This window comes from Lasioglossum baleicum, chromosome 18 (genome assembly GCF_051020765.1).
Source record: "Lasioglossum baleicum chromosome 18, iyLasBale1, whole genome shotgun sequence".
NCBI lineage: Eukaryota > Metazoa > Arthropoda > Insecta > Hymenoptera > Halictidae > Lasioglossum > Lasioglossum baleicum.
Window position 1 is genome coordinate 29,907 of NC_134946.1, and position 72,089 is coordinate 101,995.

The following is a 72,089-nucleotide window of genomic DNA, read 5'->3' on the forward strand; positions in this document are numbered from 1 at the left end:
TTAAATTTGCGGGACCCTTTTATAAAATTTAGTGAACAATTTGCGAAAGCTACCGGTAGCGTCTTGGTGAGCACGCAGTAATACTGTCGACGGGCAGGTGCGTGTGAAATTAGTGAAAAGGGTCCACTTTAGGGTTTAGATTGGGTTGCTGTTTTCCCCTTTTGGCGCAAAATAAATCGAGAAAGAGCTGGGAAGAGGCAATAGGTAGAAGTAAATTCGGAATTCGCGACGGTAACGAAAAAAATCGAACGTAGCAAATAACGCGGGAAATTAGCGAAACGAAAACGAGTAACCGTTCTCTCTGCCTAAAGCGTGATATATCGAGAATATTTTGTTCGGATTAAACGGCCGCGGGTACGGGAGCTCTGTTTCGAATTTGGTATCGAGATTCCCGAATCAAAATGAGAAGTATGTTGAATTTACCGAAACTGGAACACGGGAACGACGGCGGAGAATCGGACTACGGAGACGCGTTGGATCATATAGCGGCCCTGCGCATTAACCCGCAAGAGGAAAATGAAGGCGGCGGCAGATCACCGCCCCGCGAATTTAGTTTAAGGGTGCCGCAGGATCAAAGGTGGAGACCGTGGTCTCCCGAACGACACCGTAGTCCGGTATCAAATATGCCGAGAACGAATACCGAACCCCATAGCGACCCCAACGCGGAAGTGCCAAGCGGAGCAAGACCCCGAGAACTAAATTATCGAGGAACGCCCATCGCCGAAATAATTAGGCGATGGAGATTAAAGTTCTCCGGTATTCAGGGAGAGGACCCAGAAGAATTTCTGGAAGACCTCGAATATCACAAACAATATCATGGCATCGAAGATATGGAATTAATCGACTGCGTAGCAGTTTGTCTCGGGGACACAGCAAAGCGTTGGCACAAACGCAAGGGAAGTCGTTGCAGGAATTGGGGAGAGTTCGCGGCCGCGTTCCGAGAATTTTTCGGAGATCCCGAGTATCAATTTAACCTGGAGCGTAACATTAGAGAACGGTTCCAGGATGAAGCAGAGCCCGTCCGCGAATACATAATGGCCATGACAACAATGTTAGATAAATTACAGCCGCGGTGGTCAGAGGAGAGAATGGCAAGAATCTTGTATGAAGGCGCGAAATTATCATTACGACAAATGATACCAATAGGGTCCGTAATCACGGTCGATGACGCGTCGGATAGGTTAGTGGAGGCGGACCGCATAGAAGAACGTAGGAAACGGGGGAATCCCAAACCATAGGAAATGGTACACCGCAGCTTGGCATTTGATCCTAGTAGATATTCACGCGTAAAGGCACCCGTAAGAGGTAGATCGGTCACTTTTGGGTACGCGAACGCGGTATCCTCCGCCAGCGGTGGAGAAAGTGACGAGTCGGGCGATCGACTTCCCCGATCCTTCCGTAGGGAATCTCGATCCGGATCGGCACTTCGCACACCTCGGGGGCCGGAGGCGGGTAAACAACCGTCGCCGGCACCGGGGAGACGCGACAGAAACCGATCCGGGAACAGATCACGTAGTACATCCCGCGACCCCTCAAATCGTACAACAAAAGAGACTGCAGCCGTGGCAGTGCAACAATGGCCGCGACGCGATACACCGCGTGCTACCGAGAAGTACCAGCACCAATGTTGGAATTGTCGTAAGACTGGCCACCTGTCCCGAGACTGCCGAGAAGAACCGAGGTTGCACTGCTACAGGTGCGGAGCGGAGGGGGTTACACTAAATCGCTGCCGAAGGTGCAACAAACGGTCGGGAAACGAGGGGGGAAGTCGATCAAGGGGTCGGGAGAGACTTCACCCGAACTAATATCGGCCCGCGTAATGGTAAATGGGGATGTATACCGACCGCCTCTACTGACCGTCAACGCGTACATCGGCAATTTCGCGACCCGCGCTTTAATAGACTCGGGCTCATCGCTGACCTTTGTGAGCCGAGAAACCCTCGAGAACGTCGAGGATAGAATTATCGAAATTAGAACGACAGATAAACCTTGCTATTTCCTCCTCGCCACTGGTACAGTAGATCGAGCAACCGAAGAGGCACGTTTTTCGTTAAGAATAGGCAGAGAGAAACGCGATATATTTGCGCGAGTCCTAGACAATCTGGTGACACCCCTGCTATTAGGAACCGATTCAATCGCGAAGTTCGGCATAGTAGCCGAATACCACAATTCAGTGTGGTATTTTGCGAAACGGCCAAATGAGAAATTCCCTTTCGAGAATACTAACCCCGACACCGTATGTTGTGGTCTGCAAACGATTGAGGAAGCCGAAAAACGGCAATTAAAAGAGTTTCTCGAGACCACGTTACCGGAATTTAACGTTATGACCGGAATGACGAACTTGACTAGCCACAGAATCGATGTGGGCGACCATCCTCCGATTAAACAGCGATACTATGCCGTCTCCCCGAAAGTACAGGAGGCCATATATAAGGAAGTAGATAAGCTACTGGCCGACGGCATAATAGAGCCATCGCAAAGTGGTTGGTCAAGTCCGATCGTGATGGTTAAGAAACCCAACGGTAAATACCGTTTTTGTCTCGATTTCCGAAAAGTTAACGAGGTCTCGAAGAAAGATGCGTACCCGTTACCGCTCATGACGCAAATCCTAGACAAGTTACGGGCCGCGAAATATATCTCGACCATCGACCTCAGTCAAGCGTATTTCCAAATTCCGTTAGAGGAAGGAAGCCGCGAAATAACAGCTTTTACGGTACCGGGAAAAGGTCTTTTCCATTTCCGCCGCATGCCGTATGGTCTGACAGGAGCACCCGCAACCTTTCAGCGATTATTGGACCGGTTAATAGGCCCAGAAATGGAGCCTCACGCGTTTTCGTATTTGGACGATATAATTATCGTCACTAAAACATTCAAAGAACATCTCGAATGGCTCAAGCGCGTATTAGATAGGATCAAAGAAGCCGGTCTAATGATAAATCCTGATAAGTGCGAGTTCTGCTGTCAAGAAGTTCGGTATTTGGGTTTCGTGGTGAGCCGAGAGGGATTAAAGGTGGACGCGGAGAAAATCCAACCCGTTTTATCGTATCCTCCGCCGAAAACGGTGAAGCAGGTGCGGCGTTTTCTCGGGATGGCCTCCTGGTACAGGAGATTCATTCCGGGATTCGCCACACTTGCCGAACCACTGAACCGTCTATTACGTAAAGATCGCGAATGGGAGTGGAAGGACGCCCAACAAAGCGCCTTCGAATCCTTAAGGGACGCGATCGCTTCGGCACCTACCCTCTCGTGCCCAAATTTCGAAACCCCATTTACCCTGCAGACGGATGCGAGCACGGTAGGTTTAGGCGCGGTATTAACGCAAGAGGTCGATGAGGTCGAACGCGTAATAGCATTCGCGAGCAGATCACTCACATTACCGGAGCGAAAATATTCCGCTACAGAGCTCGAATGTCTCGCGATTGTCTGGGCAGTACAAAAATTTCGACCATATTTAGAAGGGTACGCATTTACGGTAATTACGGACCACAACAGTTTACGGTGGCTGAGAACTCTGAAAAACCCCACGGGTCGATTAGCGCGTTGGGCCCTGCAGCTGCAGGAATACGATTTCCAAGTAGTATATCGGCAGGGAGCCCTTAATAAAGTGCCAGATGCACTTTCGCGTATTTACGAGAGGGAGGGGGATACCGAAAGGGAAACTCATATCGTGGCCGCGGTTCGCCCAAAGTGGTACGAGGGAAAGTTTGCGGAAGTCGAGAAAAATCCCGAGAAATTTCCGGAATGGGCAATTCGAGGCGGGGAGCTGTTTTGTCGAAGAACAGATCCGTTGATCGCGGAAACGCTGGCTTCCGACGGGAACGAGTGGAAACTCGTAATCCCAGAGGAACGGAGAACCGAGATCCTGCAGGAGGCGCACGACAACCCGCAGGCAGGGCATTTAGGGGTCGAAAAGACCTATCATCGTATCGCCACCCGCTACTACTGGCCAGGCATGTATAGAACGGCAGTAGAATACGTAAGACGCTGTAATACCTGTCAGCTCACGAAGGTGGAACAAACACTCCCACCGGGGTTGATGGGTCGGCGCAGGGTCGACATGCCCTGGACAGTAGTAGCTGCCGACATTATGGGCCCGTTCCCTCCGAGCAGGTCCGGCAATTCGTACCTTCTCGTTATACAGGATCTGTTCACAAAATGGATAGAGTGCACCCCGCTTCGACGTGCAACCGGTCCGAAAATAGCGGACGCCCTAGAAGGGTTAATTTTTTCGCGATGGGGGACCCCGGATGTCTTGTTGACGGACAACGGTACCGAGTTCGCGAACAAGACTCTGAGGGAACTTGCCGACGAATACGGCATTCGATTAAGTACCACCCCCCCGTACCACCCGCAAGCGAACCCAGTAGAGCGAGTGAATCGGATCCTGAAGACGATGATCGTCGCTTATATAGAGAGGGACCACCGCGATTGGGACTTGAATTTACCTCAGTTTCGTTTTGCGTATAATACCGCACACCATTCCGTTCTACAAGCCTCCCCAGCGTTTCTCAATTTCGGGCGAGAGCCGCGACCGGCAAAATGTGCGAGGGCTAACGTCGAGCCTCCGATCGACCTCGAGGTGACATCCAATGACACCTGGAAGAAGCGGGTGTCGCAATTACCGACGCTGCGGCATTGGATGTTGGAAAACCTCGAGGACGCATATCGGAAACAATCGCATCATTATAATTTGCGTCGGAGAAACCGAGAATTTAACGTAGGGGACAGGGTTATGAAGCGACAGAGAGTGCTCTCGTCAGCCGCTAACCATTTCGCGGCGAAACTATCACCGAAATTTACTGGTCCGGTAACAATAACGAAAAAACTGTCACCGGGAGTCTATAACTTGGCCACCGAGGAGGGAAAGAACCTCGGCAAAGCGCACATATCGGACCTCAAACCATACTTCCCCACTTATACGCCGACTGACAAGGACTAACACCAGCAGCCCTGATCGCGGCGAGGCCGAAGAACATTTTTTTTTCTCTTCTTCTTTTTCAGAGATAAAGACTGGAAATAAATATTATTTTGTTTACCGGTCCCTCCCCCCTTCGATAGCAATATCGTTTATTTTAGTAACAAGACTGAAGTTTCGGAGGGTGGGAGGGACACCAGTATTAGAAGCGCTCGAGGGGCGCGAATAAATGATTGTCGCCCTCAATGGTGGTTTCGTTATTTTAACCCTGATCCCTACGTTCCTCAGGGTTCAGCGGAACCCAACTTTAGCGAATCCGGTTTTCTCCCTTAGGTACCGGTCGTGTCAGCAGGCTCCGCCCCCATCACGGTAAAGGCAACGATCGAAGGAATATATTCGTCTGGATTGGTGATGGGTAGAAGCGTGTATGTCTCTACTGTGTCCGTCCCTATGTAATGGAGGATCCGAGGAAGAGCGTTCGTCCCCGAACTCGCGAACAGGGAAGCCTGGCTGGTAACTGCCACCGGTGCCCCGGTCTCTTTCGGGGGGGGAGGAGTTGTGACGTGGCAGATTTAGCCTACGTCACTCCGAACCTTAGACGAAAGACCGGGTCACCGAAAAAGCGGTACAATAACGAAACGGCTATAACGAGCGCTCTCCCTGGGACATCCGAACGCCCGAAGAATAGAATTATCGCCTTTGAATGTCGCGCCGCCGGGCGCGACAAGAGTTTTCAGAAACCACCGAAATCGGCGAGGAGCCCGATACCTGTCTCCGGCCGCCGATTGGCGGAAGGCCGCAAGCGGAGACGCTCGGAACACCAATCACAGGGCGCCGCTGGCGAGGAAGACGGCGAGGATTGGACCGAGCCCGGATCTGTCAACCCGGAGAAAGCGACGAGGCTGTTAAACATAAGGACGATCAGCAGTCCACCCTCGTCGACGTCTCATCCGGAAAATGCCATGAGAGCTACACCGGAACGGCTCGGATCCATGGATGCCGACTAACCGCCTTATATCGGCCGGGCTTCGGAAAATAGAAAATACCGAAGGCCCGGGCCGACATGTCACCGAGTCGTCCCTGCACCCAGAAACAACGTGATTGGCCCGAGCGTCGCCGAAGATGAGAGTGGGGGGAAAACTCGCTTCCGCGTTCCGAACCATCTCGAACTGGGCCACTGGGTCGAAGGACTACACATAGTACAGACGTGCGAAAATTAGACCGCGATATCGAACAGTAATATTTTGCGACCGCCGCCATCGCAGCGTATTTGGTTAGTGCCAGTCAGGCTTCATTTCGATATAATTTTGTGACCAGTTCGTGTTGGTTCGGGGACGTTATTTGAGTTCGCGAAAGTTCGTACCGCGGTGTACCGCGTGTTTCCCCGCGTTTACCGTTGACCAGGAGTCGCTCTCCTGAGAGGCTCGCGAGGCCGCGGATCGTGTGTCGCCGAATCCTCGTGCACGAGCTATTCGGGACCCACGATATTCGCCCGGTAATTCTTCGGGTTACCCTCGGATCGTTCCACGGGAGGATAACGCGCCGTATTCGTTTCGTGTCGTTCACCGTTCGCACGTTGCGCCCAGTCTCGAATTAGGAACGCGTACGTCACCGGAGCTCGGTCGAATTCGTGCCCTCGTGGCTTGTAAATTCACGCGAAGTTCTGTGACGACCGAGCTCGACGCGATAGAAGTTATTCCGCGCGATCGGCCGAACAGCCGCCGTCACTTTCGTGTTCGCGCCGGCAAAGCTATTGACTACCGCCGGCAACGGCCGGCGGATTGTATGATCATCTCGTTTTAATAAACGACTATATTTTGCCCGAGATCTACCGAGTAGCTTCATTTACCGTGAGAAACGTTCTCGTCGCGGGGAATGCCCCGTTCCTTTCCTCACGTGGTTCCCTGGACCTGTTCGCGGCCGTCACCGGCCTAAACGATGTTCGCAGATTCGACGTCGTTTTGAGAACCGAACGAATCGTTCGAGAGTTTCGCGTGGTACGGTATAGTACCTGGCGCCCGTTCACTTCGTGTCCAAATTTGTCGTTCCGTTCGAATCTGCGAAGATCTTTTGTCTCGAGAGGACCACGTGTCGCGCGACCGAGCGTGGCCCGGTCGCAAGGCCATAATTTCTCGAAGGCGGTTATCTCTCGGTTCGCCGGGAAATAAACGCCGTGACAATGTAAGTAGAAAGATGAAAAACTTGTGAAAAAAAAATTTTGAAAAACATCTAATTCTTTAAAAAAAAAAAAATCTGTTGCAGGAGTTCTGACAACAGCGACTCCATTTCACAATTATCGAGTAGTTTGCACAGAATCTTGAGTCGAAGATATTCCATAGCTGGCAATTATTTTAAATATCTCGAAATTGGTGTACACGTTGGCGATGATATTTGTGTGGAACTAACTATGGGGGATAACCGTGGTAACGAGATCACATTTTCCCGGGATGCATGGACAGAGTTGTTGCGCACGAAGGAGTGTATTTCCAATTTACTTTCTATGCAGAAACAGTGTAAAAAAATGAGTGATGATCTAACATTGCAAATAGTTAATCTCAATGGTATGAATCTAGTGAAATTGTCGAATCAGTTCACAGCTCTATACATCACGGAAAAAACTATGCGTAACTTATACAATCTCGAATTCTGCATACACAACATGTATTCATGGCTGATCGGCAATGTTCCCACGATTACCGATAAATTTATGAATTTTGTCATTGTGGTGAGGGATACCAACGCGAAGAATATCGTGAAAGCGATTGTCGAGAGCGAATTTTTTGATCAAAGTTCATTGATTGATTGTGAACTGGTGGCTTCATGCACTAATATCATTGCAGTCGAGGCACAAAAAACGGATAGGTTAAAATATTAATGTTGTGTGAAAATTGTCTTTTGTAACAATACATTATTTTAAAAATAAAATTATTCAAGAATACCTCTTTTATATTTTTTTTTATTACAACATTACATACAATTCCTACAGAGAAATGAAGCAGAATTATCGCAATATAATAAGTATAGTCGTTTTACAAAAATTAATTATCATAACTAAAAAATACAAGTAGAAAAAATATAATTAAAGTATATTCGTTTTAGATATCCACGAATTATGTGACGCATCCATTCCCAGCCATTTCACATATACTTTATTTCCTTTTCTGCGTAATATTTTTTCAACTAAGTATATGTCAGGATATTTTGCCGCACGTATCTCATGTTCATAAAATCCTCCGGCGATAGGTTTGTTCGTAGAGTCGACTAAGAGATATGTGACAGGATTCGTTCGTTTTACCGCGATAATCTTGAATATTTCAGTTGACCAGTTTGGCGTGTATCCTTTGTTGAATAAGGTTTTAAACTTGCTGACACGCACACGATCATCGACCTTGAATTTGGCAGGACCAGCAATCTTCACGTTGCTGTACACGGTGGACAGAAGGTGTCCAGCATTTTTACGGCTCACGTCGACAGGTCGCATGCGGATTGTACGATGTTTTCGATTATTGTAGCCCTCAGTCAACGTGGGAAGCGCATCGATCCAGCGATATTTTCCACTCAACGAGAAAAATTTCCACATGCTATTCTTCAGCGTGCGATTGAAACGTTCCACGACGGAAGCTTTCATAGTGCTAAATGTAGAATAATGATGTATGTTACGACTCTTCAGATAATCTTGAAACGTTGTATTGTAGAATTCTTTCCCCATGTCGGTCTGCAAGTTATTCGGGACTCTACCATCTTTCTTCAACGCTGACGCGAAAGCTTTGCACACGTCGCTCGCATTTTTACTCTTCAAAGGAACCGTCCATGCATATTTGCTAAATACATCGATTATCGTGAGAATATATCGATGCCCTCCATTGTCTCGTGCATATTTTTGAACTTCAACGATATCGGCTTGCCAAAGATCATCGAATCCTCGCACGATTACACGTCTACGCGGGTAAAAACGTCTCGCCGGAGCATGCAGTTCTTCCACCACGTTTTCTTTACTCATCATCGTTCTTGTAGCGCTCTCTCATTAACCGATTATTCACTTTTCAATCCAACTATTGAAGCGATGACTGATTCAGCTATCCAACTCGTTGAAAGCTACGCGTATCGTCTCTTGCTGTCGCTACTCAACTCGCTTTTCAATAGAGTCTTTACCTCATATATACTTTTCTTAAAAATCTTCAGTTATATTTCCATCCCCTCATTTTTTCTCTCAAGGTTGATGATTTTTATGATAACTTGATGACTCGATAAATGCTACTTAATATTGATAATACAGGTACAGGTACAGACAGGTACAGATACAGCTACAGACAGGTACAGACAGGTACAGGAACAGCTACAGACAGGTATAGGAACAGCTACAGACAGGTATAGACAGGTACATGAACAGCTACAGACAGGTACAGGAACAGCTACAGACAGATACATGAACAGCTACAGACAGGTATAGGCGGGTACAGGAACAGCTACAGACAGGTATAGACAGGTACATGAACAGCTACAGACAGGTATGGACAGGTACATGAACAGCTACAGACAGGTACATGAACAGCTACAGACAGGTACATGAACAGCTACAGACAGGTACAGGAACAGCTACAGAAAGGTATGGACAGGTACAGACAGGTACAGGAACAACTACAGACAGGTATAGGAACAGCTACAGACAGGTACAGGAACAGCTACAGACAGGTACAGGAACAGCTACAGACAGGTACAGGAACAGGTACAGATACATCTTGTACAGTATGTTCACGTATGATGATTGCTATCCATGGATTCCCCTCAAGGACCGTCGACACGTTTCTTGTCAATATTTCAAACTCGTCTTCTTTTTACTTTCTCCTTCAAGGTCTCATTGATATCAGTTGATTTCATATTTTCATTTACATCATATCGAATGCCTTGTATCATAGCCAGTATTCCAGACTTTATCGTTTCTTTAATGGTTTTCAGGTCTTAGATCAGTTTTTCATTCTGTTCAGCTAATATTTCAGACTTTATCGTCTCTTTAGCGGTTTTCAGTTCTTTGACCAGTTTCTTCACAATCTCGGACTCAAGCTTCACGTTAAGCGTGTCCACGTATACTTTGGTTGCAACATGATCGTTTGCTTCAGGATTCGCCACGCGTCCGATCCTCATACCTTTCGCATTATATAATTTAGCGTCATCATTTAAACATATAGCATTATCATGCACATAACTTTTAAAAACGCCGGGATAGAAAATCGAAGAAACATTTGACTCGGGTTTGTTCGCTTCGCGAAACACCATACCAAATTTGTCGATAGACATTGTTTCAAGCTAGTCTTTTTCTTCACTTATCGTCAACTCATACAACTGTTTGACCTTCTCTTCAATCCACAGTATTCGTTGAAATATCTCATCCAGTTTTATCCATAGACTTTGAAATCTCAAGTTCCAGCTTTCACCGTTGTTCTCCCCCGAGGATATTGTTTGATTCGTTTTACAACAATTAAGACGAATGCGCATTCTATCGAGCTGTACCAATTGACATTTCATTCATCACTAACTCAATGAATGCACGCGCTTTAATTTATAATTATACCGGCTTCACGAAGTTCTTCGATTATTGACATTATTTCATTGTTATGGTTGGAATGTCCGGCATTCTTCGAAGCGGTTAACAATTTCACACGATCGACGAGTTCGTTTGGATCATCCCAATGCACGTAATCAATCGGATTGTTAGTCACACGCATAGAAGTTGGAAGTTGTATCCCCTTCCCACCACGTGACGAAAACATCGGTCCTATAATTTTCTTATACTTATAACCTTTGTTTCCCTTTAGCTGATTCCCGCGTCGATGCGCATGCGTGAAAACGAGAATTCTTTTGTACACATTCTTATCATCCTCGGTGTACAACTGCTTGTCGGGTACTCTGTTGAATATTAATTCATAAAGACCATGAGTCCCCTCGTACCCTACTCCGTTAATGATGATATCGTCATTGCTGTTCACTTCAAACGCTGAATTTCCCAACATCAGTTTATTGTCCTGGAAATATACCCCGAACACGTTGTCGGAATTTTTCATTGATCCGGTAGAAAATTTTTCTAAATATTCACGCGCCAAAGGTCCGAAATTCTCGGTTAGATGTTGATTTTCCTCTCGATGAGTTTCTGGATTTTCAAAAATATTACGCATTGAAGATTCCAAAGATACCGTGCTCGGTGATTCGAAAGTATCCTGTTGCGACATCGTTGACTCGATCTCATCGTCAGCGAGCGTTACTGCAACATTTTTCTTCTTCTTTATTCTTCTTCTTTTTTTCATAGATGACGATGGCGTCGTTCCCCTAATATCTGAGAATCTTCTTTTTTTTTGTATGGGAGACGGTGGTGGTGTTTCCTTAATATCCGAGAACGTGGTGTCACTATCCGGTTCAACAGTAGATGTATTTTGAACTAGCTGTTTCAACGGTTCGACGATCGGCTGTAAAGTTGTTCGCAAATTCGTCTCGGCCATCATTTTCCCAACTTTCAACGCTAAATACTTTTTACGTATGGTATCACTGGTCTTCGCTATTTCATTCACGACTGAAGCTCGCAGCTTTTCGTTCTTTTCCTTTTGAGCTGACATATTGGAAGCGCAAGAGAGATTTACAGCCCACGATACAGCACCAACCACCCTTACCGAGCAACTGTACTCGTTACAGTATGACAAACTCGTTAAATCCACGTCTGTAACGACCGCGATTTGTAGGACTGTCTTTATCGATTACGAGAAATCCATACTTCTTTCGCCAACAATTTACACATAACGCGCTAAACGTTTCAAACGACATATCGGTATTTACATGATCCTGATGAATGTGACGCAAGTTCATGGTATCCTGTTTGAACAAAACCAGTAGATTGGCATTGTCACGAATTAAATGTTTAGGTATTCTCGCATACGACTGACCCAAGTAGAAGCAATCGACGTGTGAATGTCTACCCATCGCAAAATACTCTCTCATGATATCCTGCTCGTCACACGCCACATCGTCGAAGATAAATATCGAATCGGGCCGTACCTCTGCGGGGGGTATTACGTCAGCGTTGTCTGCGAACGCGAAGTAGCCTACATCCTTCCCCACGGATGAGAACAGTTTGCTCAAGTATTGATATTTTGGCTGATTCAGCGATTTTGAGTATACATAAACGTTTGCAAATCGTAGTCCGTTCGCACTCTCCAGCAGGCTGATCATAACGTTTGTTTTACCGCATCCTGACGGACCGCTTATGACACATCGTACATTGCCTGGTAACAATGATCCATGTTTTCGCATCGTCTCGTCGCAATCGTCGAACGCGCGACACGTTGGAACACGAATATCCAAAGATTGCCTTACAAAATGCATGATTTGATTGATTCGATGAGGGAGGGGAGGTAGTATTTATATGAGAGCTCGAACACCGTAGGTATCAGTCACTCCCCTCCCCCGAACGTGTTCTTTTTAAAAGAGATAGTAGGCAAAATAGCTTATGAATCATCATTCACTCGGTTCGCATACGGGCAAGGGGTTTTTAAACAGAGCTATAAACGCGCTACCGTTTGAATTGCATATACCTCGATATCAACCTGCGATTAGCTCGTGGGGATCGAGGAATCAATCCGTTGGATACAGCCTATCGAGAGCACGATATAGCGTATTCGCGATACAAAGATCTTGAAAATCGTCACAAGGCCGATCACGTTTTGGCTGATCGAGCACTGCATCGGATAACGTCCGGAGACGCAACATTGGGAGAGAAGGTGTCCGCGACTGCAGTGTTGGCAGCCATGAAAGCTAAAACGAAATTGGGCATGGGTTTGATAAAGAAAAAAGGTGAAAAGAAAAAAAAACAACTAAACGAATTCTCCCGATCGCCAAACGTGGTGGTTTTCTACCGTTGCTGTTACCCGCTTTGTCGGCTATAGGCGCATTGACGGGTGGTGCCGCGGGGGTAGTCAAAGCTATAAACGCTGCAAAAGCTGCTAAGAAACAATTACAAGAAGCGGAGCGACACATTCGAGCCATGGAGGGTCGTGGGATACATCTCGCACCGTATAAGCATGGAAAAGGTTTGAAGGAAAAAAAAAAACAACGAAGAAGGACAACACGACGACAGATATCGAATTGATGGTCATGTGTAAAGGATTACCGTATTTTCGTGGAGTTTTTATGCGTGACGATTTACCGCTGCGTGCGTGGGTAAACGAGCGAGGTATAATCAATCTAGATAATAGTCGTGGACCGGGAACGCACTGGGTCGCCTATATAAAACACGGCTCGCGTGTCAAATACTTTGATAGTTTTGGAAATCTTCGACCGCCGATTGAGTTGATTCACTATATCGGCGCGAACGTGGCGATCTTATATAACCACGAACGTTTTCAAAACTACGACGAAAGCGTGTGTGGTCAATTGTGTGCGAAATTTCTCCGAGAATAAAAGACCCTGGAAAGAGTCTCTCTACACGATGTATGCGAAAAAGTCATTTACGTTTACATTGTCGGGAAGAAGTAGCATACTGTCATCAAAGTACTTTCCCCCCATAGATCTGAGCAATGGCGAATATGAGCTGGGATTGCTCGATTTGCAAACTTATTATACGATACCGAACATCAGCGCCAACATTGGAAACAATAGATTCTACTTCGGTGAAAAAGATGAGGAGATCATCATCCCCGACGGTTCATACGAATTGGACGCAATCAACGCGTACTTGAGGCGTGAAATATGCGCGCGATATCCTCCAAAAAATGTCGATGAGACTGCCGCCTCAGAATATCCGCTGGTCTTACGGGCGAACAACAACACCATGAAAAGTGAAATTAAAAGCAACTATCAAATAAACTTTGCAAAGCCTGGCAACGTGGGATCCATCCTAGGATTTTCCATAGATCGTGTTTTACCACCAAACGTGTGGCATACATCGAACACACCAGTGAATATCATCAGCGTGAATATCGTACGAGTGGAATGTAACATAACCACCGGATCGTACGACAATGGTAAACTCGTTCACACGATACATGAGTTCGCGCCTCAGGTACCACCATGATATAAATTGTCGGAAACGCCTGCGCGAGTCATTTACCTTCCGATCGTTGCACGAGTAATTGACGATTTAACCATTCGCATAGTTGATCAATCCGGACGTTTGATTGATTTTCGAGGTGAAGAAATCACGGTGCGACTACACGCGCGACGAAGCAATGCTAATTCATAATACGGTATTCCATACATTGAACAACAGCATCGGTAACAACAGCAAGAAACTAACCGCAGAAAAAAGGTTGACGATTCGTAAGAAATTAACTGTAAAAAACGCAAAGTATCTACAATCTTTGGGCTTTATTGTTAAAAAGTGAAAGATCATGTTTGATGACATTTTGAACATCTCTGAAGCGCCAATCTTCGACAATCGCATAACGAAGATTGAGCTGCACACATACAATCCGTATGCTAACACAACGTTTGAAAACAGCGATGAGATAAGGATACCCATTCAACAACAAGACCTATACACGCTCCCATGTAAAAGCTTCCTATACGTTGAGGGAAAACTTAGTTTACCAGGAAAACTCGAATTACCGGTTGAAGGAGAATCCCACATCGATACGGTAACTCTCGAGAACAATACTGTTGCGTTTATGTTTGAGGAAATACGCTATGAATTGAATGGAGTGGAAATTGATCGGTCCAGAAATCCTGGCGCGACGACAACTTTGAAGAATGATGTGAGTCTGTCTAGAACGAGAAGCAGCGCATTGTCCAACGCTGGTTGGCTGTATGGTGATGATGTACAGAAGCAGACTGCAACGGCCACGGCTGCAATATATTTTAACTTTTGCGTACCTATGAGTGTTTTATTAGGCTTCTGCGAAGACTACAAACGCATCGTGATAAATGCTCGGCACGAATTAATTTTGATTCGCTCGCGTACCGACGCGAATGCGTTGTACAGTCCTTCCAACAACGCGAAACCTATTCTGAATCTATACAAAATTCAATGGCGAATGCCTCACGTCACATTGGATGAAGTACATAAGCTGTCCATGCTACAGATTTTAGACAGCGACAGACCAATCGACATGACCTTTCGATCTTGGGATCTGTACGAATATCCTCTACTACACACAACTACGAAGCATACATGGGCGATAAAAACGGCTCTACAAATGGAAAAACCGCGATACGTGATATTCGCTTTGCAAACCAATCGAAAGAACAACTTAATGAAAACGGCTACACGATTCGATCATTGCGCATTGACAAATATTCGACTTTACTTGAACTCGGAAACCTATCCATACGATGATCTAAATATCGATTTCGAGAAAGGTAAATACGCGTTGCTCTATGACATGTATGCAAAATTCCAAGAATCATACTATGGAAACGGTGAAGCGCTACTCGATGTCACGGATTTCTTGCAATACGGTCCACTCGTCGTTCTCGATTGTTCTCGACAAAACGAAGTGTTAAAAAATGCTACGGTTGACGTGCGAATTGAATTTGAATGTCGAACCGACGTCCCCCCATCGACAACAGCCTACTGCTTAATAATACATGACCGTATCATGGAATACAATCCACTAACGAACATTGTTCGAAAAATTACTTAAAAAACGCTTGTACAAAAAATATATACTTTATCAAATAAAAAATTATGTGAACGATTTTTTATTTAAAAACAATCCTCATCCTTGCAATAGCGCTGTACCACCCCTCGAGAGAGTTTCTACTCCACTTTTTCAGAGTGGTATAGAGTTTCCCCCTTATCTTTTTACCGCGTGTAGGATTGTACCCTCGAACGTGCTTCATGATTCTTATTCATATCATTGCAAGAGGTGCGTTTCATAATCTGTAACAGCATTATTTCGCTGCTGATGCCGAGTTGTCAAGCTGGGGAAACATCTGAACACAATCCTACATCACCGAGAGAATTTCTACTTCACTTTTTTTTTCAGAGTGGTATAGAGTTTCCCCTTATCTTTTTGCCGCATGTGGAATTGTGCCCCAGATGTTTTACGGTTCTTATCCATATCATTGTAAGAGGAGCGTTTTATAATCTGTAACAGCATCCTTTCGCGGTTGATGTTGACTTGTAAAGTCTGAGGAATTTTGTCTTTCCTCTATGAGACTTTTCTAATCTAGCAAGCTGTAGTAGTGGCGTTCTTTAACGGTTTGGAGTTACCAGGCCAAAACATCTGGTCACATCAGTTCTCTCGATTAGCGCCGATTGAATTTCGCGAGTTCAGATTTCATTATCTACTGCAACGAAACGTCTTTTCTAATCTCACGAGATTTCATTGCATCTTTTTCCGGAGGGGGTACTTGTATAAAACAATGGGTGTTGGCAATGTCCAAGCACATTTCAAGATGTTATACCTAATTATTGAGGCTGAAGTTTCGCTCAGTGGGTATTTGGAGTTGATGGTAAGTATAAAGAAATAAATAATATTTTATTAAAGATATTTTAATTAATAAATATTATTACAGATTTTCAACACGGAGGAGGAGCCAACAGCGTTCATCAGGGGATGGCAGTATGCCGTGAGGCATAGTGCTGATGAATGGGACGCGTTCACGTCCATTGATATTCCATTAGATATGGTGCGTAAGTTACCAATTTTTATATTTATTAATAATTAACACTTAAAAATAATTTTTATATTTATTAATAAAAAAAAATGATTAATATTAAAAAACTTTTTTTCTTTTTAGGACATCAATGAGCAATAATTTGTATCATAAAAAAAGGAATCCCTCAACCCAGTCAATATTTTGAAGTAATGTTTTAAAAATTTCAAAAATGTAAAAAATTTTTTATAATAAAAATCATTTTTTTAAAATTATGATTTATTTAAAAACAATCCCTCATACTTCTCAATCTACTACTCAATCCTACTTAATGTAATAAAATTTTTTTATAATAAAAAGCATTTTGAATTAAGATGTATTTTTTTATTTACAAAACAAACCTCCTACTTCCCAATCTGAAGCGCATAGAATATAATGTTTCCATAGGATGCGTCTCCATACTTTTTTTTCTTTTTATAGATAAAATTTCTCAATCGATACTGTAATGCCCCCAAGGAAGAGTATTGATCAAATTATTACAAATATATCCCTTATCGTCGTACGGGCTCAATGCTAATTTTATTTCCGACATCGAATACACCTGATGTCGTACAGACGCTATAAAATTACTGCTAACACTCTTTTCCGTATGATTATTAAGACATTCGACATAGTCTTCGAAACTTATATCTCGAGCGGTAACGTTTCTCCTAATGCCTTTGATCTTTTTGGTTTCGCAATCATCATGCACGCGAATCGCATACATTTTCGAACGAAGTCCTACGAACTCTGTCATGATTTTACCGCCATTCTCATCCTTCATCAATCCGAGCTGTTTCTTGTTTGCAATCGGAACACCGTAAACGTTGTTCACTGTATAATTACTGGTGTCATATCGATGGATATCACGTTTCAGCAATGTCTCATACGCGTCATCGCAAGTGATTTCATATATCAGACTATCCGTGTCCGTGTATAAAATCTTACAATTTTGCTGGAATTTTGGATACATATACTCGTAATGAAAAGTGTATAAATGAAATTTTGATATATCCAATATGGACATGCCTACGTAGATGGGCTTGTAAAATTTAACGAGCAGCTTTTTCATCTGAATTGCGACGAAGTCTTTAGAAAACACTGTATAACTGTGAAAATTTGGTCTAGCTATCAATCGTTCAACTCCGTGTCTACCATTCCATCGAGAAAGTAATTTCACGATCGCATGATTTCGAACGTTCTCCATCGTTTTTCCAAACACAGCATTGTTCATTAATTTGAACAAATTCTTTGAAAAATCGTTGGTTGCGTTGGTGCGTAATTTTGTATTCAAGTCGATATATTCATGCAACCATCGTGACTGTTGAAACTCTAGAATTCGATGAATTTTCTTCAATTTCAGATTATGTTTTAAACTTTGCTGGAGGTATCGATAATGTATAACGTATCGCTCCTTATTGCGAAGTGTTGCCAGCAACTTTCTTTGACTCGAGCTGGTTGCTGCATCGTGACTTGGACAAAATGGAAGATCTGCGTGAGCATCGTGAATTTCGCGTGGATACTCTAAATCAACCTCCAAAATGTATCCTACAGGGCTATCGATTGGAATGGATTCAACGTTGAAATTATCAATATCCTCCACCCATCGAAAGTCTCTGTGCGGTAGAGGTTGCGACATGGCCCAACCATACAAATTATTCCCGTCAAAATACATTAAGTAGGTGGATGGTTTACTCGAATCGTGCGTAGACAAATATTTGTTGTTTGCATATGCATATCTGTGAGAACATTGGCTCAATCCACCACGTATTCCTCGCTCCACGAACAAAAGCATATCGACGTCGGTGAACAACTCCAATTCAATCTTCGTCATTTTCAACATCACATCCCACGCGAAACCGGGGAGCGTGAAATAATGTGCTGGATCAAGCTTATAATTCTCGAGACAGTCATCGCGAAAATTTTCGAAAACATCTGCCAACAACAATACATCCAATTTTAGATATAAATCACTGTACTCTCCTAGCGTTTGTATGGTGAAACGCGACCAAACAGTATTTGCATGAAGGTAATCGACGTCGGATATCTTGCTACCATTTAACCGATTGTAAAATGCTTCGCGCGGCGGTAAACATGTATCATTTAATTTATCGTACGATGCCAGATAGTCGTATGGAAACACGCCTTTTCTGGTCAACAGGTTGAAATCATCGTTAGAAAGATGTGTAAATTCACCTCGTACGATGCGGAATTTATTTTTGTCTAAATACGATGACAGCTTGTCCAGACTTGAGTTCAAGAACTTGAATGAGTCGATGAAGCGAAATTTTAAGAACTTTACATACTTTCGTTCTTCACCCGGCTGTCTCCCGATGGAAACATTTTTCGTGAATGAGATATACTTCTCTTTCGTCAATGGTAATACGTCTATCCGTCCCTCAAACGAATTTGCTAATTCTTTTATGATGAAATGTGCATCGTAGCCTGATAAATTATGGAAAACCACTGGTATCACGTACGAAGATTGATAGCTTAAATTGCATTCGTTATGAGCTGGACCACGATATGCGCCCGTGAAATGACAATGATCACGCACTCGTATATCGTTTTCCTCAAACGTTTTCTCGCAGACATGACAATGTGTGGCTGTACGAAAATTTAATTTTTCTGCTTCAGTTAGTGAATTCATTGGCACCGTTTTATCAAATAGCGGCTGTAATTTCTGACTCAGCTCGTACAACCTGTTTGCAAACCATGCAGCGCATCCCGCTTTATCACGATAAACCTGATACTCGCACAGCGATTCATCGTAGCGACAATGTATATAGTATCCTATACTAAACGCGTGGTGTTGTTGATATTGTACGCGTGCTGCACGGTCTTCTCCCTCCTGTTCCTCAGGCAGCAGCAGACACTCCAAGTCAGCATAGATAATGAACGGTGCCTGTTCTTTGTTTAGAAAGTTTTTAAAGTACAACCACTTATCTTCGCTCGTTGGAAGCGTCAGAGCACAATCATTCATTCGTTCACAGTCGATTGTTTGAATGTTTAATCTCTCCGGCGTAGGGAAATATTGCAGGCACCTGTGGGAAGAAAACTTTTCTTGCTTCAAAGAATTTAAAAAACAAAAAAACGTGCAACTTACCGATCACAAATATGCTTCGTGCACTTATGCTTGCTAAGCTGTGATGAAACCAATCTTGGCAAATTTCGTATACATGCGAAATGGCCGTGCGTCTTTGCAGCATTCTGGATAAACAGCAAATTGATATGTCTTCTCCGTTTCTTCTCAGTCAAATGAAGTGTTACACATTTCTTGCGCACCCATTCGAACACGTTTATGGAAACATCGTTTTTTCGTTCAAATTTTCGAATGTCTTTGAATAGCATGGGTGATTGAAAACCTTCGGTTTGAAGCACTGTTTTGTAGTGTGGATATGATGATAAACGCGATGGATTTGTCTTGGCCGGATAGAGACCCACCACGACCGCCCAAAAAAAGCATGCCTCATCCTTGCTATTCACGTCCACGACCGCTCTTTTCAACTGTATCGTTCGAGGCAAGTAGGTTTCAGTGGTGCAGCCAGCTTGCAATGGCTGGTATTTGCTAAAATTCACAATCAAATGCAGTATCTTCGACAGTGCCCACCCGCTGTCTCGCTCTTGAAACTCTTCCAACGATGTCAAAAGCGTTGGCACAATGTCTCTCTGATACCACTGTCGTAGATTGCTTGTCCGAAACAATGCAACGTTTCGCGTGCCGAAACTTTTCACGGAAACCTCGTTGGTGTGTTGCATGAATTCTGCCTCCAACGTCACGCTAGCTTTCAGCGATGAATGCACGTTTAAAAATTCTGTAACGCGTCCTGTAACCATTCGTTTTGCATGTTGTAAAAATTGTTTAGGATCGATATGTTCGACGTTGATAACGATGCCGGTCGATATGCGATTTTTAAACGCCGACTCGACATTTTCCCAACGGAGCGTCGAGGCTCTCGCACCGCCGCGATCATATAAACCTCTACCGGTGTGTGGCAAGGAAATACGTTTGTGCAATAAAACGTTCAAAGTTTTCATACGACACATAGTTGATGTTAAACTAGATTTCATGCTCCCCGACAATTCATCCTTTGCACTGGATAGATAATTGATGCAGCATTGCAGAGACTCGATGTACGAGCGATGCCATTCGTGATACTCATCCATAGTTTTCAGCAGCATTGACATGCTTGTCAAACACCTCAACATTTTTTTCCACGTTTCAATCATCTTGCTACCGCACAGTTGTCGACAAAAATATTCCTTTCAACTTTAATTTGTTAATTTCCAGTTCTCAAAATATAATTGCACTTTGCAATGTAACGGTGGCACCGTTTTTAACTATGAATATTAAATAACTTTTTTTTGTCACGGCAAACGTTTGCAACGATGAAACGTTTGCAAAGACTACAATTCATATTCCATCGTGTCCTATTTATTCATTGCTACCCTTAGAGATAAGGGTGATGTCTAGATGACGTAAGAAAGAAGGGGGCGGTGCCTAACAGCTTTGTCCTTGGCCTAGATGACGTAAGAAAGAAGGGGGGTATGACTCAGCAGCTTTGTCCTTGGCCTAGATGAGGTAAGAAAGAAGGGGGCGGTGCCTAACAGCTCTGTCCTTGGCCTAGATGACGTAAGAAAGAAGGGGGCGGTGCCTAAAAGCTCTGTCCTTGGCCTAGATGACGTAATGCTTGTGCAGTACCATTAAGTGATGACTCAGCAGCTCTGTCCTTGGCCTAGATGACGTCAGAAAGAAGGGGGCGGTGCCTAACAGCTTTGTCCTTGGCCTAGATGACGTAATGCTTGTGCAATGCGGTACCGCTCTCCCGTGAATTGGAAAGTTCCTCAGAACCGTCTGAATTGGGAAGTGAATTAGAACCCCCATATATTACCTACTGTCATTCGTCAAAATTCGACAAATTCTCCAGAACGCACTCACCCAGCTGCACACAGCCCCTGAAGAAGTGGCAACCGCCATCATGAAGGACGCTGGATTTATTGCAGTCCCAGCAGGTGAAGTGGTCCACATTATCAAATGTATCCCGGTGACAGTCCAAGTCCGGAAAACGGAACGCTGTTATGACGAACTGCCCGTCACATATAAGAATTCTTCAAGATTCCTGAAACCAAGAGATCACATTATTGCAAACACCGGTACATCGTACGTATGTTTTCGCCTTCAATGGCAGCGTACGCACGATCGGAAAGTTTGTTGCAGATTAATTTGGTAAGGGCACGTTCTGCTGATACAGGGACAGAATCACGCGCGCGTATGCAGGCGCGGATGAATTTTAACACGGGAATCGATGTTCCGTCGAATTTGGGTACAAGTTCTGCGGCTTGTTTCAACGCGAAATTTCCTGTTGGCTCATATTGCGGGATTTCGCGTGGCTCTGCTAATGGGGATTCTCGCGTGTTAGAGACATTACTGGGGCCTGGTGTAGGCATTTGGTGACGTAAGTTTTGATTCAAAACTTGAATATTATGAAGCTCTTTACGTATTTCATCGAGCATGTTATTTAAGACGCAGTTTAGCAATGAATTCGGTCTGTTCTTTTAAATATTCCTCTTTACGAGCGAGGTCTTGCGCGTAAAGGAGTAGCTCTTCCTCGGTTGGCGGAGGAAGGTCTTCGTTAGGGTCCGCTTGGGGATCCCTTTGGGATCGCGTGATCGGGCGAGACATTTTGGGGAATATAAATGGGATTTAAGAATGTGAATTCCGTACAGACACGCGCCGAGGTTTGTTAATGCAAATATCGGCGACCACTTCGTAGTCCTACCGACTGCGCCAAATTTGTCACGTCCGTCACTGTGTTTTTGTTACAGGTACCAGAAGAAAGAGAGAAGGATGGCACTCACGAACAGTGACAAACGGACGGTGGATATATGAAGAGACTGCCGCGGGCTGTCATATTGCACTAGGACAACCGATATTGCTATGGATGCAGTCAAGAAGAGAAACGTCCGACGCGGTTACAAGAAATGTCCCGACAAGAATCACGCGCAAGAGGATGCAACGAAAACGGTGAGTTTACAGGATTCAGCAATCGTACAAGACATTGTACGACTCACCGCAATGTTGTATTAACGCCTAATAATATTGTTGCAGCAGGAACTGGCGGTACTGGGAGTAGGTGTCGTAGATCGGGTCTTCTATACAGATGTCCTCGAGGTGAGGGAGGCTCGGCAGCGGATCCACAGGCTGGTGCTGTTTGACGCTGGTGGTCCTTGGTGCGGAGCGTAGAATGACACGGCGATGTGTCGGCAGAGTGACATCACTGACGATACGGCAACGGACCCTGGGGACGATGATCGTGTCTCGGCTGTCGTCGTCGGCTATGTCGATTACCTCAGGACGATCGACCGGATGCAGAACTGGCGTCGGAGCTCGCGAGAGGTCCGCGTGGTTGACCTCTTTAGGAAGGCTGCAAGGGCAACCGTATACCGAAACGTAGTCGGACGCGTCACACGGAATGTGCTCGGTGGTTCCCAGAAGTTCTGTCCACTTGGTAGTGGCAATGATTTGGTCGAGCACCGCTTTGTTTCTCAACGCGCGTCTTGATTTAGCAAGTTGGTACTTGCGTCCCGCTCTGCGTGGGCGTCGCATAGGTGAGGAATGGTAATTACGAGATAATGATGAAACAATGAAAACGAACTTCAAATTGGTTATTTATCCTTTTAGGTAGTTAACTCGCTTCACGTCTATAGTGGCGACTCAGCGTTTCCACTGCGCACTTTAGACCAATTCTAGACGTGGCACGAGAACTTCTCTATGACTCGCTTCACTTTCCTTATTGGCGGCTCAGCGTTTCCACTGCGCACTTTAGACCAAGTCCAGATATGTCACGAGTATGATATTTAATAAAAGAACTGAACAAGAGGATGGTGTTGAACTAACACAAGCATAACACAATCGAAACACTGGTATAAGAACGATATATTGAATAAAACTGGTAAGTACACTGGTATACAATATGTAAGTAATATTATAATAGGAATAGTAAATGGATTAATGAATAATGAATATGTTATAGGAATAATAAGTAAGAGTTAGGAGTTGAGTTGAGTTGGAATTGGAATAGGAACTGGAGTGAAGGATCGACACACTTCACTTTCGCGGAGCTAGACTGAACACGTCTGATCTGATCGTCGGAAGAAGCCGGACTGGCACGTCCGTGCGAGTCGCTCGCTTGGAACGAACTGTCCGAGTCGCTTGCTGGGAACGAACTGTCCGAGTCGCTTGCTGGGAACGAACTGCTGCAAGCGTCCGCTCTGCCTTGCCTCCTTCGGTTCGGAGTGGGGATAGCTGACGCTGCAGTCTCTTTGTTCTTCGGTCGTCGGAGTGGGAGAACCGCTGACGCAGCAGCGTCTTCGCTCCCGGGGACTGCACGTGCATTTCTGCTGACGATGCAGTCTCGTGGCTGTCCTATTGCCCTCTACGAGCGTGGGACTGCTGATGTAGCAGTCCTTGGACTTCTCGACGTTTCTAGAAGCTTCTAGATGCTTCCAGAGTGATGCAATACTTTATTGCATTATGTGTCGTGGTGATGGGTTGGAGCTGGGGTGAGGTGTTGGACAAGGTGGTAGGTAAGGTGATGGATTGAAGCAGAGGTAAGGACTTGAACAATAGAATATATGAGATCTTAATACTATGTTCTTATGTCTAGGGGACGGTGTGTGGATCTTATGTAGATCAGACCTTGAATACATAGTGTATGTACAAGGCCAACGTCGTACATCGGACGACGTGACACATGCAAATATGCGGAATTGGCACTGAAACTCCGGTTCGGCAAGCACGATCACGATTTATTCGAGCTTATGTCAGATTCGACGATTCTTCGTTTCAGAAGTGTATTTCTGTGCGGAATCGCTGTTTCGCGTGCTAGATCAGTGCATTTGCATGCAAATATGCAAAATGGCACTGAAATTCCGATTCGGCAAGCGTAAAATGGTCCGCGATTGGCGTATCGTTCGCAGAGTCGATTGTTTCGGGATTCGAATCGAGGTAGTTTACGGGTCACGACGGCGAGCCGTTGAGAACGCGGTGTCGAAAATCATAACACACGGCGTGTGTTCTTGAAATAGGTAGAAAAACCCAGCGTGTCTCAATCGACCGGTAAACCTCTCGATTCGAATCCCGAATATACCACCCGCCTCGAAACACAGTTTCGAAACGCATCGTATCAAAAAAAACTTAAACGATAGTAGAAGTGCGTTGTACAATGCCCGGTAACGCTAAACCCAGAATGCACGCATGAGAGGCAAGTCGGTGTCGCCGTAATCGCTTGGATGTATGTACAATAATAAACTAATTAATAAATGACGCTGGTCGCTCGGTTGGTCGCGGAGTAACATGCGCGAACGCCGCCCGCCATGACGGAACGCATCGGGTCGTACGAGAAACGCAGGATTATCGGCATTATCCGATTGATTCGCGAGGGGGGTGCGAGGGAAACGACGCTGGGAATGAACGCGCCCGACCGCAGCTGAACGGAGCTGGATTTACGTCGCAGATGCTGCGTTTTGAACGGGTAAAAGACATAATTTTACCAACAGGCGCTTGAATGTCGCCGTTGCCGTTTTGACGGTGACTACTCGGGCGTGACCGTCGTCGCCGGAATGCAATTGAGTTAGGCGACCGAGCTCCCACTTACACGGAGGGAGTGTGGGATTCCGAATTAGAACTAGTTGCTCCGTGGAGATGGGAGAGTACGGTTTTCGCCACTTGCTTCGCTGTTGTAGGGTATTGATATAATCATCCTGCCATAGCCTCCAGACACGTTCCTCTGCGTGGCGAACTAGCTGCCAGCGGGAAAGGCGGTTTTCGCCGAGGTCAAGGTATGAAGGCTGAGGCGGTACCGTGAGCGCGGAGCCTACCAAGAAATTCCCGGGGGTGAGGGTTTCGTACTCGTCGAGGGTATCGAAGATTGGAGCAAGGGGGCGGGAGTTCAAGCAGGCTTCGATCGCGCAGAGGAGTGTCGTGAACTCCTCGAAAGTCAACATGCGATCGCCGAGAACGCGGCGAAGGTGATGTTTCACGCTTTAACCCCCGCCTCCCATAGGCCCCCGAAATGCGGCACCGAATTGGGGATGAAATGCCACGTCGTGCCATCGGACGCTGTTTTATTTAAAAAATTTGGGTTTCTTATGGCGGCGCGATAGGCTGCGGAGAGTTCCCGGCAGCCGCCTACGAAATTAGTGCCGTTGTCTGAATAGATGGCCTCCGGTAGACCACGTCGAGAGCAGAACCGAAGGTATGCGTTTAGGAATGCCGGAGTGGAGTAATCGACGGCAAGTTCCAGATGAATCGCCCTCGTGGCCATGCAAATGAAAAGTGCGATGTAGGCTTTTCGCGAGGTGATACTGCGACCGGCCGAGGCACGAATTTGGAAGGGTCCGGCGTAATCTACCCCGCAGTGCGCAAAACAGCGGGCTGGCGGGGATACGCGGGCGTCGGGTAAATTTCTCATTATTTGCTCGGGGACCGCAGCTCTTTCTCGAACGCATGTATAATGGACTTCACCATGCTTCGGGCGCGGAGGAGCCAATAGTTCTGGCGGAGGGTGTGTAGGGTTAGTTGCACGCCGCCGTGCAACGTCTGAATGTGGACCTGCTCGACGAGGAGGCGCACGATGGGATGCGGTGCAAGCAGAATTGGATGCCTCACTCTGTGTGGGAGGGAGGCGTGACGCAATCGGCCTCCGACGCGAATAATGCCGTCAGCATCGAGGAAAGGACTGAGCGAGAGTAGCGGGCTCTTCGGCGACAGACTTTGGGCTTGCTGGAGCGCGTGGAGTTCTTCGGGGAATTCCACGGATTGAAGGTGCTTAATCCAAAAGATCCGAGCTAGAGAGACGTCTGAGGTCGAGAGAGCTTGTCCGGAAGGTCGACTGGGAGTGTCGGAGATGTTACGGCGGCAAAGACGGCTGAATCTTATAATATAGGCCGTGACTCGTAGGAGTTTGGGCCATTTTGAAAATCGAGAGGCCAAATCCCACTCGATTGAAGGGGTGGACGCGCTGTGGAACGACACTTTGACCTCCGGCAGGTCGTTGCCTTCCGGAAGGGGCGTCTGAGACGGCCACGCGGAAACATCGAGTCCGAGCCACTCGGGACCGTGCCACCACAATTCATGTCGAAGGAGATCGTCGCTGAGGAGCCCGCGGGAAGCGCAATCGGCGGGGTTTTCCGCAGTAGGCACATGCTGCCAACTTGCATTCGGAAGTCGAGTCTGAATGTTCGCGACGCGGTTGGCAACATAAGGTTTCCACTTGGACGGGTGCGATCTGAGCCATGCTAGGACGACGGTCGAGTCGGTCCAACAGAAGCACTTAACGGTGGCGTTTTCGAAAGCGGACAGAACGAACGCCATGAGACGGGACAGAAGCTCGGCGCCTTGTAGCTCAAGACGCGGGATTGTCACAGGTGTGAGGGGCGCGACCTTGGATTTGCCTGCTAGCAGTGACACGGTGATCTGACCTGTCGTAGAGATGCAGCGAGCATAGATGACGGCGGCGTATGCAATGTTGGAAGCGTCCGCGAAGCCGTGAAGCTCGAGGTGACCGTTAGAGTAAGAGTGGCCGGTCCACCGTGGAATTTGAACCTCTGCTAGTGACAGAAGGCGAGTGTAAATCGCGGCCCAGCGATCAAGTGCAGGGCCGGAGATCGGTTCGTCCCATGCGATTCGGAGGCGCCACAGGTCCTGAATGATAACCTTGGCGGAGATAATGGCAGGGGTGACCCTTCCAACGGATCGTAAAATTTGGCAATTGTCGATAAAATCGTCCGTTTCGTTGAGGGCAGCGTGTTGGAAAGCGAGACTTGAAATTGGAAAGCGTCGCGAGACGGATTCCAACTGACCCCGAGAATTTTAACCTCATCATCGGGCGTGAGGAATTTTGAACACGCTAGGCCGTGATCCGACGGATCCATGTCGGTGAGAAGTTCGGAATGGTTGCTCGCCCATTTCCGGAGTTCGAAATGCCCGCAGTGCAGCAGGCCGTTTAGTTGATCGCAGGACCGGCGTAGAGAAGGGAAGTCATCGCCGCCGAATAACACGTCATCTACGTAAATGTTCGACCGTAGGATGGGACGCGCGAGGGGAAACGTCGTCGCGCTGCCTTGTCGGAACACGGGGTGATGGGGCATGTACACCGCTTGCGTCGAAGATGTAGAGGAGGAGAGCGCGCGGCGCATGTGGCCGAGCTCTTCGTACTCGTGGAGGAATGCTCGATATTCCGAAGCGAGCGAGGAGTTCAGGCGGAACTTTTGCTGCAGCGAGCGATGAATTTGGTCCGCTAACGGGCGCGACTGCCCGATGTTTATTGGGGGGCCGGCACGGAACGGAAGACGGACCACGTACCGACCGTCGGCGGTACGAGTGGTGTTTGCGCGGAAGTGCGACTCGCACTGTTCTTCGTCCGGGGTGAGAAAGGAGCGACGGGGAACCTCTTCCAGTTCCCAAAATCGATTGAGGTCTTGAGCGAGAGGGTCGTCTTGAGTGCAATGGTGCATAGATATTCTTGAGAACTCGCGGAAATCGTTTCCGCCAGTGGCGCTCGGGACGGGATACGGCGCAGCGACGGGATACGGCGCAGCGACGGGATACGGAGCGGCGAACGACCGTTCTGGTGGTGAGCGCCACTGGTGTCAACTCATGTCGGGCTAAGATATTTTGCTTTCTGGTTCGAAGAAAACGTCGACCATGCAAACTTCACAGGGGGGTTTCTCAAGATAAAAGTCTGCTCTTTCGCGTGGTATAGTTCAATTTTTCGCTGGACCCTTATTTTTTGAGATAAATTCGAAAATATCCGCAAAAATTGGTGCAAAAGTGGTGCATCTCCGTCTTTAATCATTGTTTAAACATGTTTAAACAATCATAATGTATTAATATTGGATATCACTGTATTCGGGAAAGTCTACAGAATCTTTTGCTGTAAAGAACAATTCAATATCTTTTATATTAACATCGCAATATTTGTTTAAAGTTGAAAAATATGTCTTTTTTTTAAACTCCATTTTTTCAAAAACTGGACGTATAGGAAAAAAATTAAAACCAGATTAGGAATCAGCCCGGAAAACTCTACAAGAATCGCATAGTGGGAATGGAAATACTTTTAAAAAGTTGAAATTTGTTGGACAGTGTTATTAATAAAATATTCTAAATTTATATGAAATTTACTTTTGTAGGATCCGACATAATGGTAGGAACAGGTTCTCTCTCTCGTATCGCAAGGAATAGGTATTGGGATTTCTCTCTGAACAAAGAATATATTTTCCAATTAGTTTCATACATCGAAAGTTTTCGTAAAATTTACAATAAACCTTTGAAGAAGGTTAGCAACGAAAGATTAAAATAATTTTACTAATAAAAGGTTCTCCCAAACAGGCGTCCGGTTTATTTCAACCGTACTCTCCTATTGGGAATACGACGACGACTCGGATTCACCCGGTGTCCTCTATAAGCTCGGCGGCCGGCCTTCATGGCCGTCCTCTCCAAGACGTACAGAGTAACCTGGTGAACCTACTTTCAGGCGGCCAGGAAGCTACCCTGTTCTTTCCTCTCGGCGGGCGGCCGGCCTTCATGGCCGCCCTCTCCCATTTATCCAGAGAGGCAACCCCTGTCCTCTCCTGAGCTGCCGGGCGTCCGATAGCATTGCTTCGTACTCTCCCTAACCTATGGGCGGCCGTGGTCTTACCTCGTCCTCTCCCACAGGCGCAGCAAAAGTGATTTCTCCGCGATCGTCTACCGGTATTTATACTAGTCGTTGCTAACCCTTGTTTGGGCGTTGTTAGGGATTTTAGAAGTTTCTCGAACATGCGGCCTTCTAGAACATTCGGTCGCGGCGCGATTCTTTTCTTTATCTCAGGGTAGTGCCGAGGCGGATTGGCGCCCCTGGGGTTGTCTCGTTCCTCGTCGCGTTACACTTTTAATTAACCCCCTATACTTTAATTATTAGTAAAATATTCTAATTTTTAAATTTATATGAAATTTACATTTAATTAAATCCTCTCTACTTTATAATTATTAATAAAATATTATAATCTTTAGATTTATATGAAAGTTACTTCTAATTAAGTCCCCTCTACTTTAATTACACTGTTCAACAAATTTCAACTTTTTTTATGATTTCAATATACTGCTCGGTCCTTCTTATAGAGTTTTTTGCGCTGATTCCGAATCTGGACTTAATTATTCTCCTATACGCACAGTTTTTGAAAAACATGGCTTTGAAAAAAAACATATTTTTCAACTTTAAACAAATATTGTGATGTTATTATAAAAGATATTGAATTGTTCTTTACAGCAAAAGATTCTGTAGACTTTTCCGAATACATTGATATCCAATATTAATACATTATGATTGTTTAAACATGTTTAAACAATGATTAAAGACGGAGAGACACCACTTTTGCACCAATTTTTGAGGATGTTTTTCAATTTATTTCAAAAAATTAGGGTCCAGCGGAAAATCGAACTATACCACGCGATAGAGCAGACTTTTATCTTGAGAAACCACCCTTTCAAGTTTGTAACGTCGACGTTTTTTTCGAACCAGAAAGCAAAAAAACCTCGCCCGACATGAGTTTCCGCCAGTGGCGCTCGGGACGGGATACGGCGCAGCGACGGGATACGGAGCGGCGAACGACCGTTCTGGTGGTGAGCGCCACTGGTGACAACTCATGTCGGGCGAAGATATTTTGCTTTCTGGTTGGAAAAAAACGTCGACGTTACAAACTTGAAAGGGTGGTTTCTCAAGATAAAAGTCTGCTCTATCGCGTGGTATAGTTCGATCTTCCGCCGGACCCTAATTTTTTGAGATAAATTGAAAAATATCCTCAAAAATTGGTGCAAAAGTGGTGTCTCTCCGTCTTTAATCATTGTTTAAACATGTTTAAACAATCATAATGTACTAATATTGGATATCAATGTATTCGGGAAAGTCTACAGAATCTTTTGCTGTAAAGAAAAATTCAATATCTTTTATAATAACATCACAATATTTGTTTAAACTTGAAAAATATGTTTTTTTTCAAAGCCATGTTTTTCAAAAACTGTGCGTATAGGAGAAAAATTAAGGCTAGATTCGGAATCAGCGCAAAAAACTCTATAAGAAGGACCCAGCAGTATATTGAAAACAAATTTGGTGTTGGACAGTGTTATTAGTAAAATATCCCAATTTTTAAATTTATATAGAATTTACTTTTAATTAAATCCTGTACTTTAATTATTAATAAAATATTCTAAATTTATATGAAATTTACTTTTAATTAGCCCCTCTCTACTTTAATTATTAGTAAAATATTATAATTTTTAAATTTATATGAAATTAACTTTTAATTAAATCCTCTCTATTTTAATATTATTAGTAAAATATTTTAAATTTATATGAAATTTACTTTTAATTAGATTCTCTTTACTTTAATTATTAATAAAATATTCTAAATTTATATGAAATTTACTTTTAATTAAACCCTCTACTTTAGTGTTATTAATAAAATATTTTAAATTTATTATATATGAAATTTACTTTTAATAAAACCCTCTACTTTAATTATTTATTAATAAAATATTTTAAATTTATATGAAATTTACTTTTAATTATTATAAATCCTCTACTTTAGTGTGTTATTAACAAAATATTTTAAATTTATATGAAATTTACTCTTAATTAAATCCTCTATACTTTAATTATTAATAAAATATTCTAAATTTATATGAAATTTACTTTTAATTAGCCCCTCTCTACTTTAATTATTAGTAAAATATTCTAAATTTATATGAAATTTACTTTTAATTAAATCCTTTCTACTTTAATTATTAATAAAATATTATAATCTTTAAATTTATATGAAAGTTACTTTTAATTAAATCCCCTCTACTTTAATTATAAATATAATTTATAATTAATATAAATTTAGAATATTTTATTAATAATTGAAGTAAAGAGGATCTAATTAAAAGTAAATTTCATATGAATTAAAAATATTTTGTTAATAATTAAAGTAGAAAAGATTTAATTAAAAGTAAATTTCATATAAATTTAAAAATTAAAATATTTTACTAATAATTAAAGTAGGGAGGATTTAATTAAAAGTAAATTCTATATAAAGGGCCTAGCCGATTAAGATGGTCAAAACTGCCCTTAGAGCTTTTTCAACGGCTATTGAACCATTCGAAAGCTTGCCAAGAAAAACCCCTCTGAGTAAAATTTCAGCTCTCTAGCTTGCCCGTGAGGGTAGTTACATGGAAAAATAGATTTTGCGGTTTTCGGCGCATTTTCCGGTCTAAAATACGTTCTAAAATTCTGAAAAAATGTGACACATTCCTGATCCTAAGGCGCATTTTTGAGAATTTTTTCAGATTTTTTGTTTGAAACTGTGGTCGTAAAAAATGAAAAACCTCAAAAAAATCGAAAAAATATTTTTTTCTCAAAAATATGAAAACATGCTATTTTGCTGTTTGGTTCCGTGATAAAGTACTATAACAGGCAATGTTGTCAATTTTTTTAGATTTTTTGTTCGGCTGCATCATTGTCAAAAACAATAAAAACCGAATTTTTTCGACGTTTTTGCTGTGAGGAGGAAAGTTACACCTGTTGGCTTTACCGTGGGCGTATATTAAGTAATTTTTAGCGTTATTACACTGAAACAAGCAATTATTTTACCTAAAAAATGTGATTTGAGAGAAAGAAAAAATTGTATTCTGTGCGATATATACCTGAATGTTCGCAACGATTACAACATCGCCGGTTGGCACAGCGGTTAAGGCGTCCGACTGGGGAGTCCCCCTCGAACCTTCAAGGGAGACGGACGTGCCGACCGCTGTCCTGCGAGCTACCTGTCAAGATCAAAATCGCTCAACTAGAATCAGTGAAAAGTTTTTCTGTAACCTGGCATTTTTCTAAAAGAAAAAATTAGTGAAAATACAGATAGTGCACAGGGGGTTTACCCCCCGGACCCAGAAGTGATAGAAGAAGAAAATAAAAATAAAAATAGAAACACGGAAAATGTGATAAACAATAAAGTGTTCCTCAACATAATAAAAACGATCAAGGATGAAGAGAGTCTCGTCAACAGTCCCTCCGTCCTTAAAAACAAGTTAAACAAAATACTTAAAACAAAGAAAACGATTGAAATATCACTACCAAAGCCTAACATAAATGGTAAAAAACGACTCCATTTAAATAGCAATCCTAAAGTATTCGACGAAAAAATGCCAAAGACACCTAGTACAAAGAAAAAACAGAAGGAGAAGTCTTCTACACAAGGAGAAGAAATAAACAGAGAACTATTACAAATGATCGATAGTCTAAAAAAAAATTGAAAATATAAGCAAGGAGCTGGAGGAGGAGAGAGCCAAAAACGCATCGAGCACTACGCAAAATAGCATAGCAGAAAGCCCAAAAAGAAAATCTACAGCAAATGGCAATGAAGAAAAGAAATCACCAAGTACCGTTAGCCGCACGACCCCCAACTACGAACAAGGGAAACAATGGCCAGAAGGTCATAGCACAAGCAAGAAAAGATGTAACGGAACAGGGGCAACCCAGGAGTACCTGAAAGAACAAAACAATACCGCACCAGCCGAGGACAATATGATGGACCTCGACGAGCCACAGGACCCCAACCCAAAGACAAAGACAACGAAACCAAACGTAGACAATAAAGAGGTACAAGAAATAGTAACGAAAGAACGACAGGTAAAACCGCCGATAATAAATATTTTCGAATCTACCCACCAAGTCACGTACAAAATTGTTAAAGAGACCCTAAATATTAACAAATTCAGCATTAAATACATTAATAGTAATAAACATTATTTACAACTTGAGAACCTAGAAGACCATACAGCAGTTATTAACATACTAACAGCAAGAAAAATTAAATTCTTCACATATACACCGAAGTCGATCAAACCAAAATCCATACTTTTAAAGGGTATTGATAACAGCTTTGTCCCGGATGAAATATTAGAAGAAATTAATAACCTAAGTCTACCTAAAGTTTCGATTATCAAAATAACCAAATTCAGCACGCAAAAATCTATCAAAAATAACAATCCATTACCATTCCTACTAGTACAAATCACCCCCGACAGTGATATCGGAACCCTAACAAGCATAAAATACATTCTAAATCAATCGGTTAAATGGGAAAGACTAATAAAAAAAGAACCAATCATGTGCCTTAGATGTCAAAGAATAGGACACTCAGCGTCAAATTGTAAATTAGACTTTAGATGCGTCAAATGTTCCGAAAACCACGATCCAGGTAACTGCGAGATCAAAAAAGATAGCTTGGTAGAAAAATCAAAACTCTTTTGTGTAAGATGCAAAGAATTTGGACACCCGGCATCGTACAAAGGTTGTCGAAAGTTCAAAGAAAAAAAAGAAAGATACACACACAACTTTAAAAAAAAGAACGAAAACAAAATTACTACTTTAGCAGAGATAAAAAATAGTATAACCCCGAAATACAAAGTTTCATATGCTGCAGCGGTTCAAACAAATAACCAATCTACCGACAATCAAATAAACAATAACACAAACCCAACAAACAGACACTACTCTTTTTCTCAACGACCAATAGACAGCTCACAGCACACACAAACACAACAGGACAAAGTACATACACACGTAACAAACCTAACATACACAAATCAACAAAGCATACCCGACCCTATAATGGAGCTAAAAAATCTTTTTACATCACAATTGAACAGAATAGAGTACTTAATATCTCAAAACACTCAAAACATACAAAATCTATTTAAATTATATTGTGATGGTGTAACGAGTCCGAATCCTCGTCACAACCGGATCTCTCCCTCGTTGCTGAATGGCTCGCCGAGCCAGGGTTCGCGGCGAGGGAAGCGGACGGGAGACGGTAGTTCGGGCGAGGTATGAAATAAACAGAACACGCGACGTAACTTTTACGTCTCACAGGGCCGCGGGTCGCGAAGATTTCCGATAACGTTCGCGGGTGCACGCACGCGGCTTCGCGGTTCGCGGATCTGTCGGTCGACGACGGAAAACGGCCCGTCGCGGCAGGTACGGATTTTCCGCGACGGCTCGTCGACTTACTCGGATACGGGAACCGGCGGCTCGCGGCAACAGGTATTCGGGATCGGTCAGGACGGTTCGTGGGAACGGTGACGGGAACTTCGGCGCGAAGTTAAACGGATTCGTTCGACGGCACGTTGAACGAGCGAGGATACAACGGCGCGTTGCAAAAGGTGTCTCGACGGCACGTGGAGACGGCGACGGGAACTTCGGCGCGAAGTTAACGGATTCGTTCGACGGCACGTGGAACGGGCAAGGATACAACGGCGCGTTGCAAAAGGTGCCTCGACGGCGCGTGGAGACGGCGACGGGAACTTCGGCGCGAAGTTAACGGATTCGTTCGACGGCACGTGGAACGGGCGAGGATACAACGGCGCGTTGCAAAAGGTGTCTCGACGGCACGTGGAGACGGCGACGGGAACTTCGGCGCGAAGTTGAACGGAAGATTCGTTCGTCGGCACGTTGAACGGACGGGGATACAACGGCGCGTTGCACGGGGAACAGGAACGGTCGGGATCAGGGTCTTGACGGCTCGTCAGGGTAAGGCGCTTACCAGGGTTCCAGTCGACCAAGCGGCTCGCCTGCTGGACTCGGAAAAAGAGCGTGTCGCCTTCCGCGTTGCCTTTTATAGGCAAATTCGGTGATTACCGCGGGGTGCGCGGGTTGCGGTATGTATGCGGCGTCTGTCTCGAGGCGCGAAAACGCGGGAAGGTGCGTAGCGCTGTGTCGCGCCTGGTTACGAGGCGTGAAATCGCGCGTTACGGGTTCGGTTTCGGTCGGGATCGTTCGGCGTGCTTCGGCAATACGCGAGTCTTCGCGTTAGTAGCAGAGCTGTACTGAGCCCGCTGTACAGGTCTGCTACACCCCCCTCCCCCTTCGGGGCGACGAACAAGCGGCAGTGAGACCTTTTATTGAAAAATGAAAATTACATTAACTATTTACAAGCTAGCGCAGTCTTAGCCTAGGGTACGGGGTCAGGTTAGACAAGACACACTGGAAATCCGGGATAAACGGCACGTTTATTTCGCCCTTACGCGGGGCTCTCACCCGTCTCATAAACTTTGGTATGATATAACCATCATAAATACTTATTATACAGTCTTACATTTACGTTTGTCAGTCTTTAACAACAACTTTGCCAACCCGGCTCGGGCGTGGCTGTCAGTCTTATGAGACCTTTTACTGAAAACAAAAATAGCGAGAAAGAAAAAGAAAACCATTCTTGCGGCTTGCGCGTGGAGTGAAATAATACGGGATGTTGCGTACTAACATAAACAAAACGAGATCCGTCGCAACAGATGGAGACATAAGACCGACAGGGAAAACAACAGAAAATAACAACAAAGAGATTGCAGCTTGCGCGCGGCGAAAGCAAGATCGGACGGTTGAGCACGAGAACAGGAGAAAATAAAGAAAAACGCTAGTTCAGGTCGAACCGAATGGCTCTCTCGTGCTCGGCGTATTTGTACTCGCTTGATACTATACGGTTCTTACGGCCTACTTGTGTAAATGTGTATAAAATAGTCTTAATAATACTGGAACAGCCTATGTGTATCAAAATAACGGAGGTAACCGGTTACGTATACCTATTTTACGCTAGACTACGCGGTACTAGAACTAGAAAACAAAACGCGGGTTACTATTAGGGTGCCCTCGGCGCGAGGGCGATCGTGGCGCGCGATCTTTGGTCCGGTCCAACGGCATCCCTTCGTTTGCAACGGCGTAGGTGGCCGTCCTTTTGGAAGAAGAGGATCCACCTCTCCTCTGGGGTGGATGCTCGGTATGGCCTGTTTTTATATAATATACGGGCACTTCTACGCGGCGGCCCGTCGGTAGCTGGTACCACGCGGTGGCACCAGGTACGGGTTTTCCGTTGTATTTCAGGGACGCTGGTGCGCCGGGGAGGCGCTCCCCGGACGGCACTGGTCGGCCTCCGTTGCCTGGTTGTTCTGTCCGGGCCTGTATGGGCTGTTGTTGTCGTCCCGGCTTCCGCAGTGTCGACGGGCTCGGGGGGGGTGGCTCTGGTGGTCACTGACGACCCCGGTGGAGTGTCGGCCCGACCCACCCCAAATATGGTGGCTGGTGGCCGTGGTGCCACCGTCCTTGCTGCCGGCTTTCCTGTCGACGGTGGTGCAGGTACCATGGTGTCCGGTCCGGTCAGGTCCACAAGTAGCAATTGTTTTGTCCCCTGGGGTGCCGTTAGTCGCGCCTGGTGAGGCCCCTTCGTCCGCCGGTGCCCTGACTTTGTTGGCGGTGAGACCACGCCGTCCCACCAGATAGGTGGGTCGGTCCGTTTCCCCGAACATGGAACCGGGTCGAATGGTCCCACAGCTGTGTGTGTCGTAATACCTGGTGGTCCGGAGACGGCGGTCGGGGGGCTGGTGGTGGCCGGGTTGTGTTTCTTCGTGGCCTCTTCCAGCTCGGCCTTGCGTTTCAGCAGGGCCGGGAGCCAGGTTACTGGACGTACGGACCGTACTCGCGGGCCTCTACGGCGGTAAGGCGACGGTCCCGCCGGCAGCGGAGGCGGTGCCGTGGTTTGTTGAGTCGCTGGCTCGAGGGGTCCTGGCTGGTCAACGGCTGGTTCGGCAGTGTGCTGTCCCCCCGTCGGTGGTTCAGGTACCGTGATTGCTGCGGTTTCCCCGGTCGGCCCGACCGGTGAGGCCTCCGGGTCGGGTAGCTGAATCGTTGGTGTTCGGGGCCTCTCGTTGGTGTCCGGCTCCTCCAGCAGGTCTGCCAGTTCCTGTACCCAGGGCTCCATGTTGTTCTGCCGCTTTGCTTCTATTGTGTACTTTTGGTTACAACAAGAAATGCTCGGGATTAGTTTACGGGGTCGGCCTCGGCGACGAGGGGCTGGTACGTTGGCGGGGGTATCGGGTGGAGGAGACGTGCCGCTCGGTTCCGTATTATTCCCAGCGTGGGTCGCGGCTCGCGTTTCGGAGTCCGGTTCTACCGCAGGTTTTAAATCCTGGACATGAATATGGCGTGTCCACTTTCGGTTGTCGCCCCGTAAATCGACAATGACCGGAGACACGATTTTTCCCACGGTGTACGGACCGCTGTACTTGGGCGCGAGCTTCGCGTTGATTCCGGCAGCTTTGTCCGACAGCGTATGTTCGCGTTTCCAGACGCGTTCTCCGACGGCTGGGCGCCAGTCGCGGTGTCGGAGGTCGTAGTACTTTGCTTGCCGTCCGAATGCACGTGCTAAATGCAATTTCGCGAGCTCCTGCGCGTCCCGTAGATTCTTCCAACGTTGTTTCGGTGCCTCGTTCGGATCTTCGGTCGGTGATTGTCCCGGTGCTCGGAGTTCTCTTCCCTGGTTGAGATACGCCGGACTGTACCCGGTCGACTCATGCCAGGCGGTGTTGACGGCAAAGCGAGCTTCTTCGATTCTCTCGTCCCACTGGTTGTGCCGGGCGCCGGTGTATTGGGCGAGCATCGTTTTTACAACCCTGTTGGCTCGTTCAACCGGGTTGCAGTGGGGCGAGTACGGCGGTGTCTTCCGGTGGACGGTTCCGGCGGCCTCGAGCAGGGCGGTGAACGGTCCCCCGATGAACTGGCGACCGTTGTCGGTGATGACCACCTCAGGGGCCCCGTGACGGAGAATGACTTCCCTCTGGATTGCGGCGGTGACGGCGGCGCTGGTGGCCTTTCGGAGCGGTACAAGCTCCACCCACTTGGTGAAGCGGTCGAGGGCGACCAGCAGCCAGATGTTCCCCTGGCGTGACCTTGGCAGTGGTCCGACGAGGTCGATGGACACCGTATGCCATGGTCTGGTGCCTGGATTGGCATGGAGATGCCCCGCGGGTTGCTGCGGTGGTGACTTGTACCGCTGGCAGCTGGCACAGCTGCGAACGTATCGGGCGGTTTCCCGAAACATTCCGGGCCAGTAGAATCGTTGTGCCAGTCGAACGATGGTCTTCGCGACCCCCAGATGTCCGGCGGTGGGGTCGTCGTGATATTTTCGGAGTATTCTTTCTCGTTCGTCGGTGGGCACGCAGATCTTCCAGGCGTTTCCCGGCTCGGGCTCGTTATAATCGAGCTGGTGCAGTACGTGGCGTTGCAGCTTTCCGTCCTGGATTCGGAAGTCGGTGACGGACAACGGATTGTTCTGGACGGCCTCGAATTTCTTCTGATACCATGTGTCGGGGCGCTGTTTCGGTCGGAGCAGGTTAACGCCCACCGTGGGTGCGTTACGGGACAGCGCGTCCGCCACGTGGTTCAACTTTCCGGGCCGGTATCGGACGTCAAAATCGTACTGCTGTAGCTCGAGTGCCCATCTTGCCAGGCGTCCGGTCGGGTTCTCGATTTGGCGGAGCCATCGGAGTGCCTGATGATCGGTGACTACGGTGAAGTGGTAGCCTTCGAGGTACGGCTTCATTTTCCGTATTCCCCATATGATTTTCTGTGGCGCTGTACTTCCGCTCGGTGGTGCTTAGCGTGTGACTGGCGTAGGCAATGACGTGCTCATCGTTCTCCGGACCTTGCGTGAGCACGATTCCCAGGCCGCTGTCACTGGCGTCCGTCTGAAGCGTGAACGGCTGCGTGAAATCCGGACAAGCGAGAACCGGCGCGGCCACAAGCTTTTCCTTCATTGTCCGGAACGCAGTTTCTTCTTCCTCGGTCCACCTCCACTTGGCATTCTTCCTGGTGAGCCTCGTCAGGGGTTCCATGATCTCGGCAAAATTCGGCACGAATCGCCGATACCATGCAGCCATGCCGTGAAATCGTCGGACATCTCGAATCGTTTTCGGAGCAGCCAGCTGTGCTATTGCGCTCGTCTTCTCGGGATCGGTCCGGATTCCTTGCTGATCCACGATGTGGCCGAGGTAGCGGAGGCTGTCGACGCAGAATCTGCATTTCTCTGGATTAAGACGCAGGCCGGCGGCGCGGAGACGGCGAAAGACCTCGCGTAGGTGGCTTCGGTGTTCGCTGAGGCTCCGGCTGACGATGATGATGTCGTCGAGATACGCAAACGCGTTCGGCTCCATCTCTGGCCCGATGATTTGGTCCAGGAGTCGTTGGAACGTGGCGGGTGCCGAGTGGAGGCCGAACGGCATTACCGTGAACTGAAATAGTCCTCTTCCGGGCACGGTGAAGGCGGTGAGTGGTCGACTGGCTGCTTCTAACGGGACCTGCCAATATCCGTTCTTCAAATCCAACATTGTTAAGAACTTGGCCCCTCGCAATTTGTCGAGGGTGGCCTGGATATGTGGCAGCGGGTATGCGTCCTTCTCGGAACGGTCGTTCAGGCGGCGGAAGTCGACGCAGAAGCGTGGTTTGCCGTCTTTCTTCTTGACGACGACCACTGGCGAGCTCCACGGGCTGCTGGATCGCTCGATGACTCCGTCTCGCAGCATTTTGTCGACTTCTTCGTCGATCACGGCTTGCATCACCGGATTGCGGGGCCGGTATCGTTGCTTGAGCGGTGTCTCATTGAGCAACTTTATCCGGTGGTGCACTAGCGTGGTGCGTCCGGCCGTGGAGGAGAATTTCGCCAGCTCTTGCTCCAAAAATTTCTGGAACGGCTCGCGTTCGTCCTCCCTCATTTTCCGGAGTCCCATTTGGAGGCAGGGTTCGGCCAGACAGTTGGCGGCCCAGTTGGCTACCTCTGGAGGCGGTTGGACGGTCAAACGGAGCGCGGTGATGGCTTGGATCCCGAGCAGTACGGGTGGGCCCATCTTCGGTAATACGGTGAAGTCTTCGGTGTGGTCGACGTCTCCCACGCGGAATGTTAAACGGATGGTGCCAGAAGGGTGCATTTCCGATCCGTCGGCGAGGCAAATCCGTTGATAACCCTCTGCGGTTCGGACCCCTCTTTCCCGGGCCCACTCCAATACTTCCACGTTGATGCACGAAAGCTGGGCTCCGGTGTCCAGCATGGCATCAATTTCTCGTCCCAGCATGACGATTGGCAGAAGTGGTCGCGGCGTGTAACGGATTGACGGGCCCGAATTTATTAGCGCCGGCTCGGCGATGTCGGGCCCCGCGGTCCGTTTCCCGGTGGATGGCAATCGCGGGTCAACACGTCGTCGCGGCCGCACCGAGAGCAAAACTTTCGGTAAATGTTCCGACACTCAAACCGCTGATGCCCGCGTTGCTTGCATCGCCAGCAGTGTGTTGTCGGGTGATACTGTCCCTCGGGTTGTCTGGAGCGGTCAACTTCGGGCGGAGCGCTGAGTCGCGTGAGTCGCGCCTCGATCGGTTCGGTGACGGCAATGTTCGGTTCGGTGGCCTCCGCGGCGCTGACCGGCACGGCGCGTGACGCGGTCTTCCGTTCGGAGGGAACCTCTTCGGTGTCTTCCTGTTCTATTTGTTGGACGCGCGCCAGGAGGTCTCGAGCACTCTTCACATCTGATCGGTAGATGAGCCTCCTATATTCTGGCCGCATGTTCTCAAATAGCAGATCCGTGCGGTGGTGATCGTCCATGTGTGCGCGTCGCATGAGCATGATGATCGAGCTCATGAACTCGTGGAAGGGCTCGTTGGCGTGCTGTCGACGCATGCGAGCCTCGTTCTCCCGTTGGAATCGTGAGCGATTGGACGCGAATACCTGGGTGAATTCCTCGCAGAACTCTTCCCACGATCTGATCTCGGCCCTACTGTTTCGGTACCATATCTGGGCCGGTCCGCGTAGTAACTCGGGGACTCCACGTAACAGGTCGGCGTCGGTGAGATCGTACGTCTCCTGGAGCTCGGCCATTCGTTCCAGGAAGGATAGTGGATCCTTTCCATCGGTGATGTTGCCGGATTTGCGTAGTCGGTCGATGCTTCGGTATGGATCAGCCTTCTCGACGAAGGTTCTTTCGGCGGTCTGGGCTGTAGTAGCCGTTTCGGCGGCGGCCTTGACAGTGACAGCTGTCACTTTCTCGCTGGCGGCCGCCATGTTCCTGGTGCTCACTCCGTCCCTTGGTTCCGTCATTTCGAAGTGCTGCCGTATGTAGTCGGTTAGTCGCTGGCAGAGTTCCTCTGCGGTTCCGTTTGTAGGCAGGTTACTACGTTGTAGTTCGGTAATCAGCTGTTCCTTCGTCAGCCGGATCCGTCTCATTCGGCGGTGGTCCTCGTATAGAAGTCCTGTAGATCACCGCTAGATGGTGGCGTGGTCTCTTGTCACGTCACGCACAATTCACCTTCGCGCCCGTGCGCCCGCGGATTGTTTATAGCACGCGGCGAATTGCGTCTCGGTCAAGGATATCGCGGCAATCCGTGTAGATTTTCGCCGTTCATCCGTGCTCTGCGCGTGACCATATTCCGAACCAGTGTATAGGCCTTCCGTCTATCGGCACTAGATGTTCGTCCCCGTCGTTCCGTGGCACTTCGCGCGGTTGCTGGTTGCACCCCTTTTCACTAGATGGCGCGCGCGGCACTGTCTTCACTGTTGAACTTCGGTTGGCGACACTGGAACTCGCGGCGCGCGTGTTTTCGCGGTGGGTTAGCCTCGAAGACCACGTGTCTGGTTAATCTCGAAACTCGCGTCGCGCCACGTGGTTTTCGGTCGGTACTGTCTTTACGGTCGACCTTCGGTTGGCGGCACTGGAACTCGCGGCTCGCGTGTTTTTCGCGGCGAGTTAACCTCGAAATTCGCGTCGCGCCACGTGGGTTTTTTTTCGGTCGGCACTGTCGCGTGTTTTGTTCGCGACACTTTTAAGGTCCCTGTTCGGGCGCCATGTAACGAGTCCGAATCCTCGTCACAACCGGATCTCTCCCTCGTTGCTGAATGGCTCGCCGAGCCAGGGTTCGCGGCGGGGGAAGCGGACGGGAGACGGTAGTTCGGGCGAGGTATGAAATAAACAGAACACGCGACGTAACTTTTACGTCTCACAGGGCCGCGGGTCGCGAAGATTTCCGATAACGCTCGCGGGTGCACGCACGCGGCTTCGCGGTTCGCGGATCTGTCGGTCGACGACGGAAAACGGCCCGTCGCGGCAGGTACGGATTTTCCGCGACGGCTCGTCGACTTACTCGGATACGGGAACCAGCGGCTCGCGGCAACAGGTATTCGGGATCGGTCAGGACGGTTCGTGGGAACGGTGACGGGAACTTCGGCGCGAAGTTAAACGGATTCGTTCGACGGCACGTTGAACGAGCGAGGATACAACGGCGCGTTGCAAAAGGTGTCTCGACGGCACGTGGAGACGGCGACGGGAACTTCGGCGCGAAGTTAACGGATTCGTTCGACGGCACGTGGAACGGGCAAGGATACAACGGCGCGTTGCAAAAGGTGCCTCGACGGCGCGTGGAGACGGCGACGGGAACTTCGGCGCGAAGTTAACGGATTCGTTCGACGGCACGTGGAACGGGCGAGGATACAACGGCGCGTTGCAAAAGGTGTCTCGACGGCACGTGGAGACGGCGACGGGAACTTCGGCGCGAAGTTGAACGGAAGATTCGTTCGACGGCACGTTGAACGGACGGGGATACAACGGCGCGTTGCACGGGGAACAGGAACGGTCGGGATCAGGGTCTTGACGGCTCGTCAGGGTAAGGCGCTTACCAGGGTTCCAGTCGACCAAGCGGCTCGCCTGCTGGACTCGGAAAAAGAGCGTGTCGCCTTCCGCGTTGCCTTTTATAGGCAAATTCGGTGATTACCGCGGGGTGCGCGGGTTGCGGTATGTATGCGGCGTCTGTCTCGAGGCGCGAAAACGCGGGAAGGTGCGTAGCGCTGTGTCGCGCCTGGTTACGAGGCGTGAAATCGCGCGTTACGGGTTCGGTTTCGGTCGGGATCGTTCGGCGTGCTTCGGCAATACGCGAGTCTTCGCGTTAGTAGCAGAGCTGTACTGAGCCCGCTGTACAGGTCTGCTACAATGGTACACCAGAACTAGTAGACACTACAGGGTGTCCCAGAACAAGTATCGTTCCTTGAAATGGGAGGTTCCTGAGACCATTCTAAGAGACATTTTCCTTTGCACCAATGTCAACTGCGGCTTTGTTTAGGAGTTATTAACGAAAAACACGGACCAATCAGAGCGCGCCCTGGCCCGGCGCGCCAAGCCGCGCCGGCAAGCGAGTGTCGCGGTACGCCGTAACATCGCATCGTGACGGCGCGGCGGTCCAGGGCGCGCTGTGATTGGTCCGTGTTTTTCGTTAATAACTCCTAAACAAAGCCGCAGTTGACATTGGTGCAAAGGAAAATGTCTCTTAGAATGGTCTCAGGAACCTCCCATTTCAAGGAACGACTCTTGTTCTGGGACACCCTGTATAGACTATGAAACAAACGAAGAACTAACCAATGGCAAACAAAAGTGTAACACAGTTAAATATTATTTCCGCAAATGTAAACTCCATCGCATCAAACGAAAGGAGACATAATATAGTACAAATCATCAAAAACCTCAATCCGGATATTATATTACTAAACGAGACAAAGCTTAAAAAATTTCACAACCCGAAATTTAAAAAATACAATCTAATTAGAAATGACAGGATCTCAGCAAACGGAGGAGGCGTAGCAACCCTCATTAAAAATCATTTTAATTACGAGAGAATAATACCAATAAAAGAACTGAAAATAATATAAACGGTTATCTTAAAACTCAAACTAGAAAATAACAATAATCTGTTCATCATAGCAGTCTATGCCCCTAGTACGGAAGCAACCGATGTAATAGCTGATTTGGACTACATTTTTTACTTTTTAGAACTACATAAGACTAATAATTATTTTGTAATAGCGGGCGACCTGAACGCTAAACACCAAAAATGGAACAACCATTATCAGAATGCTAGAGGGCGAGCTTCGACTAACTGGATACAAAAACACGAAATAGACTATAAAATAGTTTTAAAACACACAAATATACCACCCTTTGTAAGGAGCAATTCATATTTACATATAGGTCTGATCGACAGCAGAATAAAATTAGAAAACCTAAATGAGGATGGTACCATACAGACCACAAACATCGATAGTGACCACAGAGCTATCAACATACAATTCTCACTACCAAAAAAAGACGACATAATTGTTTTTAAAAACCATAAATATCCATTACTCTACAAAAAAACAGACTGGACTAAATTCAAAAAATACCTAGCGGTTAAATACACTACGCATATTCCGCAAAATAGAAATTTAATCAACCAAGAAATAAATAACTTTCTAGAAGAAATAAATACAGCCATAGTAGACGCAATAAAAAAACATGTTCCTAGACAAGTAGACTACAATTCATCCGACATGTATATAAACAGAACCATTAAAAACTTGCTCGCACATAAAAGCAAACTAATAACCATACTAAATAATGAATACAGACACCCCTCTCCACAAGCTATGGTCATAATTAAAGAATCCAAAGAATTGATCAAAAAATGTAAAGCAGAAATCAAAAATGAATTCAAGAAATCGGTCAATACGTTCTGGGAAAACAAAATAAAAAACATACCCATAAATTCAACAAAAATGTTCCCGAAACTAAACTCAATTTTTAGAAAAAAAACAACTGAGAATATCCCAAATCTAGAAACCGATAACAACTATGATATTTTAAAAGACGCGAAAACAGACATAAATTCAACACAAACAAACAGCACGGGAAAATCTATATAATGTCTATTGTTATATCGTAGGGTTTTGACACGGTCAAATAAACAATACTGAGTTTCTGTAACAAAGAGGTTAATATATTCGTAACTTATGTATGACTACTATTTACATTGCTTTATCTTATAGCTACCTGTAACAAAGAGAAACAACATTAAAGTTTATTCTATCCTTGATGTCAATTCCCTTGTTTAGTTTTATTTACTTTATTCACTTCTTTATTTGTATCGTACGCTTGATCGCGTGTTGTAGATGTCGACTTGTATCGTTCTCATTGGCCGCGTTCGTCAGTGCGCGGCAAATTCAAATTAAAGAAATGCACTTACGCACTTTCTTTACATATATAATAACTAATAATAGGGACAAACTAAATTTAATAGGGGCTAACTTCGCAAAAGTCTACACTCAAAACAAAAATCTGGGAAAAAATAGATTATCTGAAATTATCGATAAACACCACAATAATCTCATGCAGAACATAGAAGAGGATTTGGCCAATAACAAATACCTAATACAGTTCGACGATAACAATCAAGCGAGAAACCCAGAATGGGAAGAGGACCCAAGCTACTTCACAAACATAGCACTAACAACCAGCCTCTTTAAAAAGCTTAACAATAAATGCTCCTCAGGGCTAGACGAAATACCAAATATAATACTCAAAAATCTTCCACTCCACATCATATACGACTATAACACAATTTTCAATAACTGCTTAAACAACTATTATTTCCCAACAAATTGGAAAACGGCAAAAGTAATCCCGATTGCCAAGAAAGGTAAAGACCCTTCTTCTCCTCTAACCTACACCAACAACGCGGTCAGAACGAAACGACAATAACATTTAGAAACAACAATATGATGTTACCTGTTTTGTCTGCGAGTGCTCGGATTCTGGTCCTACCTGTGTGATGGGTAGGGGTTTTCTTAGCTACAGACCAATCAGCCTTCTCCCCAATATCTCTAAAGTATTCGAAATCCTAATAAAAAGAGCTCTAGAAAAATTTTACGATGATAACAACTTAATTCCGGACACACAATTCGAGTTCAAACATCAACTAAGTACAATACATGCAATACATAAACTAACATCCGATATCCACGCAGCTATTTTTAATAAAGAGAATGTGGCAGCCTGCCTTATAGATCTAGAAAAGGCCTTTGACACAGTGTGGGTCAAAGGTCTCTTATACAAAATGAAAAGAAAGGCTGCGAATCACACCTGTTAAAAATACTAACGAGCATGTTACTGAACAAAAAAATTTTACACAAACACACACGAAGATATTCTATTCGAAATGGAAGATGGCCTGCAACAAGGAACAGTTACAGCTCCGATTCTTTTTAACTTTTTCAATGCAGAAATTCCGAACCTATTTGATATACCGGATTCAACAGACATAAAAGTCATATTTTTCGCAGATGACTTAATAATATACATTACAGGAAAAAACGTCAAAAATCTCCAAGCCAAAATGCAATCAATAGTTAACAAAATAAATGAATACTATAAAACCTGGAAGTTAAAAATAAACCCAACAAAATGCGAAACTATTTTATTCAGGCCAAAAATAGACAAACAGAGCAAAACTTTTAGAAACTCCTACAAATCATTCCAGATAAAAATTGACGATACAACAGTTCCGCACAAAAATCTAGTACGATACCTCGGAATTTACTTAGATAACCGAATAATACTAAACGAACACATAAAAATACAAATGGAAAAAGCTAGAAAAGCATTCATGGCTAACAGCAAAATATTCCATTCCGATTACCTAAATCCGCAAATTAAAAAATTATGTTACATGCTCTTGATCAGACCTATAATCTCATATGGTTGCCCTATTTGGTTTAACACGAGCCCACATATAATAGAATCTATTAGAAAATTCGAACGTAAATGTCTAAGAGCGTGTACGCGTGTATATAGGAGTAGAGAATCGAATTTCAAAAAATTCGAAACATGTAAAAAACTATATGACACGGCAAATATACCAAGGATAGATAGCTTTATGATAAAATTAAATAGAGATTATTTCGCAAAAATTAGACATATAAGAAACAACAATTTAATTTCTAGTTCGCTATACCCAAATGACGAATATTACACAAGAACGTGCAATACTGGAAATATCCCTCCAGAAGCTTTCCTATTATTAGACAAAACGGGTAGAATCAAAGATTAAAATAATATACCTATTATATACCATATAGAGAGGAAATCTAGTGATAAAAGGATCCTATATCCACATAATCCTAACAGCAATGACCTTTCTCTCAGATCAAAACTAGTCTATAATATGTCTCTCCCTAAGAGAGATATCGAAGATAAATACTACAAAAACACCAAAATATATTGGTGGCTAAAAAGCGAGTAAATAATAAGACTGATGCAGGCTGCGACAGCTAAAGTTTGTTACTAAATATATATAAATAAGATAATCTAGATCTAGATAGCAACATCTTTAGTATACCATATATAGATATCAAAAAGTACAAGATTGAATGAATGAATGAATGAGTATGTAAATAATAGTGTGCAAGTGGTAGTCAGATAAGTTATCCGCATTGTTCTGTATATATGTATATATCCCGCAACCCGATACATAGAGGTTAAGAAATTAAAATTCCGTCTTTTTCCTGTTATTTTTTTTTACGGAAGAATTAGAATGCGCAAAAAAAAGAATCCAGAATTATGGATAATGCTAAAAAATAGTTATAGTTATGTATAAGACCAGCCTTTAAGACATAGAATAAGTTAAAGTGGTTGTGAGCGTTAAATTATATTGACCATTCAACTCGTTTATATATTTTTTTTGTCTCCGATATGTGTTGTAGTATATTCTCTACATGTAACAATGTGCAATCTTGTTTATCATTGTTTCCTGAATAAAGCTTAAAAAAGAAAAAAAATAAGGCGTCCGACTACGGAGCGGATACTCTGGGGTTGGAATCCTGCCGGTAGCAGTTCTTTTTCCATACGTCAAACTTCATTTTTTCAATTTCTTATTATGTATATGGTTTACTCATATAAGATTAATAATATTTTTTTAATGTTTTAAAAATATTCAAATAACATTTTTAAGCAAAATACATACAAAAATAGTTAAGGCGTCCGACTACGGAGCGGATACTCTGGGGTTCGAATCCTGTCGATAGTGGTTTTTTTTTTCCATACGTCAAACTTTATTTTTTCAATTTCTTATTATGTATATGGTTTACTCATACGAGTTTAACATTGTTTTTTTAATGTTTTAAAAATATTTAAGTAACATTTTTAAGCAAAATACATACAAAAATAGTTTTGGATCATAAAAGTATTATAAAACTCTAGCATAATGCATGTACCGTCGACGGTCAACTCTGTTCTCAGTGCTTATAAAATCCCGCATTCTGCCCACAATTATAAAAGATAAGTCTATTTCTATCAACTCCATACAAATATTTACTTTTATGAGAAATAAATAATTCTGTAATTAACAGGTCACGTAAAAACAGCAGCTAATTGGCTAACAATGACAACTCGGAAGAACAGCTGCTATATATACTTCTTTCTATTTTACCCGTTTCTACAAATTCCGAAAGGCCTAGAAACTATATTCATGATTTTTAATGTTAAAAATGTTAAACAGGACCGCCATGATGAACATATACAATTAGAGAATCAAGGAAATAATAGATACTCCAAAACTATTTTTGTATGTATTTTACTTAAAAATATTACTTAAATATTTTTAAAACATTAAAAAAATATTGTTAAACTCACATGAATAAACCACATAATAAGAAATTGGAAAAATATAGTTTGATGTACGGAAAATACGCGCAGCTATTAGTAAGGGAAATAATAACCACCCTCCCAAAAAGATAAGATTCCTTGCAGGCCAGTTTTTACGACGGTCATTGTATTCTTCGTAGCTGATTATTGCGCGACCAGAATCATAAACTAATTTAAACGTGGTAAAAATTAACTACCTCTGTACCTGCTATGTACTGTCATATTGTCCTTTCCCGTTCGGATGGAAGGCCAGGGAAAACGGTCAACTCCAGGTTTTTATAGGCACTGAGACCGGAGTTGACCGTCGACGGTACATGCATTATGCTGGAGTTTTATAATACTTTTTATGATCCAAAACTATTTTTGTATGTATTTTGCTTAAAAATGTTACTTAAATATTTTTAAAACATTAAAAAAACATTGTTAAACTCGTATGAGTAAACCATATACATAATAAGAAATTGAAAAAATGAAGTTTGACGTATGGAAAAAGAACTGCTACCGGCAGGATTCCAACCCCAGAGTATCCGCTTCGGAGTCGGACGCCTTAACCGCTGTGCCAACCGGCGATGTTGCAATCGTTGCGAACATTCTGGTATATATCGCACAGAATACAATTTTTTCTTTCTCTCAAATCACATTTTTTAGGTAAAATAATTGCTTGTTTCAGTGTAATAACGCTAAAAATTACTTAATATACGCCCACGGTAAAGCCAACAAGTGTACACTTTCCTCCTCACAGCAAAAACGTCGAAAAAATTCGGTTTTTATTGTTTTTGACAATGATGCAGCCGAACAAAAAATCTAAAAAAATTGACAACATTACCTGTTATAGTACTTTATCAGGGAACCAAACAGCAAAATAGCATGTTTTCATATTTTTGAGAAAAAAATATTTTTCCGATTTTTTTGAGGTTTTTCATTTTTTACGACCACAGTTTGAAACAAAAAAATCTGAAAAAATTCTCAAAAATGCGCCTTGGGATCCAGAATGTGTCACATTTTTTTCAAAATTTTAGAACGCATTTTAGACCGGAAAATGCGCCGAAAACCGCAAAATCTATTTTTCCCTGTAACTACCCTCACGGGCAAGCTAGAAGGCTGAAATTTTACTCAGAGGGGTTTTTCTTGGCAAGCTTTCGAATGGTTCAATAGCCGTTGAAAAAGCTCTAAGGGCAGTTTTGACCATCTTAATCGGCTAGGCCCTTTGAGTCACCTGAACAAAGAAGAACGGTGTAGCATCACCGCATTGATAAAGGAATTTCCCGATCGATTTTATCTCCCCGGAGATAAATTAGGGAAGGCATCTGATTTCAAGCACTCCTTACATACAACTGATGAGATTCCGATTAACACGAGGCAGTATCGCTATCCTCCTGTACACCAAGAGGAAATAAAAAAGCAAATCAATGACTTATTATCCGATGGTATTATTACTCCGTCGAAATCTCCGTACAATTCACCCTTGTGGATTGTACCCAAATAACCAGATGCGCAAGGAAACAAACGTTGGCGCATGGTAATAGACTTTCGTGCGCTTAACGAGAAGACCATTTCCGATAAATATCCACTGCCTCAAATTACGGAAATATTGGATCGTCTCGGTGGAGCCAAATACTTCTCCGTTTTCGATCTCGCCAGTGGGTTTCACCAAATAGAAATGGATCCGAAAGACAGACAGAAGACAGCTTTCACTACCCCTAATGGACATTATGAATTTTCACGAATGCCGTTTGGTTTGAAAAACACACCACCTACTTTTCAACGCCTCGTGGATCAGGTATTAACTGGACTCCAGGGAACGGACGTTTTCATTTACTTGGATGATATCGTGGTTTACGCTGCGTCATTACACGAACACAACATTAAAGTCAGGAAATTATTAAACCGTTTGCGAGAACATGGTTTAACTCTTCAAACCAATAAATGCGAATTCTTACGAAAAGAAGTTGCATACCTTGGACATATTATTTCAAGACAGGGAGTAAAACCTGATCCCCGAAAATTAAAGGCTGTCAAGGATTTCCCAACGCCTACCTCACAGAAAAATATACAACAGTTTTTGGGTCTAGTAGGATACTACCGAAGATTCGTACCAGATTTCACTACAAAAGCAAAATCTTTAATTGACCTTCTAGGAAAGGGCAAAAAATTCAAATGGACTGAAGAACAGGAAAACAGTTTCAAGCAGTTACGTGAAGAACTCTGTCGAGAGCCTATTTTACAATATCCAGATTCCAGCAAACCATTCGTCATTACAACAGACGTTCCAATTTACAATTTACAGAAATAGGTGGAATTTTGCAACCCAACGTAATTCGATTTCCAAACAATATAATACGCAAAGCAAGGGCGCGGCAACTACCCGATCGCACAGCCGATCCTTACCCTTTCGTTGACGCCGATACCGATGGTTCTTCTACCGAAACTGACCTGGAAGCGCCGCCGGAACCGAAACAGAGGATTAGCATTTCTTCAAACACCCTTACCGCAAAGGAAGATCATTATGTACATTTCATATCAGCTGATGGAAGGATCGTGAAGGATAGATAGTGAAGGACCCTTGCCCATCATCGGCCATAAGAAGAATGGCAATGCCGCTCAGAAGGCGACCAGAAGAAAGGCCGATAGAGGCCCGAATCCGGCAAAGGATAAGGGAGGGATCGGCCCGATGGCCAAATCAGACCCACCGGCAACGGACACCGGTACGCCTGCCACCAAGGAGGCAAAGCAGCAGCCAGACACAAGCTGTCCCGACCGTTCGAGGCCAACCCCGAATCCGTTCGGACCAAATCATACGGCCGCCAACACGGCCACCCACGGAAAGCCCGCAGGCCGACACCAGCGGCTATATCTATTTTGGCCACACCTCCACAGAGGAGGCAACAAGGACGGCCAAGAGAGAGAGAGAGAGAGATCGTTGCGAGTGGTGGCGACAAGAAGCCGGGCAGCTTGGAAGACGAGCTACGGGCAGTCCAGGAGATGCTCCGGGCCATGGAAACACCACTACCGGTGTCGCCAATGTCAGCATCCTCACCCGAGGAGACACAACCGGGGGAGACACCAACCGAATCAAAAACAGCAACGATCGCTGCAGAAACAATAGCAGTCCCGACGATGGCAGGGACCCCAGTAGCGCCGACAACAGCAGGGACACCAGCAGCGCCGACAACAGCAGACGCCGCCCCAAACTCCCAACACCCACAGCCCCTTCTACTTAAGTCCCCTCTACTTTAATTACACTGTCCAACACCAAATTTGATTTCAATATACTGTTGGGTCCTTCTTATAGAGTTTTTTGCGCTGATACCGAATCTGGTTTTAATTTTTTTCCTATACGTCCAGTTTTTGAGAAAATGGAGTTTTAAAAAAAGACATATTTTTCAACTTTAAACAAATATTGCGATGTTATTATAAAAGATATTGAATTGTTGTTTACAGCAAAAGATTCTGTAGACTTTCCCGAATACAGTGATATCCAATATTAATACATTATGATTGTTTAAACATGTTTAAAGAATGATTAAAGACGGAGATGCACCACTTTTGCACCAATTTTTGCGGATATTTTCGAATTTATCTCAAAAAATAAGGGTCCAGCGAAAAATTGAACTATACCACGCGAAAGAGCAGACTTTTATCTTGAGAAACCCCCCTGTGAAGTTTGCATGGTCCACGTTTTTACCGAACCAGAAAGCAAAATATCTTCGCCCGACATGCGTTGACGCCAGTGGTGCTCTTCCACTAGCGGGGTCGTTCGTCGGGATACGGCGCGGCGCGCTGCGGTGAAACGGCGCGTGGCTATAAGCGCGCAATTATGTCAGCTTACTTAAATGTAATATTTTATTAAATGTGTTATACTATTGTTATTTATTATTTATTAGTATATTTATTCTGTATAAATTATTTTCTGTATTTTTTAATGTTAGTCTCTCGTTTATAGTATATTTAATACAAAAAATACCTTTTGTAACAAAAAAATAATTTATTCACACACTACACTATTACACTATTTACAATGCTAATATATATATATGTACACTATTCAGATATAATTCACTATATCGATTTAATATGGAGCAAACTATTTTAATTATATATTTAAGTCAATAAAAATAGTCCCGTTTATATTGTGTTTGGACTTATTTTACTCGGAAGAATCTCGAGTGTTCATTGGCACTATAATTACAATACATAGATAAGACGACAATTACTGAAAATAAAATTTTTCAGTCACCGCATTGCAGACTTTCCTTACATTGTATGTATTCCGTTGTCCGTAGACCGTCATTTATTTCAAAATATGTATCGTGTTGGTTCTTAAGAAAACTGATGCCAGAGTTCAGTTTCGGCTTTGTGTTTGTTGAAATCAGTCGTGTCAAGCATTTCAAATCTGCATTGCTACGTATAAAACTTCATAAAAAACATTTATAGTTATTTATAGTATTTTAGTTGTTCTGTATATAATATATGTATTTTAGTAGCGTATTATATCTGAATAGTGTACACATATATATTAGCATTGTAAATAGTGTAATAGTGTAGTGTGTGAATAAATTATTTTTTTGTTACAAAAGGTACTTTTTGTATTAAATATACTATAAACGAGAGACTAACATTAAAAAATACAGAAAATAATTTATACAGAATAAATATACTAATAAATAATAAATAACAATAGTATAACACATTTAATAAAATATTACATTTAAGTAAGCTGACATAATTGCGCGCTTATAGCCACGCGCCGTTTCACCGCAGCGCGCCGCGCCGTATCCCGACGAACGACCGCGCTAGTGGAAGAGCACCACTGGCGTCAACGCATGTCGGGCGAAGATATTTTGCTTTCTGGTTCGGTAAAAACGTCGACCATGCAAACTTCACAGGGGGGTTTCTCAAGATAAAAGTCTGCTCTTTCGCGTGGTATAGTTCAATTTTTCGCTTGACCCTTATTTTTTGAGATAAATTCGAAAATATCCGCAAAAATTGGTGCAAAAGTGGTGCATCTCCGTCTTTAATCATTCTTTAAACATGTTTAAACAATCATAATGTATTAATATTGGATATCATTGTATTCGGGAAAGTCTACAGAATCGTTTGCTGTAAACAAGAATTCAATACCTTTTATAATAACATCACAATATTTGTTTAAAGTTGAAAAATATGTTTTTTTTTCAAAGCCATGATTTTCAAAAACTGGACGTATAGGAAAAAAATTAAAACCAGATTCGGAATCAGCGCAAAAGACTCTATAGGAAGGACCCAACAGTATATTGAAATCACAAAAAAAGTTGAAATTTGTTGGACAGTGTTATTAGTAAAATATCCCAATTTTTAAATTTATATAGAATTTACTTTTAATTAAATCCCCGCTACTTTAATTATTAATAAAATACTCCAATTTTTAAATTTATATAGAATTTACTTTTAATTAAATCCTCTACTTTAGTGTGTGTTATTAACAAAATATTTTTAATTTATATGAAATATTTACTTTTAATTAAATACTTTACTTTAATTATTAATAAAATATTCTAATTTTTAAGTTTATATATTTACTTTTAATTAAATCCTCCCTACTTTAATTATTAGTATAATAACTTTATTTGATCCCATTGGGGTTACAAATTTACATACTGCTTCCTTTATAACAACGCTCATACAAACTTAATACTTAATTACTAATTACTTAAACCTAACTTATCAACTAATATTAACCTAAATTACTCTAGAGAGAGAGAGAGACACGCTTACATTGAGCTAGCATATCTGCTAACTCACCCCTTTTCCCCCAGAACCTCGTTCCCGTAGCCCTTCTCAACCCCCCTTCCCTAGCCGTGGACTCCCTTTCCCGGTTGCTCACTTCCACTCCCACTCTTCTCATTCATTCCCATTCTCCAATCATCTATCATCCTCATCCATTCCTCCCCTCCTCCTTCATCTTCCAACATTTCCCACATACTCTCCTGCCATCCTTTACTGACATCCATCCTCATACATACTTCCCACACATGCTCCCACGTTTCGTTTTCCCATCCACACACTCTACATTTTCTCCTGTCTTCATCCATCCAATATGTCTCACCCATCATCTCATTCCCTAGCCTGTACCTTGCCACCCTCTGCCACCTACTCTCACCCCACCCTTTCTTTAAATACCCCGGCAGCCCCTCCCCCTTTACCCTCCCATACCACTTGTTCGACTTCGAGTTTTCTATTTTCTCCCACCTATCCTTTCTTTGCCTTTTCCCCTCTCTTTTTATTATCTCTCCAATAACTGACTCATTCCTCCCCTCTACTATTTCATTCCATTCCTCCAACGACCACCCTTGCCCCCTTATAAATTCCTCTCTCTCCCTTTCCCACCCATTCCTTATCCCTCCCCTCCCATCCCTTCTCCTTATCTCTTCCCAACATAACCGTGCTAACTCCCCCCCTTTACCCTCCCCTAACTTCTTCTCATACCCCCATGCCCTTAACCCAGCCCTCCCCCTCAACAATTCCCTTTGTAACTCTTCCCTAACCATATATCCTGGCGTAAACCTACCTACCCCTAAAACCCATTTCAAATACCTTTCCTGTAGCTTCTCTATTCCCTCTCTCTTTCCAACCCCATATTTCTACTCCGTAGCTAACTACCGACCATACCAGTTTGTCAAACAGCCACACTCTTCTACCCCAATCTTTACCAAACTTCCTCTTCCCTATCCCCCAGACCTGTCCCATAACCGCCGCCCCCTTTCTTAGTCTATCCTGTACATGCGCCTTCTGCCCCCCATCCCTCGTGATCGTGTACCCTAAATAATTGTACTCCCCTACTTCCTCAATTACCTTCCCTTTCCACCTCCATGAAACCTTCTTCCATCTCCCCCCTCCCACCCTACACCTCATCACCTTTGACTTGTCCGCGTTAAGCTGTAGCTTTTTCCCCTCTAGGTACCTTTCTAATACCCCCATCATTCCCCTCATCCCGTCCTCCTCCTCTGCTAACATGGCTATATCGTCTGCATATGATAGCGTACGAATCTTTCTTCCCCCCACTTTGACCCCTCCCCAACCTCCCCTCTCAAGCTCCTCATCTATATCCGCCAGCATTAATGTGAATAACAAGGGGCTTAGTGGGCAGCCCTGCCTAACCCCTCTTTCTGTCCAGAAACATTCCCCTTCTTCTTCCCCCACTCTTATTAACTTCCCGATTTTATAGGGAAGTTATTGTAATGACCCCGAAAATCGAAAATCGATTTTTTAGCAGATCTTTACGTTGCATGGTCATTGCAGTCATTTTAGACTATTTTCAGCAAAATGTTCGTATGTGTGTGTGTGTGTGTGTGTGTGTGTGTGTGTATGTGTGTGTGTGTGCGTATGGCCGTTTCTATGTAATCAAATTTTTCGTTAACGTTTTCAGAAAAAGTAACAACGCGATCAGGATGATGAATGATGCAATCGATGTGCCCCGCTGTAACTTAGAGCTGATTAGATTTTGGTCCATTTTGGTCAAGTAGTTTTTTAGTTTTTTTAGTTTTTTCGAAAGAAGTTCATTCAACAATGCAATTTATACGAGAGAACGGAAAGTTTCCACCGAAGAAACAAACGTAATTACACAAAAAAAATTTTTTTCGATTTTTTAAAAATTAAAAAAAAAAAATTTTTTTAAATTTTTTTTTGTACCTTACGATGATGTTTCAGCTTACAATAATCGAAAATTATCCCAATGCAAGAGTGAGTTAATCATCTCTACTCCCGAGAATACTTTTTCAAAGAATATCGATGAAAGTACAAAAAAAAATTTATATTACAATCTTTAAAAAAACAATCAGTTCAAAACGAATTATTAACTGAGATTAAATTGAAAATTAATATAAACTATATGATAATTATTAATAACATTGATGTTGAAAACGGATTGGTTAATGGAGCACACACACATGCGGAATATTAAAATTTATTACTTTTCAAGAAAATACTAAAATTTCGTCTATACTGTGGTTAGATTTTCAATTGGCCAGAGTAGGAGTGAAAGTAAGAACTCGTTATCGTGATTATATGAAAAATGCAAATATTCATCAAAATTTAACACCAATACTAAAAATCTCGAATCATTTAAATATGTCGACTGGGGAAAAATATCAAATCACACGTAGTCAATTTCCAGTGGTTCCTGCTGAAGCGATTATGATTCATAAAAGTCAGGGACAAACATACGAGAAAGTATGTTTGGATTTTAAAAAATCAGAAAGGCGAAATTTACAAATGTTGTATGTAGCACTGAGCAGAGTTTCAAAATTGAGCGCGGTTTATATATTTTGGGAAAATTTAAATTAACAGTATCGAAGAAACCCAAGATCAATACTGCAAACCCGGATAATGAGGAGTTGTATCGTTTGCGAAAAACTAATTAAGACAATTTATTTTGCAACATTAGTATGCTATAACAAGGAACCAAGCGAGCAACGAGCATACGATGTTGGTTTAATGCGACGCCATATAGCAAACATTTTGATAAGTAGAAAACTATTGAATTTCCCTGAAAACGTATAATCTTCTTAAAACGTACACTTAATAATGATAATAACATACTGCAACTAACGAATCGGGAAGTTCTTTGTGTGGCTCGTGGAGAGTCACACACCAAATTAAATAAAAAACATTAATAGGTACTACTAGCCACGTGTACCACTAACCCTTTCGCAAGAGCAGTCCTATCCCCAAGCTCGCAAAGCGAGCGAGCAAAAACAACCCTACTCGCGAGCGAGCGAAGCGAGCGAGCAACAATAACCCTCTAGTTTTACTTTTTGTTTCTCTGAGAACCTCCTCACATCTTTCCACTAGCCCTTCCCTCACTCCCCTTTTCCTCATCGCTTCTAATAATACTTCCCTGTCTACCGAGTCAAACGCCGCCTTCAGATCTACAAACATAATTACTATCCTCCTTTCTTTCCTCCTCACCTGCCTGTTTATAAGATAGTTTAACACATAGATGTTATCTATACACCCTAGGCCTTTTCTAAATCCTGTTTGGCTTGCCGGCAACAGCCCCTTTCTCTCCACTTCCTCCCTCACCCTCTCCGCTAATACTGCCGCGTAAATCTTATATGCTGTCTGCGTCAATGTTACTCCTCTATAGTTCCCCACCTTTCTACTATCCCCTTTTTTTGAGATTGGTACCACCACCCCCTCCGCCCAATCCTCCGGCCAACCCCCTCCCCTCCACACCCTATTGCAGATACTCCATAGCTCCTCCTTGCACTTCGGATCCCCCATGCTTCCATATCTCATTTGGAATCCCGTCTCCACCCGCCGCTTTCCCATCCTTCAGCCCTTTTACCACCTTTATGATTTCCCCTATTTCTAAATCTTTCTCTCCATCCCCCTCTCTTCTACTTTTTCCTAACTTTCCCACCCTCCCTTCTACCCCTCCCAGCAAATCCCTAAAATATTGTTCCCACTCTTCCATCCTTATTCTTTCGTCTATCCTCGATCTTCTTTTTCTTTCCCTATTTACAACCTTCCACACCTGACTCTACGTTTTTATCCCCTCTACTTCTTTTTCCCATTTTTCCCTCTCTTTTTTCTTCCTCTCCTCGCACAATTTCTGGTATTCCCTTTTCTTCTCCCTAAAGGCTAATCCATCTCCTCCTTCCTTTCTCCACTTTCTTAACTCCTCCCTCGCTAACTTTTTTCCTACTCTACATTCCTCATCCCACCATCCTTTTCTCTTTATTTTTTCATTTTTCCCCATTTCCCCTATAACTTCCATTATTTTCCCTTTCAGCCCTTCCCAGTCTTCCTGCGACCCATCCCCTCCACTTGCTCTAGCTGCAAATTTTTCCCTAAATTCCTCCCCTGCTTCTTCCGACCACCTCCCCACCATTCTTCTTTTCCCTCCTCCCTTCCTCCCTTTTTTCCCTCCCATCTCCCCCTTTACCCATACTATTACGGGCATATGATCTGAGTATATCTTATCCCCAATCTCTACCTTTCCCACACCTTCCCTTGTATCCTCATTCCCCAGCATGTAATCAATCACCGAGTTCCCTCTCGCCCCTACGTACGTCCACTCCCCTTCCTCATCCCCCTTTATATTCCCGTTCATAATTCCCCACTCCCTTTCTCCTATGTAGTTACACAGTCTCCTCCCATCCCCATTAACTATTAGGTCCTTAGAACTTCTTAACCGTCTCCCCCCTCCTTCTTCTAAGATCTCTCCCCCTTCCCTGCCCGTTCTTGCATTAAAATCCCCCCCTACAATCACCCTTACCCCTTTTTCTCTAGCCTCTACCCATTCCCCCATCTCATCTAGCTTCTTGTCTAAATCCCCATTTACATATACCCCCACCACCCTCCACCAACACCCCTCTAACTTCACCTTCACCGACATAATCCCCTCACTTCCTTTTTTGTCCCCCCCTTCTATTTCTAATTCCTTCCTCACACCTAAAACCATACCCCCTTTTGCCCTTCCCTTCTTTTCCTCCCTTTTTGCCCATTGAGCCTCCCACACATACCCTTTTGGGAGCCTATCCCTGATTTTATCCCACCCCTTCTCTTCCAGCCACGTCTCCATCAAAAATACTACATCCCAATCTTCAATCCCTTTCCAAAAATCCTTATTTTTATTTAACAGCCCTGCCACATTCCAGAAACTAATCTTATACCCTTCCCTCTTCCTCTTATCCCCACCCTCCCCTGATTCCTTCCCTATTCGTTTCCCTGCCCCTCTATCAATTTTTCCTCAATCTCATCCCACCTTTTCACCTTCCCATTTACCCATAACTTCATGTATCCTATCTGAACATTTTTTCCCTCCCTCCTTTCTTTCTCAGCTGCCCTTTCAATTTTCCACCTTGCCCTCCTCTCCTCTTCTGTTAAATCGTCCTCTACCCTTTCCTCTTGCCCCCTAAGCTTTTTCTTCCCCTCCATTACCCTTCTTTCAGTTTCCCTACTTGACAACTTCACCAGAACCATTCCCCTCCCGTCTTTACCTACTTTCCCTATCTTCCTAATTTCATTAATCCCCTCTTCTTTCAACTCCATCTTTTCCCACAGTCTTCTAACCTCTACTTTTATATCACTACCCTCCACCTTTATCCTCCTTATTACTATATTATTCTTCTTCTCCTCTCTATCCCTCTTGTCCTGCTTAATTTCTAATAACCTTAATCTTTTCCTATTCTCATCTATATTTATTTCTCCCCTTGCCCCATACTCCCCCGTCTCTTTTCCCCCCCTTTCCTTTTCCCCTATCCATTCCTCCACTTTTCCCAATTTTCCCTCTATACAATCTATTCTCATATCTGCTTTTTCCCTCCTACCCCCTTCCCCCTCCTCCCTCACTAGCTCCTCTATTCTCCCCTCTACCTTTACTACCCTTCCCTCTAAGCTTTCTAACCAATTCCTCATCCTTTCCCTATTTAGTTCTTCCTCCCTCCTCTCTTCCCTCCATTTTTCCCTTTCCCTCCTCCATTCATCTATTAACAGTTTCCCTTCCTCCCTTTCCCCCCTCATCTCATCCCTCATCCTCCTCACTTCCCCCATTAACCCTCTAAACATTTCTTCCATTTCTTTATAATTCCCTCCCTCACCCCTGTTATCTTTTTGCGGAAACCTCCTCGTATTATCGCTTTTTTTAAAAATTGCGTTAACATCCTCCCCCCCTTCCTCTACGTTCTCAAACCCCCTTTTCCTCCCCACGGAGTCCACACTTTCAGAGCTGAACCACCGCTCTATATTACCATCCCTCATAATCATCCCCAATCTACCCTTCGCTTCCTCCCTCTCTATCCCTTTTTCTACCCCCCTTCTCTCGCCCATTTTCCTACACTTTTAACTTTGTCCCTCTTACTTCTGTTCAAAAGTTCCCGCTTCTTACTCTACCTGTCTCCTATTTTACTTTTCTCTCTCCAGATCGCGCCACCTTGCTCCTACTCTCTTTTCCCGCGCCCACCTGTATATCTCCGCGCAAACCTAACCTACTCTCTCCGTACACATATCCCTTTCCTATTGCTTTTTCTCTCACTCCCACACCCTTGTCCCTTTCTCTCCCACCTATCCCTAGTCCTCCTAACCCCTCTCAGCAGTTTTCAGCACTCGCACTTCTTTCCACTCCACTCTAACACACCAAAATCACGCACAGCTAGTTACCTACCACAATCTCTCACACAACCGGAAACGGAAGTCCACTTTAATTACACTGTCCAACACCAAATTTGATTTCAATATACTGTTGGGTCCTTCTTATAGAGTTTTTTGCGCTGATACCGAATCTGGTTTTAATTTTTTTCCTATACGTCCAGTTTTTGAGAAAATGGAGTTTTAAAAAAAGACATATTTTTCAACTTTAAACAAATATTGCGATGTTATTATAAAAGATATTGAATTGTTGTTTACAGCAAAAGATTCTGTAGACTTTCCCGAATACAGTGATATCCAATATTAATACATTATGATTGTTTAAACATGTTTAAAGAATGATTAAAGACGGAGATGCACCACTTTTGCACCAATTTTTGCGGATATTTTCGAATTTATCTCAAAAAATAAGGGTCCAGCGAAAAATTGAACTATACCACGCGAAAGAGCAGACTTTTATCTTGAGAAACCCCCCTGTGAAGTTTGCATGGTCCACGTTTTTACCGAACCAGAAAGCAAAATATCTTCGCCCGACATGCGTTGACGCCAGTGGTGCTCTTCCACTAGCGGGGTCGTTCGTCGGGATACGGCGCGGCGCGCTGCGGTGAAACGGCGCGTGGCTATAAGCGCGCAATTATGTCAGCTTACTTAAATGTAATATTTTATTAAATGTGTTATACTATTGTTATTTATTATTTATTAGTATATTTATTCTGTATAAATTATTTTCTGTATTTTTTAATGTTAGTCTCTCGTTTATAGTATATTTAATACAAAAAATACCTTTTGTAACAAAAAAATAATTTATTCACACACTACACTATTACACTATTTACAATGCTAATATATATATATGTACACTATTCAGATATAATTCACTATATCGATTTAATATGGAGCAAACTATTTTAATTATATATTTAAGTCAATAAAAATAGTCCCGTTTATATTGTGTTTGGACTTATTTTACTCGGAAGAATCTCGAGTGTTCATTGGCACTATAATTACAATACATAGATAAGACGACAATTACTGAAAATAAAATTTTTCAGTCACCGCATTGCAGACTTTCCTTACATTGTATGTATTCCGTTGTCCGTAGACCGTCATTTATTTCAAAATATGTATCGTGTTGGTTCTTAAGAAAACTGATGCCAGAGTTCAGTTTCGGCTTTGTGTTTGTTGAAATCAGTCGTGTCAAGCATTTCAAATCTGCATTGCTACGTATAAAACTTCATAAAAAACATTTATAGTTATTTATAGTATTTTAGTTGTTCTGTATATAATATATGTATTTTAGTAGCGTATTATATCTGAATAGTGTACACATATATATTAGCATTGTAAATAGTGTAATAGTGTAGTGTGTGAATAAATTATTTTTTTGTTACAAAAGGTACTTTTTGTATTAAATATACTATAAACGAGAGACTAACATTAAAAAATACAGAAAATAATTTATACAGAATAAATATACTAATAAATAATAAATAACAATAGTATAACACATTTAATAAAATATTACGTTTAAGTAAGCTGACATAATTGCGCGCTTATAGCCACGCGCCGTTTCACCGCAGCGCGCCGCGCCGTATCCCGACGAACGACCGCGCTAGTGGAAGAGCACCACTGGCGTCAACGCATGTCGGGCGAAGATATTTTGCTTTCTGGTTCGGTAAAAACGTCGACCATGCAAACTTCACAGGGGGGTTTCTCAAGATAAAAGTCTGCTCTTTCGCGTGGTATAGTTCAATTTTTCGCTTGACCCTTATTTTTTGAGATAAATTCGAAAATATCCGCAAAAATTGGTGCAAAAGTGGTGCATCTCCGTCTTTAATCATTCTTTAAACATGTTTAAACAATCATAATGTATTAATATTGGATATCATTGTATTCGGGAAAGTCTACAGAATCGTTTGCTGTAAACAAGAATTCAATACCTTTTATAATAACATCACAATATTTGTTTAAAGTTGAAAAATATGTTTTTTTTTCAAAGCCATGATTTTCAAAAACTGGACGTATAGGAAAAAAATTAAAACCAGATTCGGAATCAGCGCAAAAGACTCTATAGGAAGGACCCAACAGTATATTGAAATCACAAAAAAAGTTGAAATTTGTTGGACAGTGTTATTAGTAAAATATCCCAATTCTTAAATTTATATAGAATTTACTTTTAATTAAATCCTCTACTTTAATTATTAATAAAATATTCTAAATTTATATGAAATTTACTTTTAATTAAATCCCCTCTATTTTAATTATTAGTAAAATATCCCAATTTTTAAATTTATATAGAATTTACTTTTAATTAAATCCTCTGCTTTAATTATTAATAAAATATTCTAAATTTATATGAAATTTACTTTTAATTAGCCCCTCTTTACTTTAATAATTAGTAAAATATAATAATTTTTAAATTTATATAGAATATACTTTTAATTAAATCCTCCCTGCTTTAGTTATTAATAAAATATTCTAATTTTTAAATTTATATGAAAGTTACTTTTAATTAAGTCCCCTCTACTTTAATTATTAGTAAAATATCCCAATTTTTAAATTTATATAGAATTTACTTTTAATTAAATCCTCTACTTTAATTATTAATAAAATATTCTAAATTTATATGAAATTTACTTTTAATTAAATCCCCTCTAATTTAATATTATTAATAAAATATTTTAAATTTATATGAAATTTACTTTTAATTAAATCCTCTCTCTTTACTTTAATATTATATATTATAAATAAAATATTTAAAATTTATATGAAATTTACTTTTAATTAAATCCTCTCTCTTTACTTTAATATTATATATTATAAATAAAATATTTTAAATTTATATGAAATTTACTTTTAATTAGATCCTCTTTACACTTTAATTATTAATAAAATATTCTAAATTTATATGAAAATTACTTTTAATTATGGGGCGCCAGGAGGCACTGAGAGAGTAAGGACGTGTGTCAGAGTGTTAAGCGATTTTTTGGAGTTTTAAGTGGGAAAACTAACGGAGAAAAATCAGAGAGCAAAGGTAGAGGAGGCGGAAGCATCAAGGGAAGGATCCAGATGTAAGAGAAAGTAAGGAGAAACAACGTTTAGGCAGAAATAGGAGGAAAAACCTCTCCATAACACGTGGCAAGTAAGAAACAGTCGGTATAGTGACGTGTGACAAGCAATTAAGCAGCGAGATAATAGGTGGAGCTAGGTGAGAGGATCTAGAGGAGTAGAAATATTGACTGATAAGGCAACGATCGGTCGATAAGGTGGGTAGCCGGAAAAGATATAGGATAACTAAAAATAACACCTGCTAATGAGCTCCACAGATAAAAACAACAACGATAAACAAAGAAAGAAAGGAAGACCAACGTTGGCGGTACAGCTAGGACGTCAAAGAGCTGGGAGCGCAGGAAGTATAGAGGAATCTTTCAAAAGAAAAAGAGAGGGGGATAGAGAGAGAGAAAAGGCAGAAAAGGAAAAATTAGAAAACTTCCAAAAACAAAGAAAGGTAGGAAGATCACCACCTAAGAAAGAAAAAGAGAGGGAGGAACCAAAGAGATACGTGTACCGCGGCAGAAGACAAAGACAAAAATATGGAAAAAATAACTGAAATAATAAAATCAATAAAGAAAGACACAATGGATATAAAACAAGAGAACAGTGAGATAAAACAAGAATTGAAAAACCTAAAAGAAGATTGGATCCGTAGACAAGCAGAATGGGAAAAAGAAAAAAGAGAAATAGAAGAAAGAATAAAGGGCTTGGAATCGAAGGAAAAAGAACATCAAGATCTGCTGGAAAGAATAAAAAGAATAGAAAAAGGTGAAGAGGAGAGAGAAAGAAGAGCGAGAAAAAACAACATAATAATTAAAGGGGAAGACCTGAAAATAGAGGCAACCCCAAAGCAAACAGCGGAGAAATTAATAAAGGACGAATTACAAGAGGAGGTAGAAATAGAAGATGCATTTTGGATAAAGAAGAACCAAGGAGAAAACATACTGTTAGCGAAAGTAAAGAACTGGCAACAGAAAAAGATGATAATGCTGAAAAAAAATAAACTGAAAGGTAAAAAAATCTATATAGAGAACGATCTAACTAAAAGGGAGAGAGAAATTCAGAGAGAAATCTACGAAATTGCAAGAACAGAAAAAAATGAAATGTCACCAGTGGCGCTCACCACCAGAACGGTCGTTCGCCGCTCCGTATCCCGTCGCTGCGCCGTATCCCGTCCCGAGCGCCACTGGCGGAAACTCATGTCGCGCGCGAAGATATTTTGCTTTCTGGTTCGAAGAAAACGTCGACCATGCAAACTTCACAGAGGGGTTTCTCAAGATAAAAGTCTGCTCTTTCGCGTGGTATAGTTCGATTTTTCGCTGGACCCTTATTTTTTAAGATAAATTCGAAAATATCCGCAAAAATTGGTGCAAAAGTGGTGCATCTCCGTCTTTAATCATTGTTTAAACATGTTTAAACAATCATAATGTATTAATATTGGATATCACTGTATTCGGGAAAGTCTACAGAATCTTTTGCTGTAAAGAACAATTCAATATCTTTTATAATAACATCGCAATATTTGTTTAAATTTGAAAAATATGTGTTTTTTTTAAACTCCATTTTCTCAAAAACTGGACGTATAGGAAAAAAATTAGAACCAGATTCGGAATCAGCGCGGAAAACTCTACAAGAATCGCATAGTGGGAATCGAAATACTTTTTGGCTGTTGGACAGTGTAATTAAAGTAGCGGGTTTAATTAAAAGTAAATTTCATATAAATTTAAAATATTTTATTAATAACACTAAAGTAGAGGATTTAATTAAAAGTAAATTCTATATAAATTTAAAAATTGGAGTATTTTATTAATAATTAAAGTAGAGTGGATTTAATTAAAAGTAGTAGTTAATAGATTTATTTTGTATGCCTTTCGGCCTTAAAATGGGGGGTACATGTGTGTTTGTGTCAGTGTATGTTTATTTAAATATTTTCTATATTATTCTTCCTTTTTTCTAGAACTCTCCTCATCCACTCTGTGCCCTCTTTGTCTCCTTTCAGAATTCCTCGCACTCCAATGTTTACTCTTTTCAGCTCTTTACATTCTCTTACCATGTGGATTAGAGTCTCTGGCTTCTGTTTACATAGTCTGCAGACTCTAGCCTTCTCCTTAGTCCAGTACTTGTTGTTCTGTTCCTCATTCCCACATCTGAATCCGGCAATCATTCTTTGATCTCTGCCCTCGTATGCTTTGCATAGGTATCCAGCCATCTGAGCCTCCCTGATTTCTCTATACTGTTTGTTATATCTGTTTTCTGTTATTTTGTCATATTGCCATTGTAACTGCTCCTCTCTATCGGTTTGTATCAGAAATTCTTCGTACTTTTTACCTTCATTTCTTTCCGCTTCCATTGTTTCCATGTCTATTCCTTTGTTGAAATAATATGAGTCTCTTGTTTTTTCCCATTTTGACTTCCTCTTTTCTCGTTTCCTGTCTATCTCTTTCCAACTTTCTCTTAGAATTGCGTTGCTACTCTGACTTTTTGTTTTCTCCTCGTATCTTAATGCTCTTCTTCCTGCTTCTATTCTTATTTTCTCCGTTTTTGTTTCTTCTAGTATTAGATATGCAGGTGTGTTAAAATCTAGTCCTAAGGTCCAGCGTATATACTTGTAACGGTTCTGCTTCCGACGGAGAAGTCGTCACGGCGTCGTATCCTCTCGTGCTGGAATAACTCGTCGAGCCGGGTTCGTCTACCGGCGAGAGAATCGACTGAAGCTGAAAATGGACGAGGTGCGCGGGACGTGAAATAACGACAACGTGTATGTGTATTTTACGGGCCTCACTGCTCGTACATTCGCGTAACCTTGTGTCTCATGGACGGTCTTACGGACCCGTGATTCTAGGGACGATCCTTGCGTGATCGTTCATCGCGACGCGACGCGTATTCGTGGACCTGGTGCTTGTGCCGGCGACTGGGTGCAGACGGGAGTGGTCGGGAAACCCTGCCACGAGTCGGGAAAATCCTCGTGGCGGTTCTACGGCAAATGTAGAGGATGCTGCCCCTACATTTAATCGTCTCCGGTAGCTGTCGGAGTTCTCGGGATGCTGCCCGAGAGGTTTGCTCAGGATGCTGCCTGAGCGGCAGAGAGGGATGCTGCCCTCTCTGTTTGGCGTGTATGCTGTCACGCCGGTGGGAACTAGGTTAGGTAGGAAGGTGTTCCTGGGATGCTGCCCAGGCTGGAAAAGAGAGCCCGTGCCTCGTTTGCATCGCCTTTTATAGGCGGCGGTTGGTGGTGAGGGGAATGGTGCGGGGAGAACGGATGTGTGACGTCGAGTTTCCGTATCCGTTAAGATGGCGGAACCTCGACGTCCGTTTCCCGCCGAATATGGCCTGGAGCGCGGGGATCGTGCATCGTGACGCGTCGTACGCGGACGACGCGTTCGGTAATCCTCGGCGTCGATCAGTTGTGTTCGGCGCGTGTCTAATAGTAACAGGCCTGCACCGTACAGGTCTGTTATATACTTCTCCTGTATTTTTTCCATTTTCTCAGCCTCCATCCATCCCCATATCTCTGAAGCGTACAGTAAAATACTTTTGACTAAGCTGTTAAACATCTTCATTCGCCTCTCATAGTTGTTTCTAAACTTTCTTTGACCTATTCCCCATACTTGTGCCATAGCTATTCTTGCTTTCTTCGTTGTTTCTCTTATATGTGCTTCGCTGCTTCGGTTTTTCTGGAAATGGTATCCTAGATATTTAAACTCCTTCACTACCTCTAGTTTTTGTCCTTGGTATTCCCATTCCTCTTTTTTCTTCTTCCCCCTCCCTTTATGGAATATCATAATTTTGGTTTTATCCGTATTCAGCTGTAGTTCTTTGTCATCGAAGTATTTTGAGACTCTTTTTATCATATCTTCCTTCCGTGTTACCATTCAATATGTTCCACCCTCTCTCCTCCGTTAATTCCAATAATAGTTTGCCTTCCGAATTTATCTTTTTGTCTTTAGATTTCCTTGTCTTGTTAACTTCCCGATTTTATAGGGAAGTTATTGTAATGACCCCGAAAATCGAAAATCGATTTTTTAGCAGATCTTCACGTTTCATGGTCATTGCAGTCATTTTAGACTATTTTCAGCAAAATGTTCGTATGTGTGTGTGTGTGTGTGTGTGTGTGTCTCTCTCTCTCTCTCTCTCTCTCTCTCTCTCTCTCTGTGTGTGTGTGTGTGTGTGTGTGTGTGTGTGTGTGTGTGTGTGTGCGCGTGCGTGCGCGTATGTCTGTTTCTATGGTATCAAATTTTTCGATAACGTTTTCTGAAAAAGTAACAACGCGATCAGAATGATGAATGATGCAATCGATGTGCCCCGTCGTAACTTAGAGCTGATTAGATTTTGGTCCATATTGGTCAAGCAGTTTTTTAGATTTTTAGTTTTTTTCGAAAGGAGTTGATTCTACAATGCAATTTATACGAGAGAACGGAAAGTTTCCACAGAAGAAACAAACGTAATTACACAAAAAAAATTTTTTTTCATTTTTTTTAAATTTAAAAAAATTTTTTTAATTTAAAAAAAAATTTTTTTTGTACCTTACGCTAATGTTTCCGTTTACAATAATCGAAAATCATCCCAATGCAAGAGTGAGTTAATCATCTCTACTCCCAAGAATACATTTTCAAAGAATATCGATGAAAGTACAAAAAAAATTTATATTACAATCTTTAAAAAACCAATCATTTCAAAACGAATTATTAACTGAGATTAAATTGAAAATGAATATAAACTATATGATAATTATTAATAACATTGATGTTGAAAACGGATTGGTTAATGGAGCACACACACACATGCGGAATATTAAAATTTATTATACTTTTGAAGAAAATACTAAAATTTCGTGTATAGTGTGGTTAGATTTTCAATTGGCCAGAGTAGGAGTGAAAGTAAGAACTCGTTATCGTGATTATATGAAAAATGCAAATATTGATCAAAATTTAACACCAATAATAAAAATATCGAATCAAGTAAATATGTCGAGTGAGGAAAAATATCAAATCACACGTAGTCAATTTCCAGTGGTTCCTGCTGAAGCGATTACGATTTATAAAAGTCAGGGACAAACATACCAGAAAGTATGTTTGGATTTTAAAAAATCAGAAAGGCGAAATTTACAAATGTTGTATGTAGCACTGAGCAGAGTTTCAAAATTGAGCAGTTTATATATTTTGGGACAATTTAAATTAACAGTATCGAAGAAATCCAAGATCAATACTGCAAACCCGGATAATGAGCAGTCGTAACGTTTGCGAAAAACTAATTAAGACAATTTATTTTGCAACATTAGTGTTGTTATAATATTATAAACTGGTTATGTGGTTTATTAAACTTGTACAATAATATAAATATATGTTACATGTTGTGAACTACTTCTTGAGAGTGCTACGCCACGACTAGTTTAGTAGAGTTTCTTTACAACATGGTATTCAGAGAACAACATTTAGAGATGGCGCAATTAGTAAACCATACTTTGATTGGCTGATGTTGGTGACAATTCAGTATTTACAACACCCCTCATTGAATTTTCATCATCATGCCATGCAGTTCAGTATTTTCATTTGCTGTGCAGTAGCATTTACTTTAATTAGCTAGCCTGTATTCTCAACCTTCTAATCATTGATTTGAGTGTTTCATTTATTAATTTCTTTAAACAACTCAAATCAACTTTAACGCTTTTCTATTCTTAAGAAACTTCTGTTTATCTAAACGTTTTGTAAGTATATCTGCTAAGTTTTAATTTGAATCTACTTTTACAATATCTATTATACCTTTTTCGTAATTCTCATTGATAAAATGATATTGCACTTCAATGTGCTTCGAGTTTTTTGTATAATTGCCAAATTTGCCTATAGCTTGTGACGTGGCAGATTCCGCCTACGTCACTCCGAACCTTAGGCGAAAGACCGGGTCACCGCAAAAGCGGTATAATAACGAAACGGCTATAACGAGCGCTCTCCCTGGGACATCCGAACGCCCAAAAGAATAGAATTATCGCATTTGAATGTCGCGCCGCCGGGCGCGACAAGAGTTTTCAGAAACCACCGAAATCGGCGAGGAGCCCGATACCTGTCTCCGGCCGCCGATTGGCGGAAGGCCGCAAGAGAAGACGCTCGGAACACCAATCACAGGGCGCCGCTGGCGAGGAAGACGGCGAGGATTGGACCGAGCCCGGATCTGTCAACCCGGAGAAAACGACGAGGCTGTTAAACATAAGGACGATCAGCAGTCCACCCTCGTCGACGTCTCATCCGGAAAATGCCATGAGAGCTACACCGGAACGGCTCGGATCCATGGATGCCGACTTACCGCCTTATATCGGCCGGGCTTCGGAAAATAGAAAATACCGAAGGCCCGGGCCGACATGTCATCGAGTCGTCCCTGCGCCCCGAAACAACGTGATTGGCCCGAGCGTCGCCGAAGACGAGAGTGGGGGGAAAACTCGCTTCCGCGTTCCGAACCATCTCGAACTGAGCCACTGGGTCGAAAGACTGTTTACCGAAAAGACGTGCGAACCCTTAGACCGCGAGTTGAGAAAGTATTTTGCGACAGCCGCCATTACAACGAAATTGGTAAGTGCCGGTCAGGCTTTAGTTCGATATATGTTGTGACCAGTTCGTGTTGGTTCGGGGACGTTATTCGAGTTCGCGAAGGTTCGTACCGCGGTGTACCGTATGTTTCCCCGCGTTTACCGTTGACCAGGAGTCGCTCTCCTGAGAGGCTCGCGAGGCCACGGATCGTGTGTCGCCGAATCCTCGTGCACGAGCTATTCGGGACCCACGATATTCGCCCGGTAATTCGTTGGGTTGCCCTCGGATCGTTCTACGGGAGGATAACGCGCCGTATTCGTTTCGTATTGTTCACCGTTCGCACGTTTCGCCCAGTCTCGAATTAGGAACGCGTACGTCACCGGAGCTCGGTCGAATTCGTGCCCTCGTGGCTTGTAAATTCACGCGAAGTCCTGTGACGACCGAGCTCGACGCGATAGAAGTTATTCCGCGCGATCGGCCGAACAGCCGCCGTCACTTTCGTGTTCGCGCCAGCAGAACTATTGACTGCCGCTGGCAGCGGCCGGCGGATTGTATGACCATCTCGTTTTAATAAACGACTATATTTTGCCCGAGATCTACCGAGTAGCTTCATTTGCCGTGAGAAACGTTCTCGTCGCGGGGAAAGCCCCGTTCCATTCCTCACGTGGTTCCCTGGACCCGTTCGCGGCCGTCACCGGCCTAAACGATGTTCGCAGATTCGACGTCATTTTGAGAACCGATCGAATCGTTCGAGAATTTCGCGTGGTACGGTATCGTACCTGGCGCCCGTTCACTTCGTGTACAATTTTGTTGTTCCGTTCGAATCTGCGAAGATCTTTTGTCTCGAGAGGACCACGTGTCGCGCGACCGAGCGTGGCCCGGTCGCAAGGCCATAATTTCTCGAAGGCGGTTATCTCTCGGTTCGCCGGGAAATAAACGCCGTGACAAGCTATCGCGCCAGAATTATCCTCGTATATTTTTATAGGCTGTGTAATTTCCAAATTAAAGGAATCTTTCAAAAGGTTTCTTAAAAATAGAATTTCGGTTACAGCTTCAGATAACGCAACATATTCAGCAAACGTAGAGCACTTAGTAACAGTATTTTGTTTGCGCGCTTTCCAATATACTACATTTCCATACAATCTTATGATGTAGCCTGTTGTAGATTTCCTATCAATATTATCACCAGCATAATCCGAGTCTACCATACAGTTTAAGCTATCATTTTTTATATTATTATCAGAATAAGTTAGTTTCAAGTCTTTGGTTTTGTATAGGTATTTTAAAACTCTTAAAGCATATTTGAAATGTGTAGCATTGTAACAACTTTGAAATCTACTTAAATAATTTATGCTGTATGAAATATCTGGTCTCGTGCCTGTACTTATGTATAGTAGTTCACCTATCAAATTTCTATATTTAATTCTTTCATCGATTTCGTTTGCCTGTTCTAATTTTAAATTGC

General features: G+C 43.5%; 4 protein-coding genes across 4 annotated transcripts; 1 reads left to right on the forward strand and 3 right to left on the reverse strand.

Moving 5' to 3' along the window:
* Window positions 1-14,124: 14,124 nt before the first annotated feature.
* On the forward strand, window positions 14,125-16,095 carry LOC143218167 (uncharacterized). The gene is made up of 4 exons (XM_076443201.1): window positions 14,125-14,215; window positions 14,318-14,811; window positions 14,977-15,253; window positions 16,070-16,095. Exons 1-4 carry the CDS (start codon window positions 14,125-14,127, stop codon window positions 16,093-16,095), a joined length of 888 nt encoding a protein of 295 aa, XP_076299316.1.
* Window positions 16,096-16,985: 890 nt separating this feature from the next.
* On the reverse strand, window positions 16,986-20,722 carry LOC143218168 (uncharacterized). The gene is made up of 3 exons (XM_076443203.1): window positions 19,641-20,722; window positions 17,974-19,578; window positions 16,986-17,685 (listed from the first exon to the last, which is right to left on the reverse strand). Exons 1-3 carry the CDS (start codon window positions 20,720-20,722, stop codon window positions 16,986-16,988), a joined length of 3,387 nt encoding a protein of 1,128 aa, XP_076299318.1.
* A 4,317-nt stretch (window positions 20,723-25,039) lies between these two features.
* LOC143218169 (uncharacterized) lies at window positions 25,040-25,540 on the reverse strand. Its single transcript, XM_076443204.1, has one exon. It carries the CDS (start codon window positions 25,538-25,540, stop codon window positions 25,040-25,042), a length of 501 nt encoding a protein of 166 aa, XP_076299319.1.
* Window positions 25,541-26,006: 466 nt separating this feature from the next.
* On the reverse strand, window positions 26,007-28,051 carry LOC143218170 (uncharacterized). Its single transcript, XM_076443205.1, has 2 exons — window positions 27,154-28,051; window positions 26,007-27,016 (listed from the first exon to the last, which is right to left on the reverse strand). Exons 1-2 carry the CDS (start codon window positions 28,049-28,051, stop codon window positions 26,007-26,009), a joined length of 1,908 nt encoding a protein of 635 aa, XP_076299320.1.
* Window positions 28,052-72,089: the final 44,038 nt, after the last annotated feature.

Bases quoted from the DNA above. Each gene is read 5' to 3' on its own strand.
- LOC143218167 (XM_076443201.1), top strand. From the start codon at position 14,125: ATGCTAATTCATAATACGGTATTCCATACATTGAACAACAGCATCGGT. The intron at 14,812-14,976 runs GTGATAAATGCT...TCCATGCTACAG, and splicing joins GCGAAGACTACAAACGCATC to ATTTTAGACAGCGACAGACC. The intron at 15,254-16,069 runs GTAAATACGCGT...TTTCTAATCTAG, and splicing joins AAATATCGATTTCGAGAAAG to CAAGCTGTAGTAGTGGCGTT.
- LOC143218169 (XM_076443204.1), bottom strand. From the start codon at position 25,540: ATGTTGACTTTCGAGGAGTTCACGACACTCCTCTGCGCGATCGAAGCC.
- LOC143218170 (XM_076443205.1), bottom strand. From the start codon at position 28,051: ATGCACCATTGCACTCAAGACGACCCTCTCGCTCAAGACCTCAATCGA. The intron at 27,017-27,153 runs GTCACTAGCAGA...TCTCTACGACAG, and splicing joins GCGATTTACACTCGCCTTCT to GTCAGATCACCGTGTCACTG.
- LOC143218168 (XM_076443203.1), bottom strand. From the start codon at position 20,722: ATGTCAATGCTGCTGAAAACTATGGATGAGTATCACGAATGGCATCGC. The intron at 19,579-19,640 runs GTAAGTTGCACG...TTCTTCCCACAG, and splicing joins ACGAAGCATATTTGTGATCG to GTGCCTGCAATATTTCCCTA. The intron at 17,686-17,973 runs GTTGCTGGCAAC...ATGGAATGGTAG, and splicing joins ACCAGCTCGAGTCAAAGAAA to ACACGGAGTTGAACGATTGA.